This window comes from Mesoplodon mirus, assembly GCF_964341445.2.
Source record: "Mesoplodon mirus genome assembly, contig: SUPER_3_unloc_2, whole genome shotgun sequence".
Taxonomy (NCBI): Eukaryota; Metazoa; Chordata; class Mammalia; order Artiodactyla; family Ziphiidae; genus Mesoplodon; species Mesoplodon mirus.
In genome coordinates this window covers 394,584-465,117 of record NW_028295808.1, presented here as the reverse complement: position 1 = coordinate 465,117, position 70,534 = coordinate 394,584, and the positions used below count along the sequence as shown (strand labels likewise).

The following is a 70,534-nucleotide window of genomic DNA, read 5'->3' as shown; positions in this document are numbered from 1 at the left end:
GACCTGTTCAACACCACCACGGGGAAGCTGCAGCAGCAACTGCACAAGGGCGAATACGACCATTTCAAGTACGCGCCGATATTCGAGAGCGACTTCATCCAGGTCACAAAGAGGAGAGAAGCGATTGACGTGCACAACTGGGGCGGCCTGGTGACCATGGGCATCACATCCACCAGCCCCGTCCTCCCGCTCCCAGACATCATGCTGCTGGCCCAACGGGCCACAGGCTGTGAAAAGCACGCCGAGCGCAGCCAGGCCACCAAGGGCAAGAGCCACAAGGCTGCAAAGACCTTAGAGCTCACCAGGCTCCTTCCCTTGGAGTTCGTGAGGATCTCCACTCACAATCGTGAGAAACAACAGCTGCGCGTGAAGCTTGCCACTGGCCGCTGCTTCTACCAGCAGCTGTGTCCCCCTCTGGACGCGCGGGAAGACCTCTTCGCCGAGTGGGAACAGCTGATTTACCTCCTGCAACCACCAGTGGACAGTGAAAGCAACACCTATGCCGTTCCCGTCTGGGACATGCCCTGCATGCCTGTGTTCGAGGAGGAGCAGGACGGGAGGAGCCCGGCCGTGGAGGATTTCCAAGGAAAGGGGCATCAGGACCAGGTGAACGTCAGCAGCCTGCACACGTGCCCTGAGGTGGCCGGGGCCACGCCTGCAGCTTTTGCTGGGGGGCACGGAATCCAACTGGACTCCCACAAGCCCGATACCATGCCCGATGTGGCCACTGCAAAAGCAAAACCTACTACAGGGCTCGACAAAGCGTCAGCATCGCAGTCAACGAGAAAGGTGGAGACAGCAGGGGTGGCAGGAGGCACCGCAGCGGGTGCTTTGAGCACGGCAGTGATCAAGTCTCCTGCTGCTGAAGAGCGGAGCACGGCCATAGCAGCCACAGCCAGCGACGGGCCCGGAGGAAGCAAAACCAACAGAGCCACTGGGGACACTGCCACAACATCCCTGAGGAGCGGGAAAACGGCCTTGGCAGGTGCTGAGAACAATTCAGAGTATGCTTCCAGCACGTCCACCAGCCTCTCCCCAGGGGCCGGCATGACTGTGGTCGGAGCAGAACCTACCAGCAAGACTGTCAAAGCAAGAGCCGAGAAGGACGATGAGGGGACCCTCGTCTCAAGCTTGCCACAGGAAGGCAAAGTGAGCGAACAGGATGGCAGCTCACAGAGAGTGTCCCAGGCCCGCAAGGGAAGAAGGGAGAGGAGGGAGCACTGGGGAGAGGACAGAGCTCTGACGAGCCCCAAGCTCTGCAGTTCCGTGGAAAGCCACCACAAGGCAGCGGGGAGCAAGACAATCCCCAAAGCAGCTGGCCCGTGCTCAGGCGGCTGCAGAGCCACTAGAGAGGACCAAAAGGCCAAAGGCCACGGCAGCCCGGGGGGCAGCGAGCAGGGCGCTGCTCCCAAAGACATGAGCCGTGCTCCTATCACCAGTGAGTCCAAGACCTCGCACAAATCGGGCAGGAGCTTACCTCCAGCCCGTTCAGGTCCCACCACCAACATACTCAGCAGGATCAGCTCTTTCTTCAGGAATGTGAGAGCCAGACTTACAAAAAAGACAGTGGCCTCATCACGAAATAAACATGGGAGCATCCTGGCGGAGCCAGTGGAAGGGACCCGAGTGGAGGCCATGACAGAGACAGCAGAGAGTGGCCAGGGCCTGGAAATCACCGGTGTGACATCTGAGACCATGGAGCCAGTGACCGTTGAAGCCCATCAATAGGACCTAGAGCTGGGAGCTGCAAAGGGGACCAGGGCTCTGGGAAATACCCCTGGAGAGCCCATTTCAGCTTCCTTACTGCAATTTAAATAAAAAAAACATACAGTCTGAGAACGCAGGCAGTGTTTTGTCTGAATTTCTAGGTCCCGAAGCCCAGCCGTAGCCTCACAGTGGATTCTGTGATGTCAGCTGTGCCACAGTCTGAGACCCAGTGTCCAGGCAAGGGCCGCCCCACCTCACACGCATGCTCAGCGCCAACAGCACTGCTCCATCTGGCTTCCACTCCTTTCTGGCTTTGCCCCCCAGGGCCATGGCTCAAAGTCAGACTATGGTCTGGGAAGCTCTCCTTCACTATCCCGCTATTCTTTTTTTTTTTTTTTTTGCGGTACGCGGGCCACTCACTGTTGTGGCCTCTCCTGTCACGGAGCACAGGCTCCGGACACGCAGGCCCAGCGGCCATGGCTCACGGGCCCAGCCGCTCCGCGGCCTGTGGGATCTTCCAGGACCGGGGCACGAACTCATGTTCCCTGCATCCTCAGGTGGACTCTCAATGACTGCGCCACCAGGGAATGCCCACCCCTATTCTTTTAATAAACGCTTATTCCCCCTGAAAGTCTGTAAACAGAGCCAGAACAGGACTCATGTCCCCTCGGGCTATTCAGTGGACAGAAATAAGGGCGGCAGTATTAGCTAGCAATCAGAACAGCAAGCACTCTCATCTAGACTTAGCCGTTCCCTGCCCAGGTATATACCCTGGAGAAACACACATGGTCTAAGAAACAACTCTGAGAATGTTTAGAGCAAAAATAACTTAACAGCACAACACGGGCAACAGCCCAAATTTCCATCAGCAGAATTCATACAGCAGGATAGGATGAGATTGGCATATTCAATAGTGAAAAATAAATGAGCTACACACATTAGCATAGATCAACTTCTCATGGTTTTTAAAAACATCAAAAGAATGGGATACAGTTCCACTCATGGAACCATTCTGAAACAAGCTCAAACAACGGATTGCATAGGGTCCATGTTTAAAAAAACGGTAGCTAAACCTGAGGGAAGAGTAAACACAAAATTGAGGACAGTTTACTCTAGGGTGGAAAGGCTAGCTCAAGGAGGTTGACACAAGGCTGTTAGTGCTGCTGGGAATTGTTCTGTCTCTGAAGCAAGATGGTAGGTACACAGGTGTTGTAGTTTTCACATTTTACTAACTCTGAAATCAGGATGGTCCTACAATCACCGTGGCAGTTGTGATGAAGTTATTGGCCAATGCATTTCTCTTTTAATCACTTGTATTTATGCACAAAAATGATGTCAGAAAGGCTTGGCATCTTTAAAGGACATTTATTTAAGGTAAAGTACAAGAACACTTGTTTGGTTATTAGGAAAAGAAGGAACGATATGCCTATTTTACAGATGAGAACACTGAGGCTCAGAGAAGGTAACCTGCTGCAGTCGCACAATGGGATCTTTGCAGAACAGTGATCCACCAGCCCACTTCTCTATGCAAAGCCCTGTCTGTAGTATGCGAAGGAAGCAAGCAAACAAGCCTGAGCTAGGACCAGCACAAGAACCCGCGGCACCACCATCCTTACCATCATGTTCCAACACTACAGAGATGAGCATCAATTTTACTAGATTGAGGGGAGGGAGGGGTGGGGGCCGGGAGCCGGTTTTCGAACTTCAGTGAGCTCACAGCTCTTAGCTGGCCTTATCTCGAGAGCATCCAGTCCACCCTTGAGCTGTGTCTGGCTCCCAGGCTTCTACCTCTAGCCTCTGGCATGACCCGGGCTGCGGCCAGAAACAGGCTCCCACCTGGAATTCCAGCGTTCACTCCTGGAACGTCCAGCATCCAGTCCTCCTCCAGCCACTATTTTAACTTTTGAATGCCCTGCTCACAAGGGTTTCTCCACACCAAATCTGCAGGAACTTTTTTCTTCTGGGGCTCCAAAACCAAATCCTTAAACCTCACATGAGGGAGAGTATTTGTTAGGTCAGAGCATCCTTGTTGATTGGACCTCCAGTTTGTGACTTCCACAGACCTCATCACGGGAGGCTGGGGAGAGGTCTCTTCTGTTGGTGGACGGAATGGTGGGCACTTGGTGGGGAGCACTGATGAGAAAGGGAGCCAGCCCAAGACCTACACATATGCACTGTTTCCCCTGGCCAAACAAGGTTCCTGACCCCAGAATTAACCCAGAGTTCCCCAGAAGACTAGGAGCTGCACGGAGCCGCAATGAATGTTTTACTCTCCACCAGTTTTCCTTGGACCCAAGGAGGAGAAATTACAAAAAGATCACATCACACTCCTTTGATCTGATGATTTCCACACAGGCAAGTGCAGGGAAACACTAGTCTGAAGGAAGAAAATGCATTAAAAACACGTGCACAGGGACTTCCCTGGTGGCGCAGTGGTTAAGGATCCGCCTGCCGACGCAGGGGACCCAGGTTCGAGCCCTGGTCCAGGAAGATCCCACATGCCACGGAGCAACTAAGCCCGTGCGCCACAACTACTGAGCCTGTGCTCTAGAGCCCGCGAGCCACAACTACCGAAGCCCGCACGCCTAGAGCCCGTGCTCCCCAACAAGAGAAGCCAAAAATAAATAATAAAATAAATTTATGGGGAAAACAACACGTGCATAGCCCTTAGCTGTTTATAAAGTTCTTGAATGTGTGTGCCCCCTTCCGATTCTCACGTCTTTCCACTTTGCGGATAAGCAAGCGGAAGTTCAGAGCATTTGAAGGACTTGCTCAAGGTTGCAGGTGATGGTGCAGAGAGGGAGCTACCTCGGTGCACCAACTTTCAGACAGTGTGCCACCCCGGTCCCGCACAGAGGTACACAGATGGTGGAGGAGACAGGACAGCACGAGTCATGATCACAACTCTGAGTGACAAATACAATGAGAGACGTGTGTTTGGGGACTGGATCTATTCAGAGGAGGTGGTCTGGGGCATGGGAAGGAGTTCTGGGTTAGGGAAGGCTTCACAGGGGAACTGGCACTCACCATCGTCCACGTTTACCGAGATTTTATGAAAGGACAGAGTAAGGACCGCCACTGCCAACTCTGCCCTATTCGATACAATTAAACCATGAGCTTAAATGGTTCAAATTGATCCCATCGTCTTACATTGCTATAGATTTCATCCAGTAGCTGAATTTGGGGGAGGAAAAGAAAAAGGACCCACACAAAACTTTCCCACTTGAAGACATTTTTATTTTGGTAATGCACGTTAGTCCCTGGCAGGATGGGCCTGTCCTCCGTGGGGGCAATGGGGTGTTTGGGAGAGGATGGGGGCCCTGCCCTGAGGGGGCAGCTGGGGGATGAGGCAAAGGGCTCTGTGACAGTGATAGGTCACAAAGGGCTTTGTGACACTGATAGGTCACAAAGGGCATCAGAGGATAAATAGGCTGTGCCAGGGGGTTAGGCTGACAAAGTGGTTACTTCTCTCACTAGGACGGAAGTTCACCACAGCCTCTTGGGGAGATAAAAACCCAGAAGCAGAAGTGAGGTGAGGCGGAGGGGGAGCCTACCGTACCTCTCGACACACTTGAAGAGATTCAGCCGGGGCTCCAGGCGCCCTACAGCGTCCCAACTGTGATCATCTGTGCCCCTACACACACCCCTGCCTCTGGGAGACCCGGAGGCAAACGTGGGGGCCTGTGGGGCGGGCTTGGAAGACCTGCCACAGGGCCGCGTGTGTGACGCAGGAGCATCACAGCTCGCTCTTCTGCCAGTGAGGCCGAGGGAGGGAAGGGCCAGGGAGCCGCCTTAACCGCGCTGTCTGTCGTGATCAAAGACAGCCATGAGTGGGGACTCTCTGCTCCCGTATCACACGGCCCGGAGCAGCACCTGGGTGGACCTGTTCAACACCACCACGGGGAAGCTGCAGCAGCAACTGCACAAGGGCGAATACGACCATTTCATGTACGCGCCGATATTCGAGAGCGACTTCATCCAGGTCACGAAGAGGGGAGAAGCGATTGACGTGCACAACTGGGGCGGCCTGGTGACCATGGGCATCACATCCACCAGCCCCGTCCTCCCGCTCCCAGACATCATGCTGCTGGCCCAACGGGCCACCGGCTGTGAAAAGCATGCCGAGCGCAGCCAGGCCACCAAGGGCAAGAGCCACAAGGCTGCAAAGACCTTAGAGCTCACCAGGCTCCTTCCCTTGGAGTTCGTGAGGATCTCCACTCACAATCGTGAGAAACAACAGCTGCGCGTGAAGCTTGCCACTGGCCGCTGCTTCTACCTGCAGCTGTGTCCCCCTCTGGACGCGCGGGAAGACCTCTTTGCCGAGTGGGAACAGCTGATTTACCTCCTGCAACCACCAGTGGACAGTGAAAGCAACACCTATGCCGTTCCCGTCTGGGACATGCCCTGCATGCCTGTGTTCGAGGAGGAGCAGGACGGGAGGAGCCCGGCCGTGGAGGATTTCCAAGGAAAGGGGCATCAGGACCAGGTGAACGTCAGCAGCCTGCACACGTGCCCTGAGGTGGCCGGGGCCACGCCTGCAGCTTTTGCTGGGGGGCACGGAATCCAACTGGACTCCCACAAGCCCGATACCATGCCCGATGTGGCCACTGCAAAAGCAAAACCTACTACAGGGCTCGACAAAGCGTCAGCATCGCAGTCAACGAGAAATGTGGAGACAGCAGGGGTGGCAGGAGGCACCGCAGCGGGTGCTTTGAGCACGGCAGTGATCAAGTCTCCTGCCGCTGAAGAGCGGAGCACGGCCATAGCAGCCACAGCCAGCGACGGGCCCAGAGGAAGCAAAACCAACAGAGCCACTGGGGACACTGCCACAACATCCCTGAGGAGCGGGAAAACGGCCTTGGCAGGTGCTGAGAACAATTCAGAGTATGCTTCCAGCACGTCCACCAGCCTCTCCCCAGGGGCCGGCATGACTGTGGTCAGAGCAGAACCTACCAGCAAGACTGTCAAAGCAAGAGCCGACAAGGACGATGAGGGGACCCTCGTCTCAAGCTTGCCACAGGAAGGCAAAGTGAGCGAACAGGATGGCAGCTCACAGAGAGTGTCCCAGGCCCGCAAGGGAAGAAGGGAGAGGAGGGAGCACTGGGGAGAGGACAAAGCTCTGACGAGCCCCAAGCTCTGCAGTTCCGTGGAAAGCCACCACAAGGCAGCGGGGAGCAAGACAATCCCCAAAGCAGCTGGCCCGTGCTCAGGCGGCCACAGAGCCACTAGAGAGGACCAAAAGGCCAAAGGCCATGGCAGCCCGGGGGGCAGCGAGCAGGGCGCTGCTCCCAAAGGCGTCAGCCGTGCTCCTATCACCAGTGAGTCCAAGACCTCGCACAAATCGGGCAGGAGCTTACCTCCAGCGCGTTCAGGTCCCACCACCAACATACTCAGCAGGATCAGCTCTTTCTTCAGGAATGTGAGAGCCAGACTTACAAAAAAGACAGTGGCCTCATCACGAAATAAACATGGGAGCATCCTGGCGGAGCCAGTGGAAGGGACCCGAGTGGAGGCCATGACAGAGACAGCAGAGAGTGGCCAGGGCCTGGAAATCACCGGTGTGACATCTGAGACCATGGAGCCAGTGACCGTTGAAGCCCATCAATAGGACCTAGAGCTGGGAGCTGCAAAGGGGACCAGGGCTCTGGGAAATACCCCTGGAGAGCCCATTTCAGCTTCCTTACTGCAATTTAAATAAAAAAAACATACAGTCTGAGAACGCATGCAGTGTTTTGTCTGAATTTCTAGGTCCCGAAGCCCAGCCGTAGCCTCACAGTGGATTCTGTGATGTCAGCTGTGCCACAGTCTGAGACCCAGTGTCCAGGCAAGGGCAGCCCCACCTCACACGCATGCTCAGCGCCAACAGCACTGCTCCATCTGGCTTCCACTCCTTTCTGGCTTTGCCCCCCAGGGCCATGGCTCAAAGTCAGACTATGGTCTGGGAAGCTCTCCTTCACTATCCCGCTATTCTTTTTTTTTTTTTTTTTTTTTGCGGTACGCGGGCCACTCACTGTTGTGGCCTCTCCTGTCACGGAGCATAGGCTCCGGACGCGCAGGCCCAGCGGCCATGGCTCACGGGCCCAGCCGCTCCGCGGCCTGTGGGATCTTCCAGTACCGGGGCACGAACTCATGTTCCCTGCATCCTCAGGTGGACTGTCAACCACTGCGCCAGCAGAGAATCCACCCCCTATTCTTTTAATAAACACTTATTCCCACTGAAGGTCTGTGAACAGAGCCAGAACAGGACTCATGTCCCCTCGGGCTATTCAGTGGACAGAAATAAGGGCGGCAGTATTAGCTAGCAATCAGAACAGCAAGCACTCTCATCTAGACTTAGCCGTTCCCTGCCCAGGTATATACCCTGGAGAAACACACATGGTCTAAGAAACAACTCTGAGAATGTTTAGAGCAAAAATAACTTAACAGCACAACACGGGCAACAGCCCAAATTTCCATCAGCAGAATTCATACAGCAGGATAGGATGAGATTGGCATATTCAATAGTGAAAAATAAATGAGCTACACACATTAGCATAGATCAACTTCTCATGGTTTTTAAAAACATCAAAAGAATGGGATACAGTTCCACTCATGGAACCATTCTGAAACAAGCTCAAACAACGGATTGCATAGGGTCCATGTTTAAAAAAACGGTAGCTAAACCTGAGGGAAGAGTAAACACAAAATGGAGGACAGTTTACTCTAGGGTGGAAAGGCTAGCTCAAGGAGGTTGACACAAGGCTGTTAGTGCTGCTGGGAATTGTTCTGTCTCTGAAGCAAGATGGTAGGTACACAGGTGTTGTAGTTTTCACATTTTACTAACTCTGAAATCAGGATGGTCCTACAATCACCGTGGCAGTTGTGATGAAGTTATTGGCCAATGCCTTTCTCTTTTAATCACTTGTATTTATGCACAAAAATGATGTCAGAAAGGCTTGGCATCTTTAAAGGACATTTATTTAAGGTAAAGTACAAGAACACTTGTTTGGTTATTAGGAAAAGAAGGAACGATATGCCTATTTTACAGATGAGAACACTGAGGCTCAGAGAAGGTAACCTGCTGCAGTCGCACAATGGGATCTTTGCAGAACAGTGATCCACCAGCCCACTTCTCTATGCAAAGCCCTGTCTGTAGTATGCGAAGGAAGCAAGCAAACAAGCCTGAGCTAGGACCAGCACAAGAACCCGTGGCACCACCATCCTTACCATCATGTTCCAACACTACAGAGATGAGCATCAATTTTACTAGATTGAGGGGAGGGAGGGGTGGGGGCCGGGAGCCGGTTTTCGAACTTCAGTGAGCTCACAGCTCTTAGCTGGCCTTATCTCGAGAGCATCCAGTCCACCCTTGAGCTGTGTCTGGCTCCCAGGCTTCTATCTCTAGCCTCTGGCATGACCCGGGCTGCGGCCAGAAACAGGCTCCCACCTGGAATTCCAGCGTTCACTCCTGGAACGTCCAGCATCCAGTCCTCCTCCAGCCACTAATTCAACTTTTGAATGCCCTGCTCACAAGGGTTTCTCCACATCAAATCTGCAGGAACTTTTTTCTTCTGGGGCTCCAAAACCAAATCCTTAAACCTCACATGAGGGAGAGTATTTGTTAGGTCAGAGCATCCTTGTTGATTGGACCTCCAGTTTGTGACTTCCACAGACCTCATCACGGGAGGCTGGGGAGAGGTCTCTTCTGTTGGTGGACGGAATGGTGGGCACTTGGTGGGGAGCACTGATGAGAAAGGGAGCCAGCCCAAGACCTACACATATGCACTGTTTCCCCTGGCCAAACAAGGTTCCTGACCCCAGAATTAACCCAGAGTTCCCCAGAAGACTAGGAGCTGCACGGAGCCGCAATGAATGTTTTACTCTCCACCAGTTTTCCTTGGACCCAAGGAGGAGAAATTAGAAAAAGATCACATCACACTCCTTTGATCTGATGATTTCCACACAGGCAAGTGCAGGGAAACACTAGTCTGAAGGAAGAAAATGCATTAAAAACACGTGCACAGGGACTTCCCTGGTGGCGCAGTGGTTAAGGATCCGCCTGCCGACGCAGGGGACCCAGGTTCGAGCCCTGGTCCAGGAAGATCCCACATGCCACGGAGCAACTAAGCCCGTGCGCCACAACTACTGAGCCTGTGCTCTAGAGCCCGCGAGCCACAACTACCGAAGCCCGCACGCCTAGAGCCCGTGCTCCCCAACAAGAGAAGCCAAAAATAAATAATAAAATAAATTTATGGGGAAAACAACACGTGCATAGCCCTTAGCTGTTTATAAAGTTCTTGAATGTGTGTGCCCCCTTCCGATTCTCACGTCTTTCCACTTTGCGGATAAGCAAGCGGAAGTTCAGAGCATTTGAAGGACTTGCTCAAGGTTGCAGGTGATGGTGCAGAGAGGGAGCTACCTCGGTGCAACAACTTTCAGACAGTGTGCCACCCGGGTCCCGCACAGAGGTACACAGATGGTGGAGGAGACAGGACAGCACGAGTCATGATCACAACTCTGAGTGACAAATACAATGAGAGACGTGTGTTTGGGGACTGGATCTATTCAGAGGAGGGGGTCTGGGGCATGGGAAGGAGTTCTGCGTTAGGGAAGGCTTCACAGGGGAACTGGCACTCACCATCGTCCACGTTTACCGAGATTTTATGAAAGGACAGAGTAAGGACCGCCACTGCCAACTCTGCCCTATTCGATACAATTAAACCATGAGCTTAAATGGTTCAAATTGATCCCATCGTCTTACATTGCTATAGATTTCATCCAGTAGCTGAATTTGGGGGAGGAAAAGAAAAAGGACCCACACAAAACTTTCCCACTTGAAGACATTTTTATTTTGGTAATGCACGTTAGTCCCTGGCAGGATGGGCCTGTCCTCCGTGGGGGCAATGGGGTGTTTGGGAGAGGATGGGGGCCCTGCCCTGAGGGGGCAGCTGGGGGATGAGGCAAAGGGCTCTGTGACAGTGATAGGTCACAAAGGGCTTTGTGACACTGATAGGTCACAAAGGGCATCAGAGGATAAATAGGCTGTGCCAGGGGGTTAGGCTGACAAAGTGGTTACTTCTCTCACTAGGACGGAAGTTCACCACAGCCTCTTGGGGAGATAAAAACCCAGAAGCAGAAGTGAGGTGAGGCGGAGGGGGAGCCTACCGTACCTCTCGACACACTTGAAGAGATTCAGCCGGGGCTCCAGGCGCCCTACAGCGTCCCAACTGTGATCATCTGTGCCCCTACACACACCCCTGCCTCTGGGAGACCCGGAGGCAAACGTGGGGGCCTGTGGGGCGGGCTTGGAAGACCTGCCACAGGGCCGCGTGTGTGACGCAGGAGCATCACAGCTCGCTCTTCTGCCAGTGAGGCCGAGGGAGGGAAGGGCCAGGGAGCCGCCTTAACCGCGCTGTCTGTCGTGATCAAAGACAGCCATGAGTGGGGACTCTCTGCTCCCGTATCACACGGCCCGGAGCAGCACCTGGGTGGACCTGTTCAACACCACCACGGGGAAGCTGCAGCAGCAACTGCACAAGGGCGAATACGACCATTTCAAGTACGCGCCGATATTCGAGAGCGACTTCATCCAGGTCACGAAGAGGGGAGAAGCGATTGACGTGCACAACTGGGGCGGCCTGGTGACCATGGGCATCACATCCACCAGCCCCGTCCTCCCGCTCCCAGACATCATGCTGCTGGCCCAACGGGCCACCGGCTGTGAACAGCACGCCGAGCGCAGCCAGGCCACCAAGGGCAAGAGCCACAAGGCTGCAAAGACCTTAGAGCTCACCAGGCTCCTTCCCTTGGGGTTCGTGAGGATCTCCACTCACAATCGTGAGAAACAACAGCTGCGCGTGAAGCTTGCCACTGGCCGCTGCTTCTACCTGCAGCTGTGTCCCCCTCTGGACGCGCGGGAAGACCTCTTCGCCGAGTGGGAACAGCTGATTTACCTCCTGCGACCACCAGTGGACAGTGAAAGCAACACCTATGCCGTTCCCGTCTGGGACATGCCCTGCATGCCTGTGTTCGAGGAGGAACAGGACGGGAGGAGCCCGGCCGTGGAGGATTTCCAAGGAAAGGGGCATCAGGACCAGGTGAACGTCAGCAGCCTGCACACGTGCCCTGAGGTGGCCGGGGCCACGCCTGCAGCTTTTGCTGGGGGGCACGGAATCCAACTGGACTCCCACAAGCCCGATACCATGCCCGATGTGGCCACTGCGAAAGCAAAACCTACTACAGGGCTCGACAAAGCGTCAGCATCGCAGTCAACGATTAAGGTGGAGACAGCAGGGGTGGCAGGAGGCACCGCAGCGGGTGCTTTGAGCTCGGCAGTGATCAAGTCTCCTGCCGCTGAAGAGCGGAGCACGGCCATAGCAGCCACAGCCAGCGACGGGCCCGGAGGAAGCAAAACCAACAGAGCCACTGGGGACACTGCCACAACATCCCTGAGGAGCGGGAAAACGGCCTTGGCAGGTGCTGAGAACAATTCAGAGTATGCTTCCAGCACGTCCACCAGCCTCTCCCCAGGGGCCGGCATGACTGTGGTCGGAGCAGAACCTACCAGCAAGACTGTCAAAGCAAGAGCCGACAAGGACGATGAGGGGACCCTCGTCTCAAGCTTGCCACAGGAAGGCAAAGTGAGCGAACAGGATGGCAGCTCACAGAGAGTGTCCCAGGCCCGCAAGGGAAGAAGGGAGAGGAGGGAGCACTGGGGAGAGGACAGAGCTCTGACGAGCCCCAAGCTCTGCAGTTCCGTGGAAAGCCACCACAAGGCAGCGGGGAGCAAGACAATCCCCAAAGCAGCTGGCCCGTGCTCAGGCGGCCGCAGAGCCACTAGAGAGGACCAAAAGGCCAAAGGCCACGGCAGCCCGGGGGGCAGCGAGCAGGGCGCTGCTCCCAAAGGCATCAGCCGTGCTCCTATCACCAGTGAGTCCAAGACCTCGCACAAATCGGGCAGGAGCTTATCTCCAGCGCGTTCAGGTCCCACCACCAACATACTCAGCAGGATCAGCTCTTTCTTCAGGAATGTGAGAGCCAGACTTACAAAAAAGACAGTGGCCTCATCACGAAATAAACATGGGAGCATCCTGGCGGAGCCAGTGGAAGGGACCCGAGTGGAGGCCATGACAGAGACAGCAGAGAGTGGCCAGGGCCTGGAAATCACCGGTGTGACATCTGAGACCATGGAGCCAGTGACCGTTGAAGCCCATCAATAGGACCTAGAGCTGGGAGCTGCAAAGGGGACCAGGGCTCTGGGAAATACCCCTGGAGAGCCCATTTCAGCTTCCTTACTGCAATTTAAATAAAAAAACATACAGTCTGAGAACGCATGCAGTGTTTTGTCTGAATTTCTAGGTCCCGAAGCCCAGCCGTAGCCTCACAGTGGATTCTGTGATGTCAGCTGTGCCACAGTCTGAGACCCAGTGTCCAGGCAAGGGCAGCCCCGCCTCACACGCATGCTCAGCGCCAACAGCACTGCTCCATCTGGCTTCCACTCCTTTCTGGCTTTGCCCCCCAGGGCCATGGCTCAAAGTCAGACTATGGTCTGGGAAGCTCTCCTTCACTATCCCGCTATTCTTATTATTATTTTTTTTTTTTTGCGGTACGCGGGCCACTCACTGTTGTGGCCTCTCCCGTCACGGAGCACAGGCTCCGGACGCGCAGGCCCAGCGGCCATGGCTCACGGGCCCAGCCGCTCCGCGGCGTGTGGGATCTTCCAGTACCGGGGCACGAACTCATGTTCCCTGCATCCTCAGGTGGACTCTCAACCACTGCGCCAGCAGGGAATCCACCCCCTATTCTTTTAATAAACACTTATTCCCACTGAAGGTCTGTGAACAGAGCCAGAACAGGACTCATGTCCCCTCGGGCTATTCAGTGGACAGAAATAAGGGCGGCAGTATTAGCTAGCAATCAGAACAGCAAGCACTCTCATCTAGACTTAGCCGTTCCCTGCCCAGGTATATACCCTGGAGAAACACACATGGTCTAAGAAACAACTCTGAGAATGTTTAGAGCAAAAATAACTTAACAGCACAACACGGGCAACAGCCCAAATTTCCATCAGCAGAATTCATACAGCAGGATAGGATGAGATTGGCATATTCAATAGTGAAAAATAAATGAGCTACACACATTAGCATAGATCAACTTCTCATGGTTTTTAAAAACATCAAAAGAATGGGATACAGTTCCACTCATGGAACCATTCTGAAACAAGCTCAAACAACGGATTGCATAGGGTCCATGTTTAAAAAAACGGTAGCTAAACCTGAGGGAAGAGTAAACACAAAATGGAGGACAGTTTACTCTAGGGTGGAAAGGCTAGCTCAAGGAGGTTGACACAAGGCTGTTAGTGCTGCTGGGAATTGTTCTGTCTCTGAAGCAAGATGGTAGGTACACAGGTGTTGTAGTTTTCACATTTTACTAACTCTGAAATCAGGATGGTCCTACAATCACCGTGGCAGTTGTGATGAAGTTATTGGCCAATGCCTTTCTCTTTTAATCATTGTATTTATGCACAAAAATGATGTCAGAAAGGCTTGGCATCTTTAAAGGACATTTATTTAAGGTAAAGTACAAGAACACTTGTTTGGTTATTAGGAAAAGAAGGAACGATATGCCCATTTTACAGATGAGAACACTGAGGCTCAGAGAAGGTAACCTGCTGCAGTCGCACAATGGGATCTTTGCAGAACAGTGATCCACCAGCCCACTTCTCTATGCAAAGCCCTGTCTGTAGTATGCGAAGGAAGCAAGCAAACAAGCCTGAGCTAGGACCAGCACAAGAACCCGCGGCACCACCATCCTTACCATCATGTTCCAACACTACAGAGATGAGCATCAATTTTACTAGATTGAGGGGAGGGAGGGGTGGGGGCCGGGAGCCGGTTTTCGAACTTCAGTGAGCTCACAGCTCTTAGCTGGCCTTATCTCGAGAGCATCCAGTCCACCCTTGAGCTGTGTCTGGCTCCCAGGCTTCTACCTCTAGCCTCTGGCATGACCCGGGCTGCGGCCAGAAACAGGCTCCCACCAGGAATTCCAGCGTTCACTCCTGGAACGTCCAGCATCCAGTCCTCCTCCAGCCACTAATTCAACTTTTGAATGCCCTGCTCACAAGGGTTTCTCCACACCAAATCTGCAGGAACTTTTTTCTTCTGGGGCTCCAAAACCAAATCCTTAAACCTCACATGAGGGAGAGTATTTGTTCGGTCAGAGCATCCTTGTTGATTGGACCTCCAGTTTGTGACTTCCACAGACCTCATCACGGGAGGCTGGGGAGAGGTCTCTTCTGTTGGTGGACGGAATGGTGGGCACTTGGTGGGGAGCACTGATGAGAAAGGGAGCCAGCCCAAGACCTACACATATGCACTGTTTCCCCTGGCCAAACAAGGTTCCTGACCCCAGAATTAACCCAGAGTTTCCCAGAAGACTAGGAGCTGCACGGAGCCGCAATTAATGCTTTACTCTCCACCAGCTTTTCCTTGGACCCAAGGAGGAGAAATTACAAAAAGATCACATCACACTCCTTTGATCTGATGATTTCCACACAGGCAAGTGCAGGGAAACACTAGTCTGAAGGAAGAAAATGCATTAAAAACACGTGCACAGGGACTTCCCTGGTGGCGCAGTGGTTAAGGATCCGCCTGCCGATGCAGAGGACCCAGGTTCGAGCCCTGGTCCAGGAAGATCCCACATGCCACGGAGCAACTAAGCCCGTGCGCCACAACTACTGAGCCTGTGCTCTAGAGCCCGCGAGCCACAACTACCGAAGCCCGCACGCCTAGAGCCCGTGCTCCCCAACAAGAGAAGCCAAAAATAAATAATAAAATAAATTTATGGGGAAAACAACACGTGCATAGCCCTTAGCTGTTTATAAAGTTCTTGAATGTGTGTGCCCCCTTCCGATTCTCACGTCTTTCCACTTTGCGGATAAGCAAGCGGAAGTTCAGAGCATTTGAAGGACTTGCTCAAGGTTGCAGGTGATGGTGCAGAGAGGGAGCTACCTCGGTGCAACAACTTTCAGACAGTGTGCCACCCCGGTCCCGCACAGAGGTACACAGATGGTGGAGGAGACAGGACAGCACGAGTCATGATCACAACTCTGAGTGACAAATACAATGAGAGACGTGTGTTTGGGGACTGGATCTATTCAGAGGAGGTGGTCTGGGGCATGGGAAGGAGTTCTGGGTTAGGGAAGGCTTCACAGGGGAACTGGCACTCACCATCGTCCACGTTTACCGAGATTTTATGAAAGGACAGAGTAAGGACCGCCACTGCCAACTCTGCCCTATTCGATACAATTAAACCATGAGCTTAAATGGTTCAAATTGATCCCATCGTCTTACATTGCTATAGATTTCATCCAGTAGCTGAATTTGGGGGAGGAAAAGAAAAAGGACCCACACAAAACTTTCCCACTTGAAGACATTTTTATTTTGGTAATGCACGTTAGTCCCTGGCAGGATGGGCCTGTCCTCCGTGGGGGCAATGGGGTGTTTGGGAGAGGATGGGGGCCCTGCCCTGAGGGGGCAGCTGGGGGATGAGGCAAAGGGCTCTGTGACAGTGATAGGTCACAAAGGGCTTTGTGACACTGATAGGTCACAAAGGGCATCAGAGGATAAATAGGCTGTGCCAGGGGGTTAGGCTGACAAAGTGGTTACTTCTCTCACTAGGACGGAAGTTCACCACAGCCTCTTGGGGAGATAAAAACCCAGAAGCAGAAGTGAGGTGAGGCGGAGGGGGAGCCTACCGTACCTCTCGACACACTTGAAGAGATTCAGCCGGGGCTCCAGGCGCCCTACAGCGTCCCAACTGTGATCATCTGTGCCCCTACACACACCCCTGCCTCTGGGAGACCCGGAGGCAAACGTGGGGGCCTGTGGGGCGGGCTTGGAAGACCTGCCACAGGGCCGCGTGTGTGACGCAGGAGCATCACAGCTCGCTCTTCTGCCAGTGAGGCCGAGGGAGGGAAGGGCCAGGGAGCCGCCTTAACCGCGCTGTCTGTCGTGATCAAAGACAGCCATGAGTGGGGACTCTCTGCTCCCGTATCACACGGCCCGGAGCAGCACCTGGGTGGACCTGTTCAACACCACCACGGGGAAGCTGCAGCAGCAACTGCACAAGGGCGAATACGACCATTTCATGTACGCGCCGATATTCGAGAGCGACTTCATCCAGGTCACGAAGAGGGGAGAAGCGATTGACGTGCACAACTGGGGCGGCCTGGTGACCATGGGCATCACATCCACCAGCCCCGTCCTCCCGCTCCCAGACATCATGCTGCTGGCCCAACGGGCCACCGGCTGTGAAAAGCATGCCGAGCGCAGCCAGGCCACCAAGGGCAAGAGCCACAAGGCTGCAAAGACCTTAGAGCTCACCAGGCTCCTTCCCTTGGAGTTCGTGAGGATCTCCACTCACAATCGTGAGAAACAACAGCTGCGCGTGAAGCTTGCCACTGGCCGCTGCTTCTACCTGCAGCTGTGTCCCCCTCTGGACGCGCGGGAAGACCTCTTTGCCGAGTGGGAACAGCTGATTTACCTCCTGCAACCACCAGTGGACAGTGAAAGCAACACCTATGCCGTTCCCGTCTGGGACATGCCCTGCATGCCTGTGTTCGAGGAGGAGCAGGACGGGAGGAGCCCGGCCGTGGAGGATTTCCAAGGAAAGGGGCATCAGGACCAGGTGAACGTCAGCAGCCTGCACACGTGCCCTGAGGTGGCCGGGGCCACGCCTGCAGCTTTTGCTGGGGGGCACGGAATCCAACTGGACTCCCACAAGCCCGATACCATGCCCGATGTGGCCACTGCAAAAGCAAAACCTACTACAGGGCTCGACAAAGCGTCAGCATCGCAGTCAACGAGAAATGTGGAGACAGCAGGGGTGGCAGGAGGCACCGCAGCGGGTGCTTTGAGCACGGCAGTGATCAAGTCTCCTGCCGCTGAAGAGCGGAGCACAGCCATAGCAGCCACAGCCAGCGACGGGCCCAGAGGAAGCAAAACCAACAGAGCCACTGGGGACACTGCCACAACATCCCTGAGGAGCGGGAAAACGGCCTTGGCAGGTGCTGAGAACAATTCAGAGTATGCTTCCAGCACGTCCACCAGCCTCTCCCCAGGGGCCGGCATGACTGTGGTCAGAGCAGAACCTACCAGCAAGACTGTCAAAGCAAGAGCCGACAAGGACGATGAGGGGACCCTCGTCTCAAGCTTGCCACAGGAAGGCAAAGTGAGCGAACAGGATGGCAGCTCACAGAGAGTGTCCCAGGCCCGCAAGGGAAGAAGGGAGAGGAGGGAGCACTGGGGAGAGGACAAAGCTCTGACGAGCCCCAAGCTCTGCAGTTCCGTGGAAAGCCACCACAAGGCAGCGGGGAGCAAGACAATCCCCAAAGCAGCTGGCCCGTGCTCAGGCGGCCACAGAGCCACTAGAGAGGACCAAAAGGCCAAAGGCCATGGCAGCCCGGGGGGCAGCGAGCAGGGCGCTGCTCCCAAAGGCGTCAGCCGTGCTCCTATCACCAGTGAGTCCAAGACCTCGCACAAATCGGGCAGGAGCTTACCTCCAGCGCGTTCAGGTCCCACCACCAACATACTCAGCAGGATCAGCTCTTTCTTCAGGAATGTGAGAGCCAGACTTACAAAAAAGACAGTGGCCTCATCACGAAATAAACATGGGAGCATCCTGGCGGAGCCAGTGGAAGGGACCCGAGTGGAGGCCATGACAGAGACAGCAGAGAGTGGCCAGGGCCTGGAAATCACCGGTGTGACATCTGAGACCATGGAGCCAGTGACCGTTGAAGCCCATCAATAGGACCTAGAGCTGGGAGCTGCAAAGGGGACCAGGGCTCTGGGAAATACCCCTGGAGAGCCCATTTCAGCTTCCTTACTGCAATTTAAATAAAAAAAACATACAGTCTGAGAACGCATGCAGTGTTTTGTCTGAATTTCTAGGTCCCGAAGCCCAGCCGTAGCCTCACAGTGGATTCTGTGATGTCAGCTGTGCCACAGTCTGAGACCCAGTGTCCAGGCAAGGGCAGCCCCACCTCACACGCATGCTCAGCGCCAACAGCACTGCTCCATCTGGCTTCCACTCCTTTCTGGCTTTGCCCCCCAGGGCCATGGCTCAAAGTCAGACTATGGTCTGGGAAGCTCTCCTTCACTATCCCGCTATTCTTTTTTTTTTTTTTTTTTTTTTTGCGGTACGCGGGCCACTCACTGTTGTGGCCTCTCCTGTCACGGAGCATAGGCTCCGGACGCGCAGGCCCAGCGGCCATGGCTCACGGGCCCAGCCGCTCCGCGGCCTGTGGGATCTTCCAGTACCGGGGCACGAACTCATGTTCCCTGCATCCTCAGGTGGACTGTCAACCACTGCGCCAGCAGAGAATCCACCCCCTATTCTTTTAATAAACACTTATTCCCACTGAAGGTCTGTGAACAGAGCCAGAACAGGACTCATGTCCCCTCGGGCTATTCAGTGGACAGAAATAAGGGCGGCAGTATTAGCTAGCAATCAGAACAGCAAGCACTCTCATCTAGACTTAGCCGTTCCCTGCCCAGGTATATACCCTGGAGAAACACACATGGTCTAAGAAACAACTCTGAGAATGTTTAGAGCAAAAATAACTTAACAGCACAACACGGGCAACAGCCCAAATTTCCATCAGCAGAATTCATACAGCAGGATAGGATGAGATTGGCATATTCAATAGTGAAAAATAAATGAGCTACACACATTAGCATAGATCAACTTCTCATGGTTTTTAAAAACATCAAAAGAATGGGATACAGTTCCACTCATGGAACCATTCTGAAACAAGCTCAAACAACGGATTGCATAGGGTCCATGTTTAAAAAAACGGTAGCTAAACCTGAGGGAAGAGTAAACACAAAATGGAGGACAGTTTACTCTAGGGTGGAAAGGCTAGCTCAAGGAGGTTGACACAAGGCTGTTAGTGCTGCTGGGAATTGTTCTGTCTCTGAAGCAAGATGGTAGGTACACAGGTGTTGTAGTTTTCACATTTTACTAACTCTGAAATCAGGATGGTCCTACAATCACCGTGGCAGTTGTGATGAAGTTATTGGCCAATGCCTTTCTCTTTTAATCACTTGTATTTATGCACAAAAATGATGTCAGAAAGGCTTGGCATCTTTAAAGGACATTTATTTAAGGTAAAGTACAAGAACACTTGTTTGGTTATTAGGAAAAGAAGGAACGATATGCCTATTTTACAGATGAGAACACTGAGGCTCAGAGAAGGTAACCTGCTGCAGTCGCACAATGGGATCTTTGCAGAACAGTGATCCACCAGCCCACTTCTCTATGCAAAGCCCTGTCTGTAGTATGCGAAGGAAGCAAGCAAACAAGCCTGAGCTAGGACCAGCACAAGAACCCGTGGCACCACCATCCTTACCATCATGTTCCAACACTACAGAGATGAGCATCAATTTTACTAGATTGAGGGGAGGGAGGGGTGGGGGCCGGGAGCCGGTTTTCGAACTTCAGTGAGCTCACAGCTCTTAGCTGGCCTTATCTCGAGAGCATCCAGTCCACCCTTGAGCTGTGTCTGGCTCCCAGGCTTCTATCTCTAGCCTCTGGCATGACCCGGGCTGCGGCCAGAAACAGGCTCCCACCTGGAATTCCAGCGTTCACTCCTGGAACGTCCAGCATCCAGTCCTCCTCCAGCCACTAATTCAACTTTTGAATGCCCTGCTCACAAGGGTTTCTCCACATCAAATCTGCAGGAACTTTTTTCTTCTGGGGCTCCAAAACCAAATCCTTAAACCTCACATGAGGGAGAGTATTTGTTAGGTCAGAGCATCCTTGTTGATTGGACCTCCAGTTTGTGACTTCCACAGACCTCATCACGGGAGGCTGGGGAGAGGTCTCTTCTGTTGGTGGACGGAATGGTGGGCACTTGGTGGGGAGCACTGATGAGAAAGGGAGCCAGCCCAAGACCTACACATATGCACTGTTTCCCCTGGCCAAACAAGGTTCCTGACCCCAGAATTAACCCAGAGTTCCCCAGAAGACTAGGAGCTGCACGGAGCCGCAATGAATGTTTTACTCTCCACCAGTTTTCCTTGGACCCAAGGAGGAGAAATTAGAAAAAGATCACATCACACTCCTTTGATCTGATGATTTCCACACAGGCAAGTGCAGGGAAACACTAGTCTGAAGGAAGAAAATGCATTAAAAACACGTGCACAGGGACTTCCCTGGTGGCGCAGTGGTTAAGGATCCGCCTGCCGACGCAGGGGACCCAGGTTCGAGCCCTGGTCCAGGAAGATCCCACATGCCACGGAGCAACTAAGCCCGTGCGCCACAACTACTGAGCCTGTGCTCTAGAGCCCGCGAGCCACAACTACCGAAGCCCGCACGCCTAGAGCCCGTGCTCCCCAACAAGAGAAGCCAAAAATAAATAATAAAATAAATTTATGGGGAAAACAACACGTGCATAGCCCTTAGCTGTTTATAAAGTTCTTGAATGTGTGTGCCCCCTTCCGATTCTCACGTCTTTCCACTTTGCGGATAAGCAAGCGGAAGTTCAGAGCATTTGAAGGACTTGCTCAAGGTTGCAGGTGATGGTGCAGAGAGGGAGCTACCTCGGTGCAACAACTTTCAGACAGTGTGCCACCCGGGTCCCGCACAGAGGTACACAGATGGTGGAGGAGACAGGACAGCACGAGTCATGATCACAACTCTGAGTGACAAATACAATGAGAGACGTGTGTTTGGGGACTGGATCTATTCAGAGGAGGGGGTCTGGGGCATGGGAAGGAGTTCTGCGTTAGGGAAGGCTTCACAGGGGAACTGGCACTCACCATCGTCCACGTTTACCGAGATTTTATGAAAGGACAGAGTAAGGACCGCCACTGCCAACTCTGCCCTATTCGATACAATTAAACCATGAGCTTAAATGGTTCAAATTGATCCCATCGTCTTACATTGCTATAGATTTCATCCAGTAGCTGAATTTGGGGGAGGAAAAGAAAAAGGACCCACACAAAACTTTCCCACTTGAAGACATTTTTATTTTGGTAATGCACGTTAGTCCCTGGCAGGATGGGCCTGTCCTCCGTGGGGGCAATGGGGTGTTTGGGAGAGGATGGGGGCCCTGCCCTGAGGGGGCAGCTGGGGGATGAGGCAAAGGGCTCTGTGACAGTGATAGGTCACAAAGGGCTTTGTGACACTGATAGGTCACAAAGGGCATCAGAGGATAAATAGGCTGTGCCAGGGGGTTAGGCTGACAAAGTGGTTACTTCTCTCACTAGGACGGAAGTTCACCACAGCCTCTTGGGGAGATAAAAACCCAGAAGCAGAAGTGAGGTGAGGCGGAGGGGGAGCCTACCGTACCTCTCGACACACTTGAAGAGATTCAGCCGGGGCTCCAGGCGCCCTACAGCGTCCCAACTGTGATCATCTGTGCCCCTACACACACCCCTGCCTCTGGGAGACCCGGAGGCAAACGTGGGGGCCTGTGGGGCGGGCTTGGAAGACCTGCCACAGGGCCGCGTGTGTGACGCAGGAGCATCACAGCTCGCTCTTCTGCCAGTGAGGCCGAGGGAGGGAAGGGCCAGGGAGCCGCCTTAACCGCGCTGTCTGTCGTGATCAAAGACAGCCATGAGTGGGGACTCTCTGCTCCCGTATCACACGGCCCGGAGCAGCACCTGGGTGGACCTGTTCAACACCACCACGGGGAAGCTGCAGCAGCAACTGCACAAGGGCGAATACGACCATTTCAAGTACGCGCCGATATTCGAGAGCGACTTCATCCAGGTCACGAAGAGGGGAGAAGCGATTGACGTGCACAACTGGGGCGGCCTGGTGACCATGGGCATCACATCCACCAGCCCCGTCCTCCCGCTCCCAGACATCATGCTGCTGGCCCAACGGGCCACCGGCTGTGAACAGCACGCCGAGCGCAGCCAGGCCACCAAGGGCAAGAGCCACAAGGCTGCAAAGACCTTAGAGCTCACCAGGCTCCTTCCCTTGGGGTTCGTGAGGATCTCCACTCACAATCGTGAGAAACAACAGCTGCGCGTGAAGCTTGCCACTGGCCGCTGCTTCTACCTGCAGCTGTGTCCCCCTCTGGACGCGCGGGAAGACCTCTTCGCCGAGTGGGAACAGCTGATTTACCTCCTGCGACCACCAGTGGACAGTGAAAGCAACACCTATGCCGTTCCCGTCTGGGACATGCCCTGCATGCCTGTGTTCGAGGAGGAACAGGACGGGAGGAGCCCGGCCGTGGAGGATTTCCAAGGAAAGGGGCATCAGGACCAGGTGAACGTCAGCAGCCTGCACACGTGCCCTGAGGTGGCCGGGGCCACGCCTGCAGCTTTTGCTGGGGGGCACGGAATCCAACTGGACTCCCACAAGCCCGATACCATGCCCGATGTGGCCACTGCGAAAGCAAAACCTACTACAGGGCTCGACAAAGCGTCAGCATCGCAGTCAACGATTAAGGTGGAGACAGCAGGGGTGGCAGGAGGCACCGCAGCGGGTGCTTTGAGCTCGGCAGTGATCAAGTCTCCTGCCGCTGAAGAGCGGAGCACGGCCATAGCAGCCACAGCCAGCGACGGGCCCGGAGGAAGCAAAACCAACAGAGCCACTGGGGACACTGCCACAACATCCCTGAGGAGCGGGAAAACGGCCTTGGCAGGTGCTGAGAACAATTCAGAGTATGCTTCCAGCACGTCCACCAGCCTCTCCCCAGGGGCCGGCATGACTGTGGTCGGAGCAGAACCTACCAGCAAGACTGTCAAAGCAAGAGCCGACAAGGACGATGAGGGGACCCTCGTCTCAAGCTTGCCACAGGAAGGCAAAGTGAGCGAACAGGATGGCAGCTCACAGAGAGTGTCCCAGGCCCGCAAGGGAAGAAGGGAGAGGAGGGAGCACTGGGGAGAGGACAGAGCTCTGACGAGCCCCAAGCTCTGCAGTTCCGTGGAAAGCCACCACAAGGCAGCGGGGAGCAAGACAATCCCCAAAGCAGCTGGCCCGTGCTCAGGCGGCCGCAGAGCCACTAGAGAGGACCAAAAGGCCAAAGGCCACGGCAGCCCGGGGGGCAGCGAGCAGGGCGCTGCTCCCAAAGGCATCAGCCGTGCTCCTATCACCAGTGAGTCCAAGACCTCGCACAAATCGGGCAGGAGCTTATCTCCAGCGCGTTCAGGTCCCACCACCAACATACTCAGCAGGATCAGCTCTTTCTTCAGGAATGTGAGAGCCAGACTTACAAAAAAGACAGTGGCCTCATCACGAAATAAACATGGGAGCATCCTGGCGGAGCCAGTGGAAGGGACCCGAGTGGAGGCCATGACAGAGACAGCAGAGAGTGGCCAGGGCCTGGAAATCACCGGTGTGACATCTGAGACCATGGAGCCAGTGACCGTTGAAGCCCATCAATAGGACCTAGAGCTGGGAGCTGCAAAGGGGACCAGGGCTCTGGGAAATACCCCTGGAGAGCCCATTTCAGCTTCCTTACTGCAATTTAAATAAAAAAACATACAGTCTGAGAACGCATGCAGTGTTTTGTCTGAATTTCTAGGTCCCGAAGCCCAGCCGTAGCCTCACAGTGGATTCTGTGATGTCAGCTGTGCCACAGTCTGAGACCCAGTGTCCAGGCAAGGGCAGCCCCGCCTCACACGCATGCTCAGCGCCAACAGCACTGCTCCATCTGGCTTCCACTCCTTTCTGGCTTTGCCCCCCAGGGCCATGGCTCAAAGTCAGACTATGGTCTGGGAAGCTCTCCTTCACTATCCCGCTATTCTTATTATTATTTTTTTTTTTTTGCGGTACGCGGGCCACTCACTGTTGTGGCCTCTCCCGTCACGGAGCACAGGCTCCGGACGCGCAGGCCCAGCGGCCATGGCTCACGGGCCCAGCCGCTCCGCGGCGTGTGGGATCTTCCAGTACCGGGGCACGAACTCATGTTCCCTGCATCCTCAGGTGGACTCTCAACCACTGCGCCAGCAGGGAATCCACCCCCTATTCTTTTAATAAACACTTATTCCCACTGAAGGTCTGTGAACAGAGCCAGAACAGGACTCATGTCCCCTCGGGCTATTCAGTGGACAGAAATAAGGGCGGCAGTATTAGCTAGCAATCAGAACAGCAAGCACTCTCATCTAGACTTAGCCGTTCCCTGCCCAGGTATATACCCTGGAGAAACACACATGGTCTAAGAAACAACTCTGAGAATGTTTAGAGCAAAAATAACTTAACAGCACAACACGGGCAACAGCCCAAATTTCCATCAGCAGAATTCATACAGCAGGATAGGATGAGATTGGCATATTCAATAGTGAAAAATAAATGAGCTACACACATTAGCATAGATCAACTTCTCATGGTTTTTAAAAACATCAAAAGAATGGGATACAGTTCCACTCATGGAACCATTCTGAAACAAGCTCAAACAACGGATTGCATAGGGTCCATGTTTAAAAAAACGGTAGCTAAACCTGAGGGAAGAGTAAACACAAAATGGAGGACAGTTTACTCTAGGGTGGAAAGGCTAGCTCAAGGAGGTTGACACAAGGCTGTTAGTGCTGCTGGGAATTGTTCTGTCTCTGAAGCAAGATGGTAGGTACACAGGTGTTGTAGTTTTCACATTTTACTAACTCTGAAATCAGGATGGTCCTACAATCACCGTGGCAGTTGTGATGAAGTTATTGGCCAATGCCTTTCTCTTTTAATCATTGTATTTATGCACAAAAATGATGTCAGAAAGGCTTGGCATCTTTAAAGGACATTTATTTAAGGTAAAGTACAAGAACACTTGTTTGGTTATTAGGAAAAGAAGGAACGATATGCCCATTTTACAGATGAGAACACTGAGGCTCAGAGAAGGTAACCTGCTGCAGTCGCACAATGGGATCTTTGCAGAACAGTGATCCACCAGCCCACTTCTCTATGCAAAGCCCTGTCTGTAGTATGCGAAGGAAGCAAGCAAACAAGCCTGAGCTAGGACCAGCACAAGAACCCGCGGCACCACCATCCTTACCATCATGTTCCAACACTACAGAGATGAGCATCAATTTTACTAGATTGAGGGGAGGGAGGGGTGGGGGCCGGGAGCCGGTTTTCGAACTTCAGTGAGCTCACAGCTCTTAGCTGGCCTTATCTCGAGAGCATCCAGTCCACCCTTGAGCTGTGTCTGGCTCCCAGGCTTCTACCTCTAGCCTCTGGCATGACCCGGGCTGCGGCCAGAAACAGGCTCCCACCAGGAATTCCAGCGTTCACTCCTGGAACGTCCAGCATCCAGTCCTCCTCCAGCCACTAATTCAACTTTTGAATGCCCTGCTCACAAGGGTTTCTCCACACCAAATCTGCAGGAACTTTTTTCTTCTGGGGCTCCAAAACCAAATCCTTAAACCTCACATGAGGGAGAGTATTTGTTCGGTCAGAGCATCCTTGTTGATTGGACCTCCAGTTTGTGACTTCCACAGACCTCATCACGGGAGGCTGGGGAGAGGTCTCTTCTGTTGGTGGACGGAATGGTGGGCACTTGGTGGGGAGCACTGATGAGAAAGGGAGCCAGCCCAAGACCTACACATATGCACTGTTTCCCCTGGCCAAACAAGGTTCCTGACCCCAGAATTAACCCAGAGTTTCCCAGAAGACTAGGAGCTGCACGGAGCCGCAATTAATGCTTTACTCTCCACCAGCTTTTCCTTGGACCCAAGGAGGAGAAATTACAAAAAGATCACATCACACTCCTTTGATCTGATGATTTCCACACAGGCAAGTGCAGGGAAACACTAGTCTGAAGGAAGAAAATGCATTAAAAACACGTGCACAGGGACTTCCCTGGTGGCGCAGTGGTTAAGGATCCGCCTGCCGATGCAGAGGACCCAGGTTCGAGCCCTGGTCCAGGAAGATCCCACATGCCACGGAGCAACTAAGCCCGTGCGCCACAACTACTGAGCCTGTGCTCTAGAGCCCGCGAGCCACAACTACCGAAGCCCGCACGCCTAGAGCCCGTGCTCCCCAACAAGAGAAGCCAAAAATAAATAATAAAATAAATTTATGGGGAAAACAACACGTGCATAGCCCTTAGCTGTTTATAAAGTTCTTGAATGTGTGTGCCCCCTTCCGATTCTCACGTCTTTCCACTTTGCGGATAAGCAAGCGGAAGTTCAGAGCATTTGAAGGACTTGCTCAAGGTTGCAGGTGATGGTGCAGAGAGGGAGCTACCTCGGTGCAACAACTTTCAGACAGTGTGCCACCCCGGTCCCGCACAGAGGTACACAGATGGTGGAGGAGACAGGACAGCACGAGTCATGATCACAACTCTGAGTGACAAATACAATGAGAGACGTGTGTTTGGGGACTGGATCTATTCAGAGGAGGTGGTCTGGGGCATGGGAAGGAGTTCTGCGTTACGGAAGGCTTCACAGGGGAACTGGCACTCAACATCGTCCACGTTTACCGAGATTTTATGAAAGGACAGAGTAAGGACCGCCACTGCCAACTCTGCCCTATTCGATACAATTAAACCATGAGCTTAAATGGTTCAAATTGATCCCATCGTCTTACATTGCTATAGATTTCATCCAGTAGCTGAATTTGGGGGAGGAAAAGAAAAAGGACCCACACAAAACTTTCCCACTTGAAGACATTTTTATTTTGGTAATGCACGTTAGTCCCTGGCAGGATGGGCCTGTCCTCCGTGGGGGCAATGGGGTGTTTGGGAGAGGATGGGGGCCCTGCCCTGAGGGGGCAGCTGGGGGATGAGGCAAAGGGCTCTGTGACAGTGATAGGTCACAAAGGGCTTTGTGACACTGATAGGTCACAAAGGGCATCAGAGGATAAATAGGCTGTGCCAGGGGGTTAGGCTGACAAAGTGGTTACTTCTCTCACTAGGACGGAAGTTCACCACAGCCTCTTGGGGAGATAAAAACCCAGAAGCAGAAGTGAGGTGAGGCGGAGGGGGAGCCTACCGTTCCTCTCGACACACTTGAAGAGATTCAGCCGGGGCTCCAGGCGCCCTACAGCGTCCCAACTGTGATCATCTGTGCCCCTACACACACCCCTGCCTCTGGGAGACCCGGAGGCAAACGTGGGGGCCTGTGGGGCGGGCTTGGAAGACCTGCCACAGGGCCGCGTGTGTGACGCAGGAGCATCACAGCTCGCTCTTCTGCCAGTGAGGCCGAGGGAGGGAAGGGCCAGGGAGCCGCCTTAACCGCGCTGCCTGTCGTGATCAAAGACAGCCATGAGTGGGGACTCTCTGCTCCCGTATCACACGGCCCGGAGCAGCACCTGGGTGGACCTGTTCAACACCACCACGGGGAAGCTGCAGCAGCAACTGCACAAGGGCGAATACGACCGTTTCAAGTACGCGCCGATATTCGAGAGCGACTTCATCCAGGTCACGAAGAGGGGAGAAGCGATTGACGTGCACAACTGGGGCGGCCTGGTGACCATGGGCATCACATCCACCAGCCCCGTCCTCCCGCTCCCAGACATCATGCTGATGGCCCAACGGGCCACCGGCTGTGAAAAGCACGCCGAGCGCAGCCAGGCCACCAAGGGCAAGAGCCACAAGGCTGCAAAGACCTTAGAGCTCACCAGGCTCCTTCCCTTGGAGTTCGTGAGGATCTCCACTCACAATCGTGAGAAACAACAGCTGCGCGTGAAGCTTGCCACTGGCCGCTGCTTCTACCTGCAGCTGTGTCCCCCTCTGGATGCACGGGAAGACCTCTTCGCCGAGTGGGAACAGCTGATTTACCTCCTGCGACCACCAGTGGACAGTGAAAGCAACACCTATGCCGTTCCCGTCTGGGACATGCCCTGCATGCCTGTGTTCGAGGAGGAGCAGGACGGGAGGAGCCCGGCCGTGGAGGATTTCCAAGGAAAGGGGCATCAGGACCAGGTGAACGTCAGCAGCCTGCACACGTGCCCTGAGGTGGCCGGGGCCACGCCTGCAGCTTTTGCTGGGGGGCACGGAATCCAACTGGACTCCCACAAGCCCGATACCATGCCCGATGTGGCCACTGCAAAAGCAAAACCTACTACAGGGCTCGACAAAGCGTCAGCATCGCAGTCAACGAGAAATGTGGAGACAGCAGGGGTGGCAGGAGGCACCGCAGCGGGTGCTTTGAGCACGGCAGTGATCAAGTCTCCTGCCGCTGAAGAGCGGAGCACGGCCATAGCAGCCACAGCCAGCGACGGGCCCAGAGGAAGCAAAACCAACAGAGCCACTGGGGACACTGCCACAACATCCCTGAGGAGCGGGAAAACGGCCTTGGCAGGTGCTGAGAACAATTCAGAGTATGCTTCCAGCACGTCCACCAGCCTCTCCCCAGGGGCCGGCATGACTGTGGTCGGAGCAGAACCTACCAGCAAGACTGTCAAAGCAAGAGCCGACAAGGACGATGAGGGGACCCTCGTCTCAAGCTTGCCACAGGAAGGCAAAGTGAGCGAACAGGATGGCAGCTCACAGAGAGTGTCCCAGGCCCGCAAGGGAAGAAGGGAGAGGAGGGAGCACTGGGGAGAGGACAGAGCTCTGACGAGCCCCAAGCTCTGCAGTTCCGTGGAAAGCCACCACAAGGCAGCGGGGAGCAAGACAATCCCCAAAGCAGCTGGCCCGTGCTCAGGCGGCCGCAGAGCCACTAGAGAGGACCAAAAGGCCAAAGGCCACGGCAGCCCGGGGGGCAGCGAGCAGGGCGCTGCTCCCAAAGGCATCAGCCGTGCTCCTATCACCAGTGAGTCCAAGACCTCGCACAAATCGGGCAGGAGCTTATCTCCAGCGCGTTCAGGTCCCACCACCAACATACTCAGCAGGATCAGCTCTTTCTTCAGGAATGTGAGAGCCAGACTTACAAAAAAGACAGTGGCCTCATCACGAAATAAACATGGGAGCATCCTGGCGGAGCCAGTGGAAGGGACCCGAGTGGAGGCCATGACAGAGACAGCAGAGAGTGGCCAGGGCCTGGAAATCACCGGTGTGACATCTGAGACCATGGAGCCAGTGACCGTTGAAGCCCATCAATAGGACCTAGAGCTGGGAGCTGCAAAGGGGACCAGGGCTCTGGGAAATACCCCTGGAGAGCCCATTTCAGCTTCCTTACTGCAATTTAAATAAAAAAACATACAGTCTGAGAACGCATGCAGTGTTTTGTCTGAATTTCTAGGTCCCGAAGCCCAGCCGTAGCCTCACAGTGGATTCTGTGATGTCAGCTGTGCCACAGTCTGAGACCCAGTGTCCAGGCAAGGGCAGCCCCGCCTCACACGCATGCTCAGCGCCAACAGCACTGCTCCATCTGGCTTCCACTCCTTTCTGGCTTTGCCCCCCAGGGCCATGGCTCAAAGTCAGACTATGGTCTGGGAAGCTCTCCTTCACTATCCCGCTATTCTTATTATTATTTTTTTTTTTTTGCGGTACGCGGGCCACTCACTGTTGTGGCCTCTCCCGTCACGGAGCACAGGCTCCGGACGCGCAGGCCCAGCGGCCATGGCTCACGGGCCCAGCCGCTCCGCGGCGTGTGGGATCTTCCAGTACCGGGGCACGAACTCATGTTCCCTGCATCCTCAGGTGGACTCTCAACCACTGCGCCAGCAGGGAATCCACCCCCTATTCTTTTAATAAACACTTATTCCCACTGAAGGTCTGTGAACAGAGCCAGAACAGGACTCATGTCCCCTCGGGCTATTCAGTGGACAGAAATAAGGGCGGCAGTATTAGCTAGCAATCAGAACAGCAAGCACTCTCATCTAGACTTAGCCGTTCCCTGCCCAGGTATATACCCTGGAGAAACACACATGGTCTAAGAAACAACTCTGAGAATGTTTAGAGCAAAAATAACTTAACAGCACAACACGGGCAACAGCCCAAATTTCCATCAGCAGAATTCATACAGCAGGATAGGATGAGATTGGCATATTCAATAGTGAAAAATAAATGAGCTACACACATTAGCATAGATCAACTTCTCATGGTTTTTAAAAACATCAAAAGAATGGGATACAGTTCCACTCATGGAACCATTCTGAAACAAGCTCAAACAACGGATTGCATAGGGTCCATGTTTAAAAAAACGGTAGCTAAACCTGAGGGAAGAGTCAACACAAAATGGAGGACAGTTTTCTCTAGGGTGGAAAGGCTAGCTCAAGGAGGTTGACACAAGGCTGTTAGTGCTGCTGGGAATTGTTCTGTCTCTGAAGCAAGATGGTAGGTACACAGGTGTTGTAGTTTTCACATTTTACTAACTCTGAAATCAGGATGGTCCTACAATCACCGTGGCAGTTGTGATGAAGTTATTGGCCAATGCCTTTCTCTTTTAATCATTGTATTTATGCACAAAAATGATGTCAGAAAGGCTTGGCATCTTTAAAGGACATTTATTTAAGGTAAAGTACAAGAACACTTGTTTGGTTATTAGGAAAAGAAGGAACGATATGCCTGTTTTACAGATGAGAACACTGAGGCTCAGAGAAGGTAACCTGCTGCAGTCGCACAATGGGATCTTTGCAGAACAGTGATCCACCAGCCCACTTCTCTATGCAAAGCCCTGTCTGTAGTATGCGAAGGAAGCAAGCAAACAAGCCTGAGCTAGGACCAGCACAAGAACCCGCGGCACCACCATCCTTACCATCATGTTCCAACACTACAGAGATGAGCATCAATTTTACTAGATTGAGGGGAGGGAGGGGTGGGGGCCGGGAGCCGGTTTTCGAACTTCAGTGAGCTCACAGCTCTTAGCTGGCCTTATCTCGAGAGCATCCAGTCCACCCTTGAGCTGTGTCTGGCTCCCAGGCTTCTACCTCTAGCCTCTGGCATGACCCGGGCTGCGGCCAGAAACAGGCTCCCACCAGGAATTCCAGCGTTCACTCCTGGAACGTCCAGCATCCAGTCCTCCTCCAGCCACTAATTCAACTTTTGAATGCCCTGCTCACAAGGGTTTCTCCACACCAAATCTGCAGGAACTTTTTTCTTCTGGGGCTCCAAAACCAAATCCTTAAACCTCACATGAGGGAGAGTATTTGTTCGGTCAGAGCATCCTTGTTGATTGGACCTCCAGTTTGTGACTTCCACAGACCTCATCACGGGAGGCTGGGGAGAGGTCTCTTCTGTTGGTGGACGGAATGGTGGGCACTTGGTGGGGAGCACTGATGAGAAAGTGAGCCAGCCCAAGACCTACACATATGCACTGTTTCCCCTGGCCAAACAAGGTTCCTGACCCCAGAATTAACCCAGAGTTTCCCAGAAGACTAGGAGCTGCAGGGAGCCGCAATTAATGCTTTACTCTCCACCAGCTTTTCCTTGGACCCAAGGAGGAGAAATTACAAAAAGATCACATCACACTCCTTTGATCTGATGATTTCCACACAGGCAAGTGCAGGGAAACACTAGTCTGAAGGAAGAAAATGCATTAAAAACACGTGCACAGGGACTTCCCTGGTGGCGCAGTGGTTAAGGATCCGCCTGCCGACGCAGGGGACCCAGGTTCGAGCCCTGGTCCAGGAAGATCCCACATGCCACGGAGCAACTAAGCCCGTGCGCCACAACTACTGAGCCTGTGCTCTAGAGCCCGCGAGCCACAACTACCGAAGCCCGCACGCCTAGAGCCCGTGCTCCCCAACAAGAGAAGCCAACAATAAATAATAAAATAAATTTACGGGAAAAACAACACGTGCATAGCCCTTAGCTGTTTATAAAGTTCTTGAATGTGTGTGCCCCCTTCCGATTCTCACGTCTTTCCACTTTGCGGATAAGCAAGCGGAAGTTCAGAGCATTTGAAGGACTTGCTCAAGGTGGCAGGTGATGGTGCAGAGAGGGAGCTACCTCGGTGCAACAACTTTCAGACAGTGTGCCACCCCGGTCCCGCACAGAGGTACACAGATGGTGAAGGAGACAGGACAGCACGAGTCATGATCACAACTCTGAGTGACAAATACAATGAGAGACGTGTGTTTGGGGACTGGATCTATTCAGAGGAGGGGGTCTGGGGCATGGGAAGGAGTTCTGGGTTAGGGAAGGCTAACGCAGAACTGGGTTAGCACTGCTATGGCCGTGCTCCGCTCTTCAGCGGCAGGAGACTTGATCACTGCCGTGCTCAAAGCACCCGCTGCGGTGCCTACTGCCACCCCTGCTGTCTCCACCTTAATCGTTGACTGCGATGCTGACGCTTTGTCGAGCCCTGTAGTAGGTTTTGCTTTCGCAGTGGCCACATCGGGCATGGTATCAGGCTTGTGGGAGTCCAGTTGGATTCCGTGCCCCCCAGCAAAAGCTGCAGGCGTGCTGGCACTCACCATCGTCCACGTTTACTGAGATTTTATGAAAGGACAGAGTAAGGACCGCCACTGCCAACTCTGCCCTATTCGATACAATTAAACCATGAGCTTAAATGGTTCAAATTGATCCCATCATCTTACATTGCTATAGATTTCATCCAGTAGCTGAATTTGGGGGAGGAAAAGAAAAAGGACCCACACAAAACTTTCCCACTTGAAGACATTTTTATTTTGGTAACGCACCTGAGTCCCTGGCAGGATGGGCCTATCCTCCGTGGGGGCAATGGGGTGTTTGGGAGAGGATGGGGGCCCTGCCCTGAGGGGGCAGCTGGGGGATGAGGCAAAGGGCTCTGTGACAGTGATAGGTCACAAAGGGCTTTGTGACACTGATAGGTCACAAAGGGCATCAGAGGATAAATAGGCTGTGCCAGGGGTTTAGGCTGACAAAGTGGTTACTTCTCTCACTAGGACGGAAGTTCACCACAGCCTCTTGGGGAGATAAAAACCCAGAAGCAGAAGTGAGGTGAGGCGGAGGGGGAGCCTACCGTACCTCTCGACACACTTGAAGAGATTCAGCCTGGGCTCCAGGCGCCCTACAGCGTCACAACTGTGATTATCTGTGCCCCTACACACACCCCTGCCTCTGGGAGACCCGGAGGCAAACGTGGGGGCCTGTGGGGCGGGCTTGGAAGACCTGCCACAGGGCCGCGTGTGTGACGCAGGAGCATCGCAGCTCGCTCTTCTGCCAGTGAGGCCGAGGGAGGGAAGGGCCAGGGAGCCGCCTTAACCGCGCTGCCTGTCGTGATCAAAGACAGCCATGAGTGGGTACTCTCTGCTCCCGTATCACACGGCCCGGAGCAGCACCTGGGTGGACCTGTTCAACACCACCACGGGGAAGCTGCAGCAGCAACTGCACAAGGGCGAATACGACCATTTCAAGTACGCGCCGATATTCGAGAGCGACTTCATCCAGGTCACGAAGAGGGGAGAAGCGATTGACGTGCACAACTGGGGCGGCCTGGTGACCATGGGCATCACATCCACCAGCCCCGTCCTCCCGCTCCCAGACATCATGCTGCTGGCCCAACGGGCCACCGGCTGTGAACAGCACGCCGAGCGCAGCCAGGCCACCAAGGGCAAGAGCCACAAGGCTGCAAAGACCTTAGAGCTCACCAGGCTCCTTCCCTTGGAGTTCGTGAGGATCTCCACTCACAATCGTGAGAAACAACAGCTGCGCGTGAAGCTTGCCACTGGCCGCTGCTTCTACCTGCAGCTGTGTCCCCCTCTGGATGCACGGGAAGACCTCTTCGCCGAGTGGGAACAGCTGATTTACCTCCTGCGACCACCAGTGGACAGTGAAAGCAACACCTATGCCGTTCCCGTCTGGGACATGCCCTGCATGCCTGTGTTCGAGGAGGAGCAGGACGGGAGGAGCCCGGCCGTGGAGGATTTCCAAGGAAAGGGGCATCAGGACCAGGTGAACGTCAGCAGCCTGCACACGTGCCCTGAGGTGGCCGGGGCCACGCCTGCAGCTTTTGCTGGGGGGCACGGAATCCAACTGGACTCCCACAAGCCCGATACCATGCCCGATGTGGCCACTGCGAAAGCAAAACCTACTACAGGGCTCGACAAAGCGTCAGCATCGCAGTCAACGATTAAGGTGGAGACAGCAGGGGTGGCAGGAGGCACCGCAGCGGGTGCTTTGAGCACGGCAGTGATCAAGTCTCCTGCCGCTGAAGAGCGGAGCACGGCCATAGCAGCCACAGCCAGCGACGGGCCCGGAGGAAGCAAAACCAACAGAGCCACTGGGGACACTGCCACAACATCCCTGAGGAGCGGGAAAACGGCCTTGGCAGGTGCTGAGAACAATTCAGAGTATGCTTCCAGCACGTCCACCAGCCTCTCCCCAGGGGCCGGCATGACTGTGGTCGGAGCAGAACCTACCAGCAAGACTGTCAAAGCAAGAGCCGACAAGGACGATGAGGGCACCCTCGTCTCAAGCTTGCCACAGGAAGGCAAAGTGAGCGAACAGGATGGCAGCTCACAGAGAGTGTCCCAGGCCCGCAAGGGAAGAAGGGAGAGGAGGGAGCACTGGGGAGAGGACAGAGCTCTGACGAGCCCCAAGCTCTGCAGTTCCGTGGAAAGCCACCACAAGGCAGCGGGGAGCAAGACAATCCCCAAAGCAGCTGGCCCGTGCTCAGGCGGCCACAGAGCCACTAGAGAGGACCAAAAGGCCAAAGGCCACGGCAGCCCGGGGGGCAGCGAGCAGGGCGCTGCTCCCAAAGGCATCAGCCGTGCTCCTATCACCAGTGAGTCCAAGACCTCGCACAAATCGGGCAGGAGCTTATCTCCAGCGCGTTCAGGTCCCACCACCAACATACTCAGCAGGATCAGCTCTTTCTTCAGGAATGTGAGAGCCAGACTTACAAAAAAGACAGTGGCCTCATCACGAAATAAACATGGGAGCATCCTGGCGGAGCCAGTGGAAGGGACCCGAGTGGAGGCCATGACAGAGACAGCAGAGAGTGGCCAGGGCCTGGAAATCACCGGTGTGACATCTGAGACCATGGAGCCAGTGACCGTTGAAGCCCATCAATAGGACCTAGAGCTGGGAGCTGCAAAGGGGACCAGGGCTCTGGGAAATACCCCTGGAGAGCCCATTTCAGCTTCCTTACTGCAATTTAAATAAAAAAACATACAGTCTGAGAACGCATGCAGTGTTTTGTCTGAATTTCTAGGTCCCGAAGCCCAGCCGTAGCCTCACAGTGGATTCTGTGATGTCAGCTGTGCCACAGTCTGAGACCCAGTGTCCAGGCAAGGGCAGCCCCGCCTCACACGCATGCTCAGCGCCAACAGCACTGCTCCATCTGGCTTCCACTCCTTTCTGGCTTTGCCCCCCAGGGCCATGGCTCAAAGTCAGACTATGGTCTGGGAAGCTCTCCTTCACTATCCCGCTATTCATATTTATTTATTTTTTTTTTTGCGGTACGCGGGCCACTCACTGTTGTGGCCTCTCCCGTCACGGAGCACAGGCTCCGGACGCGCAGGCCCAGCGGCCATGGCTCACGGGCCCAGCCGCTCCGCGGCGTGTGGGATCTTCCAGTACCGGGGCACGAACTCATGTTCCCTGCATCCTCAGGTGGACTCTCAACCACTGCGCCAGCAGGGAATCCACCCCCTATTCTTTTAATAAACACTTATTCCCACTGAAGGTCTGTGAACAGAGCCAGAACAGGACTCATGTCCCCTCGGGCTATTCAGTGGACAGAAATAAGGGCGGCAGTATTAGCTAGCAATCAGAACAGCAAGCACTCTCATCTAGACTTAGCCGTTCCCTGCCCAGGTATATACCCTGGAGAAACACACATGGTCTAAGAAACAACTCTGAGAATGTTTAGAGCAAAAATAACTTAACAGCACAACACGGGCAACAGCCCAAATTTCCATCAGCAGAATTCATACAGCAGGATAGGATGAGATTGGCATATTCAATAGTGAAAAATAAATGAGCTACACACATTAGCATAGATCAACTTCTCATGGTTTTTAAAAACATCAAAAGAATGGGATACAGTTCCACTCATGGAACCATTCTGAAACAAGCTCAAACAACGGATTGCATAGGGTCCATGTTTAAAAAAACGGTAGCTAAACCTGAGGGAAGAGTAAACACAAAATGGAGGACAGTTTACTCTAGGGTGGAAAGGCTAGCTCAAGGAGGTTGACACAAGGCTGTTAGTGCTGCTGGGAATTGTTCTGTCTCGGAAGCAAGATGGTAGGTACACAGGTGTTGTAGTTTTCACATTTTACTAACTCTGAAATCAGGATGGTCCTACAATCACCGTGGCAGTTGTGATGAAGTTATTGGCCAATGCCTTTCTCTTTTAATCATTGTATTTATGCACAAAAATGATGTCAGAAAGGCTTGGCATCTTTAAAGGACATTTATTTAAGGTAAAGTACAAGAACACTTGTTTGGTTATTAGGAAAAGAAGGAACGATATGCCCATTTTACAGATGAGAACACTGAGGCTCAGAGAAGGTAACCTGCTGCAGTCGCACAATGGGATCTTTGCAGAACAGTGATCCACCAGCCCACTTCTCTATGCAAAGCCCTGTCTGTAGTATGCGAAGGAAGCAAGCAAACAAGCCTGAGCTAGGACCAGCACAAGAACCCGCGGCACCACCATCCTTACCATCATGTTCCAACACTACAGAGATGAGCATCAATTTTACTAGATTGAGGGGAGGGAGGGGTGGGGGCCGGGAGCCGGTTTTCGAACTTCAGTGAGCTCACAGCTCTTAGCTGGCCTTATCTCGAGAGCATCCAGTCCACCCTTGAGCTGTGTCTGGCTCCCAGGCTTCTACCTCTAGCCTCTGGCATGACCCGGGCTGCGGCCAGAAACAGGCTCCCACCAGGAATTCCAGCGTTCACTCCTGGAACGTCCAGCATCCAGTCCTCCTCCAGCCACTAATTCAACTTTTGAATGCCCTGCTCACAAGGGTTTCTCCACACCAAATCTGCAGGAACTTTTTTCTTCTGGGGCTCCAAAACCAAATCCTTAAACCTCACATGAGGGAGAGTATTTGTTCGGTCAGAGCATCCTTGTTGATTGGACCTCCAGTTTGTGACTTCCACAGACCTCATCACGGGAGGCTGGGGAGAGGTCTCTTCTGTTGGTGGACGGAATGGTGGGCACATGGTGGGGAGCACTGATGAGAAAGGGAGCCAGCCCAAGACCTACACATATGCACTGTTTCCCCTGGCCAAACAAGGTTCCTGACCCCAGAATTAACCCAGAGTTTCCCAGAAGACTAGGAGCTGCACGGAGCCGCAATTAATGCTTTACTCTCCACCAGCTTTTCCTTGGACCCAAGGAGGAGAAATTACAAAAAGATCACATCACAGTCCTTTGATCTGATGATTTCCACACAGGCAAGTGCAGGGAAACACTAGTCTGAAGGAAGAAAATGCATTAAAAACACGTGCACAGGGACTTCCCTGGTGGCGCAGTGGTTAAGGATCCGCCTGCCGACGCAGGGGACCCAGGTTCGAGCCCTGGTCCAGGAAGATCCCACATGCCACGGAGCAACTAAGCCCGTGCGCCACAACTACTGAGCCTGTGCTCTAGAGCCCGCGAGCCACAACTACCGAAGCCCGCACGCCTAGAGCCCGTGCTCCCCAACAAGAGAAGCCAACAATAAATAATAAAATAAATTTACGGGAAAAACAACACGTGCATAGCCCTTAGCTGTTTATAAAGTTCTTGAATGTGTGTGCCCCCTTCCGATTCTCACGTCTTTCCACTTTGCGGATAAGCAAGCGGAAGTTCAGAGCATTTGAAGGACTTGCTCAAGGTGGCAGGTGATGGTGCAGAGAGGGAGCTACCTCGGTGCAACAACTTTCAGACAGTGTGCCACCCCGGTCCCGCACAGAGGTACACAGATGGTGAAGGAGACAGGACAGCACGAGTCATGATCACAACTCTGAGTGACAAATACAATGAGAGACGTGTGTTTGGGGACTGGATCTATTCAGAGGAGGGGGTCTGGGGCATGGGAAGGAGTTCTGGGTTAGGGAAGGCTAACGCAGAACTGGGTTAGCACTGCTATGGCCGTGCTCCGCTCTTCAGCGGCAGGAGACTTGATCACTGCCGTGCTCAAAGCACCCGCTGCGGTGCCTACTGCCACCCCTGCTGTCTCCACCTTAATCGTTGACTGCGATGCTGACGCTTTGTCGAGCCCTGTAGTAGGTTTTGCTTTCGCAGTGGCCACATCGGGCATGGTATCAGGCTTGTGGGAGTCCAGTTGGATTCCGTGCCCCCCAGCAAAAGCTGCAGGCGTGCTGGCACTCACCATCGTCCACGTTTACTGAGATTTTATGAAAGGACAGAGTAAGGACCGCCACTGCCAACTCTGCCCTATTCGATACAATTAAACCATGAGCTTAAATGGTTCAAATTGATCCCATCATCTTACATTGCTATAGATTTCATCCAGTAGCTGAATTTGGGGGAGGAAAAGAAAAAGGACCCACACAAAACTTTCCCACTTGAAGACATTTTTATTTTGGTAACGCACCTGAGTCCCTGGCAGGATGGGCCTATCCTCCGTGGGGGCAATGGGGTGTTTGGGAGAGGATGGGGGCCCTGCCCTGAGGGGGCAGCTGGGGGATGAGGCAAAGGGCTCTGTGACAGTGATAGGTCACAAAGGGCTTTGTGACACTGATAGGTCACAAAGGGCATCAGAGGATAAATAGGCTGTGCCAGGGGGTTAGGCTGACAAAGTGGTTACTTCTCTCACTAGGACGGAAGTTCACCACAGCCTCTTGGGGAGATAAAAACCCAGAAGCAGAAGTGAGGTGAGGCGGAGGGGGAGCCTACCGTACCTCTCGACACACTTGAAGAGATTCAGCCTGGGCTCCAGGCGCCCTACAGCGTCACAACTGTGATTATCTGTGCCCCTACACACACCCCTGCCTCTGGGAGACCCGGAGGCAAACGTGGGGGCCTGTGGGGCGGGCTTGGAAGACCTGCCACAGGGCCGCGTGTGTGACGCAGGAGCATCGCAGCTCGCTCTTCTGCCAGTGAGGCCGAGGGAGGGAAGGGCCAGGGAGCCGCCTTAACCGCGCTGCCTGTCGTGATCAAAGACAGCCATGAGTGGGGACTCTCTGCTCCCGTATCACACGGCCCGGAGCAGCACCTGGGTGGACCTGTTCAACACCACCACGGGGAAGCTGCAGCAGCAACTGCACAAGGGCGAATACGACCATTTCAAGTACGCGCCGATATTCGAGAGCGACTTCATCCAGGTCACGAAGAGGGGAGAAGCGATTGACGTGCACAACTGGGGCGGCCTGGTGACCATGGGCATCACATCCACCAGCCCCGTCCTCCCGCTCCCAGACATCATGCTGCTGGCCCAACGGGCCACCGGCTGTGAAAAGCACGCCGAGCGCAGCCAGGCCACCAAGGGCAAGAGCCACAAGGCTGCAAAGACCTTAGAGCTCACCAGGCTCCTTCCCTTGGAGTTCGTGAGGATCTCCACTCACAATCGTGAGAAACAACAGCTGCGCGTGAAGCTTGCCACTGGCCGCTGCTTCTACCTGCAGCTGTGTCCCCCTCTGGATGCACGGGAAGAACTCTTCGCCGAGTGGGAACAGCTGATTTACCTCCTGCGACCACCAGTGGACAGTGAAAGCAACACCTATGCCGTTCCCGTCTGGGACATGCCCTGCATGCCTGTGTTCGAGGAGGAGCAGGACGGGAGGAGCCCGGCCGTGGAGGATTTCCAAGGAAAGGGGCATCAGGACCAGGTGAACGTCAGCAGCCTGCACACGTGCCCTGAGGTGGCCGGGGCCACGCCTGCAGCTTTTGCTGGGGGGCACGGAATCCAACTGGACTCCCACAAGCCCGATACCATGCCCGATGTGGCCACTGCGAAAGCAAAACCTACTACAGGGCTCGACAAAGCGTCAGCATCGCAGTCAACGATTAAGGTGGAGACAGCAGGGGTGGCAGGAGGCACCGCAGCGGGTGCTTTGAGCACGGCAGTGATCAAGTCTCCTGCCGCTGAAGAGCGGAGCACGGCCATAGCAGCCACAGCCAGCGACGGGCCCGGAGGAAGCAAAACCAACAGAGCCACTGGGGACACTGCCACAACATCCCTGAGGAGCGGGAAAACGGCCTTGGCAGGTGCTGAGAACAATTCAGAGTATGCTTCCAGCACGTCCACCAGCCTCTCCCCAGGGGCCGGCATGACTGTGGTCGGAGCAGAACCTACCAGCAAGACTGTCAAAGCAAGAGCCGACAAGGACGATGAGGGCACCCTCGTCTCAAGCTTGCCACAGGAAGGCAAAGTGAGCGAACAGGATGGCAGCTCACAGAGAGTGTCCCAGGCCCGCAAGGGAAGAAGGGAGAGGAGGGAGCACTGGGGAGAGGACAGAGCTCTGACGAGCCCCAAGCTCTGCAGTTCCGTGGAAAGCCACCACAAGGCAGCGGGGAGCAAGACAATCCCCAAAGCAGCTGGCCCGTGCTCAGGCGGCCACAGAGCCACTAGAGAGGACCAAAAGGCCAAAGGCCACGGCAGCCCGGGGGGCAGCGAGCAGGGCGCTGCTCCCAAAGGCATCAGCCGTGCTCCTATCACCAGTGAGTCCAAGACCTCGCACAAATCGGGCAGGAGCTTATCTCCAGCGCGTTCAGGTCCCACCACCAACATACTCAGCAGGATCAGCTCTTTCTTCAGGAATGTGAGAGCCAGACTTACAAAAAAGACAGTGGCCTCATCACGAAATAAACATGGGAGCATCCTGGCGGAGCCAGTGGAAGGGACCCGAGTGGAGGCCATGACAGAGACAGCAGAGAGTGGCCAGGGCCTGGAAATCACCGGTGTGACATCTGAGACCATGGAGCCAGTGACCGTTGAAGCCCATCAATAGGACCTAGAGCTGGGAGCTGCAAAGGGGACCAGGGCTCTGGGAAATACCCCTGGAGAGCCCATTTCAGCTTCCTTACTGCAATTTAAATAAAAAAAAACATACAGTCTGAGAACGCATGCAGTGTTTTGTCTGAATTTCTAGGTCCCGAAGCCCAGCCGTAGCCTCACAGTGGATTCTGTGATGTCAGCTGTGCCACAGTCTGAGACCCAGTGTCCAGGCAAGGGCAGCCCCGCCTCACACGCATGCTCAGCGCCAACAGCACTGCTCCATCTGGCTTCCACTCCTTTCTGGCTTTGCCCCCCAGGGCCATGGCTCAAAGTCAGACTATGGTCTGGGAAGCTCTCCTTCACTATCCCGCTATTCATATTTATTTATTTTTTTTTTTGCGGTACGCGGGCCACTCACTGTTGTGGCCTCTCCCGTCATGGAGCACAGGCTCCGGACGCGCAGGCCCAGCGGCCATGGCTCACGGGCCCAGCCGCTCCGCGGCGTGTGGGATCTTCCAGTACCGGGGCACGAACTCATGTTCCCTGCATCCTCAGGTGGACTCTCAACCACTGCGCCAGCAGGGAATCCACCCCCTATTCTTTTAATAAACACTTATTCCCACTGAAGGTCTGTGAACAGAGCCAGAACAGGACTCATGTCCCCTCGGGCTATTCAGTGGACAGAAATAAGGGCGGCAGTATTAGCTAGCAATCAGAACAGCAAGCACTCTCATCTAGACTTAGCCGTTCCCTGCCCAGGTATATACCCTGGAGAAACACACATGGTCTAAGAAACAACTCTGAGAATGTTTAGAGCAAAAATAACTTAACAGCACAACACGGGCAACAGCCCAAATTTCCATCAGCAGAATTCATACAGCAGGATAGGATGAGATTGGCATATTCAATAGTGAAAAATAAATGAGCTACACACATTAGCATAGATCAACTTCTCATGGTTTTTAAAAACATCAAAAGAATGGGATACAGTTCCACTCATGGAACCATTCTGAAACAAGCTCAAACAACGGATTGCATAGGGTCCATGTTTAAAAAGACGGTAGCTAAACCTGAGGGAAGAGTAAACACAAAATGGAGGACAGTTTTCTCTAGGGTGGAAAGGCTAGCTCAAGGAGGTTGACACAAGGCTGTTAGTGCTGCTGGGAATTGTTCTGTCTCTGAAGCAAGATGGTAGGTACACAGGTGTTGTAGTTTTCACATTTTACTAACTCTGAAATCAGGATGGTCCTACAATCACCGTGGCAGTTGTGATGAAGTTATTGGCCAATGCCTTTCTCTTTTAATCACTTGTATTTATGCACAAAAATGATGTCAGAAAGGCTTGGCATCTTTAAAGGACATTTATTTAAGGTAAAGTACAAGAACACTTGTTTGGTTATTAGGAAAAGAAGGAACGATATGCCCATTTTACAGATGAGAACACTGAGGCTCAGAGAAGGTAACCTGCTGCAGTCGCACAATGGGATCTTTGCAGAACAGTGATCCACCAGCCCACTTCTCTATGCAAAGCCCTGTCTGTAGTATGCGAAGGAAGCAAGCAAACAAGCCTGAGCTAGGACCAGCACAAGAACCCGCGGCACCACCATCCTTACCATCATGTTCCAACACTACAGAGATGAGCATCAATTTTACTAGATTGAGGGGAGGGAGGGGTGGGGGCCGGGAGCCGGTTTTCGAACTTCAGTGAGCTCACAGCTCTTAGCTGGCCTTATCTCGAGAGCATCCAGTCCACCCTTGAGCTGTGTCTGGCTCCCAGGCTTCTACCTCTAGCCTGTGGCATGACCCGGGCTGCGGCCAGAAACAGGCTCCCACCTGGAATTCCAGCGTTCACTCCTGGAACGTCCAGCATCCAGTCCTCCTCCAGCCACTAATTCAACTTTTGAATGCCCTGCTCACAAGGGTTTCTCCACACCAAATCTGCAGGAACTTTTTTCTTCTGGGGCTCCAAAACCAAATCCTTAAACCTCACATGAGGGAGAGTATTTGTTCGGTCAGAGCATCCTTGTTGATTGGACCTCCAGTTTGTGACTTCCACAGACCTCATCACGGGAGGCTGGGGAGAGGTCTCTTCTGTTGGTGGACGGAATGGTGGGCACTTGGTGGGGAGCACTGATGAGAAAGGGAGCCAGCCCAAGACCTACACATATGCACTGTTTCCCCTGGCCAAACAAGGTTCCTGACCCCAGAATTAACCCAGAGTTTCCCAGAAGACTAGGAGCTGCAGGGAGCCGCAATTAATGCTTTACTCTCCACCAGCTTTTCCTTGGACCCAAGGAGGAGAAATTACAAAAAGATCACATCACACTCCTTTGATCTGATGATTTCCACACAGGCAAGTGCAGGGAAACACTAGTCTGAAGGAAGAAAATGCATTAAAAACACGTGCACAGGGACTTCCCTGGTGGCGCAGTGGTTAAGGATCCGCCTGCCGACGCAGGGGACCCAGGTTCGAGCCCTGGTCCAGGAAGATCCCACATGCCACGGAGCAACTAAGCCCGTGCGCCACAACTACTGAGCCTGTGCTCTAGAGCCCGCGAGCCACAACTACCGAAGCCCGCACGCCTAGAGCCCGTGCTCCCCAACAAGAGAAGCCAACAATAAAAAATAAAATAAATTTACGGGAAAAACAACACGTGCATAGCCCTTAGCTGTTTATAAAGTTCTTGAATGTGTGTGCCCCCTTCCGATTCTCACGTCTTTCCACTTTGCGGATAAGCAAGCGGAAGTTCAGAGCATTTGAAGGACTTGCTCAAGGTGGCAGGTGATGGTGCAGAGAGGGAGCTACCTCGGTGCAACAACTTTCAGACAGTGTGCCACCCCGGTCCCGCACAGAGGTACACAGATGGTGGAGGAGACAGGACAGCACGAGTCATGATCACAACTCTGAGTGACAAATACAATGAGAGACGTGTGTTTGGGGACTGGATCTATTCAGAGGAGGGGGTCTGGGGCATGGGAAGGAGTTCTGCGTTAGGGAAGGCTTCACAGGGGAACTGGCACTCACCATCGTCCACGTTTACCGAGATTTTATGAAAGGACAGAGTAAGGACCGCCACTGCCAACTCTGCCCTATTCGATACAATTAAACCATGAGCTTAAATGGTTCAAATTGATCCCATCGTCTTACATTGCTATAGATTTCATCCAGTAGCTGAATTTGGGGGAGGAAAAGAAAAAGGACCCACACAAAACTTTCCCACTTGAAGACATTTTTATTTTGGTAATGCACGTTAGTCCCTGGCAGGATGGGCCTGTCCTCCGTGGGGGCAATGGGGTGTTTGGGAGAGGATGGGGGCCCTGCCCTGAGGGGGCAGCTGGGGGATGAGGCAAAGGGCTCTGTGACAGTGATAGGTCACAAAGGGCTTTGTGACACTGATAGGTCACAAAGGGCATCAGAGGATAAATAGGCTGTGCCAGGGGGTTAGGCTGACAAAGTGGTTACTTCTCTCACTAGGACGGAAGTTCACCACAGCCTCTTGGGGAGATAAAAACCCAGAAGCAGAAGTGAGGTGAGGCGGAGGGGGAGCCTACCGTACCTCTCGACACACTTGAAGAGATTCAGCCGGGGCTCCAGGCGCCCTACAGCGTCCCAACTGTGATCATCTGTGCCCCTACACACACCCCTGCCTCTGGGAGACCCGGAGGCAAACGTGGGGGCCTGTGGGGCGGGCTTGGAAGACCTGCCACAGGGCCGCGTGTGTGACGCAGGAGCATCACAGCTCGCTCTTCTGCCAGTGAGGCCGAGGGAGGGAAGGGCCAGGGAGCCGCCTTAACCGCGCTGTCTGTCGTGATCAAAGACAGCCATGAGTGGGGACTCTCTGCTCCCGTATCACACGGCCCGGAGCAGCACCTGGGTGGACCTGTTCAACACCACCACGGGGAAGCTGCAGCAGCAACTGCACAAGGGCGAATACGACCATTTCAAGTACGCGCCGATATTCGAGAGCGACTTCATCCAGGTCACGAAGAGGGGAGAAGCGATTGACGTGCACAACTGGGGCGGCCTGGTGACCATGGGCATCACATCCACCAGCCCCGTCCTCCCGCTCCCAGACATCATGCTGCTGGCCCAACGGGCCACCGGCTGTGAACAGCACGCCGAGCGCAGCCAGGCCACCAAGGGCAAGAGCCACAAGGCTGCAAAGACCTTAGAGCTCACCAGGCTCCTTCCCTTGGGGTTCGTGAGGATCTCCACTCACAATCGTGAGAAACAACAGCTGCGCGTGAAGCTTGCCACTGGCCGCTGCTTCTACCTGCAGCTGTGTCCCCCTCTGGACGCGCGGGAAGACCTCTTCGCCGAGTGGGAACAGCTGATTTACCTCCTGCGACCACCAGTGGACAGTGAAAGCAACACCTATGCCGTTCCCGTCTGGGACATGCCCTGCATGCCTGTGTTCGAGGAGGAACAGGACGGGAGGAGCCCGGCCGTGGAGGATTTCCAAGGAAAGGGGCATCAGGACCAGGTGAACGTCAGCAGCCTGCACACGTGCCCTGAGGTGGCCGGGGCCACGCCTGCAGCTTTTGCTGGGGGGCACGGAATCCAACTGGACTCCCACAAGCCCGATACCATGCCCGATGTGGCCACTGCGAAAGCAAAACCTACTACAGGGCTCGACAAAGCGTCAGCATCGCAGTCAACGATTAAGGTGGAGACAGCAGGGGTGGCAGGAGGCACCGCAGCGGGTGCTTTGAGCTCGGCAGTGATCAAGTCTCCTGCCGCTGAAGAGCGGAGCACGGCCATAGCAGCCACAGCCAGCGACGGGCCCGGAGGAAGCAAAACCAACAGAGCCACTGGGGACACTGCCACAACATCCCTGAGGAGCGGGAAAACGGCCTTGGCAGGTGCTGAGAACAATTCAGAGTATGCTTCCAGCACGTCCACCAGCCTCTCCCCAGGGGCCGGCATGACTGTGGTCGGAGCAGAACCTACCAGCAAGACTGTCAAAGCAAGAGCCGACAAGGACGATGAGGGGACCCTCGTCTCAAGCTTGCCACAGGAAGGCAAAGTGAGCGAACAGGATGGCAGCTCACAGAGAGTGTCCCAGGCCCGCAAGGGAAGAAGGGAGAGGAGGGAGCACTGGGGAGAGGACAGAGCTCTGACGAGCCCCAAGCTCTGCAGTTCCGTGGAAAGCCACCACAAGGCAGCGGGGAGCAAGACAATCCCCAAAGCAGCTGGCCCGTGCTCAGGCGGCCGCAGAGCCACTAGAGAGGACCAAAAGGCCAAAGGCCACGGCAGCCCGGGGGGCAGCGAGCAGGGCGCTGCTCCCAAAGGCATCAGCCGTGCTCCTATCACCAGTGAGTCCAAGACCTCGCACAAATCGGGCAGGAGCTTATCTCCAGCGCGTTCAGGTCCCACCACCAACATACTCAGCAGGATCAGCTCTTTCTTCAGGAATGTGAGAGCCAGACTTACAAAAAAGACAGTGGCCTCATCACGAAATAAACATGGGAGCATCCTGGCGGAGCCAGTGGAAGGGACCCGAGTGGAGGCCATGACAGAGACAGCAGAGAGTGGCCAGGGCTTGGAAATCACCGGTGTGACATCTGAGACCATGGAGCCAGTGACCGTTGAAGCCCATCAATAGGACCTAGAGCTGGGAGCTGCAAAGGGGACCAGGGCTCTGGGAAATACCCCTGGAGAGCCCATTTCAGCTTCCTTACTGCAATTTAAATAAAAAAACATACAGTCTGAGAACGCATGCAGTGTTTTGTCTGAATTTCTAGGTCCCGAAGCCCAGCCGTAGCCTCACAGTGGATTCTGTGATGTCAGCTGTGCCACAGTCTGAGACCCAGTGTCCAGGCAAGGGCAGCCCCGCCTCACACGCATGCTCAGCGCCAACAGCACTGCTCCATCTGGCTTCCACTCCTTTCTGGCTTTGCCCCCCAGGGCCATGGCTCAAAGTCAGACTATGGTCTGGGAAGCTCTCCTTCACTATCCCGCTATTCATATTTATTTATTTTTTTTTTTGCGGTACGCGGGCCACTCACTGTTGTGGCCTCTCCCGTCACGGAGCACAGGCTCCGGACGCGCAGGCCCAGCGGCCATGGCTCACGGGCCCAGCCGCTCCGCGGCGTGTGGGATCTTCCAGTACCGGGGCACGAACTCATGTTCCCTGCATCCTCAGGTGGACTCTCAACCACTGCGCCAGCAGGGAATCCACCCCCTATTCTTTTAATAAACACTTATTCCCACTGAAGGTCTGTGAACAGAGCCAGAACAGGACTCATGTCCCCTCGGGCTATTCAGTGGACAGAAATAAGGGCGGCAGTATTAGCTAGCAATCAGAACAGCAAGCACTCTCATCTAGACTTAGCCGTTCCCTGCCCAGGTATATACCCTGGAGAAACACACATGGTCTAAGAAACAACTCTGAGAATGTTTAGAGCAAAAATAACTTAACAGCACAACACGGGCAACAGCCCAAATTTCCATCAGCAGAATTCATACAGCAGGATAGGATGAGATTGGCATATTCAATAGTGAAAAATAAATGAGCTACACACATTAGCATAGATCAACTTCTCATGGTTTTTAAAAACATCAAAAGAATGGGATACAGTTCCACTCATGGAACCATTCTGAAACAAGCTCAAACAACGGATTGCATAGGGTCCATGTTTAAAAAAACGGTAGCTAAACCTGAGGGAAGAGTAAACACAAAATGGAGGACAGTTTACTCTAGGGTGGAAAGGCTAGCTCAAGGAGGTTGACACAAGGCTGTTAGTGCTGCTGGGAATTGTTCTGTCTCGGAAGCAAGATGGTAGGTACACAGGTGTTGTAGTTTTCACATTTTACTAACTCTGAAATCAGGATGGTCCTACAATCACCGTGGCAGTTGTGATGAAGTTATTGGCCAATGCCTTTCTCTTTTAATCATTGTATTTATGCACAAAAATGATGTCAGAAAGGCTTGGCATCTTTAAAGGACATTTATTTAAGGTAAAGTACAAGAACACTTGTTTGGTTATTAGGAAAAGAAGGAACGATATGCCCATTTTACAGATGAGAACACTGAGGCTCAGAGAAGGTAACCTGCTGCAGTCGCACAATGGGATCTTTGCAGAACAGTGATCCACCAGCCCACTTCTCTATGCAAAGCCCTGTCTGTAGTATGCGAAGGAAGCAAGCAAACAAGCCTGAGCTAGGACCAGCACAAGAACCCGCGGCACCACCATCCTTACCATCATGTTCCAACACTACAGAGATGAGCATCAATTTTACTAGATTGAGGGGAGGGAGGGGTGGGGGCCGGGAGCCGGTTTTCGAACTTCAGTGAGCTCACAGCTCTTAGCTGGCCTTATCTCGAGAGCATCCAGTCCACCCTTGAGCTGTGTCTGGCTCCCAGGCTTCTACCTCTAGCCTCTGGCATGACCCGGGCTGCGGCCAGAAACAGGCTCCCACCAGGAATTCCAGCGTTCACTCCTGGAACGTCCAGCATCCAGTCCTCCTCCAGCCACTAATTCAACTTTTGAATGCCCTGCTCACAAGGGTTTCTCCACACCAAATCTGCAGGAACTTTTTTCTTCTGGGGCTCCAAAACCAAATCCTTAAACCTCACATGAGGGAGAGTATTTGTTCGGTCAGAGCATCCTTGTTGATTGGACCTCCAGTTTGTGACTTCCACAGACCTCATCACGGGAGGCTGGGGAGAGGTCTCTTCTGTTGGTGGACGGAATGGTGGGCACTTGGTGGGGAGCACTGATGAGAAAGGGAGCCAGCCCAAGACCTACACATATGCACTGTTTCCCCTGGCCAAACAAGGTTCCTGACCCCAGAATTAACTCAGAGTTTCCCAGAAGACTAGGAGCTGCACGGAGCCGCAATTAATGCTTTACTCTCCACCAGCTTTTCCTTGGACCCAAGGAGGAGAAATTACAAAAAGATCACATCACACTCCTTTGATCTGATGATTTCCACACAGGCAAGTGCAGGGAAACACTAGTCTGAAGGAAGAAAATGCATTAAAAACACGTGCACAGGGACTTCCCTGGTGGCGCAGTGGTTAAGGATCCGCCTGCCGACGCAGGGGACCCAGGTTCGAGCCCTGGTCCAGGAAGATCCCACATGCCACGGAGCAACTAAGCCCGTGCGCCACAACTACTGAGCCTGTGCTCTAGAGCCCGCGAGCCACAACTACCGAAGCCCGCACGCCTAGAGCCCGTGCTCCCCAACAAGAGAAGCCAACAATAAATAATAAAATAAATTTACGGGAAAAACAACACGTGCATAGCCCTTAGCTGTTTATAAAGTTCTTGAATGTGTGTGCCCCCTTCCGATTCTCACGTCTTTCCACTTTGCGGATAAGCAAGCGGAAGTTCAGAGCATTTGAAGGACTTGCTCAAGGTGGCAGGTGATGGTGCAGAGAGGGAGCTACCTCGGTGCAACAACTTTCAGACAGTGTGCCACCCCGGTCCCGCACACAGGTACACAGATGGTGGAGGAGACAGGACAGCACGAGTCATGATCACAACTCTGAGTGACAAATACAATGAGAGACGTGTGTTTGGGGACTGGATCTATTCAGAGGAGGGGGTCTGGGGCATGGGAAGGAGTTCTGGGTTAGGGAAGGCTTCACAGGGGAACTGGCACTCACCATCGTCCACGTTTACTGAGATTTCATGAAAGGACAGAGTAAGGACCGCCACTGCCAACTCTGCCCTATTCGATACAATTAAACCATGAGCTTAAATGGTTCAAATTGATCCCATCGTCTTACATTGCTATAGATTTCATCCAGTAGCTGAATTTGGGGGAGGAAAAGAAAAAGGACCCACACAAAACTTTCCCACTTGAAGACATTTTTATTTTGGTAACGCACCTGAGTCCCTGGCAGGATGGGCCTGTCCTCCGTGGGGGCAATGGGGTGTTTGGGAGAGGATGGGGGCCCTGCCCTGAGGGGGCAGCTGGGGGATGAGGCAAAGGGCTCTGTGACAGTGATAGGTCACAAAGGGCTTTGTGACACTGATAGGTCACAAAGGGCATCAGAGGATAAATAGGCTGTGCCAGGGGGTTAGGCTGACAAAGTGGTTACTTCTCTCACTAGGACGGAAGTTCACCACAGCCTCTTGGGGAGATAAAAACCCAGAAGCAGATGTGAGGTGAGGCGGAGGGGGAGCCTACCGTACCTCTCGACACACTTGAAGAGATTCAGCCTGGGCTCCAGGTGCCCTACAGCGTCCCAACTGTGATCATCTGTGCCCCTACACACACCCCTGCCTCTGGGAGACCCGGAGGCAAACGTGGGGGCCTGTGGGGCGGGCTTGGAAGACCTGCCACAGGGCCGCGTGTGTGACGCAGGAGCATCGCAGCTCGCTCTTCTGCCAGTGAGGCCGAGGGAGGGAAGGGCCAGGGAGCCGCCTTAACCACGCTGCCTGTCGTGATCAAAGACAGCCATGAGTGGGGACTCTCTGCTCCCGTATCACACGGCCCGGAGCAGCACCTGGGTGGACCTGTTCAACACCACCACGGGGAAGCTGCAGCAGCAACTGCACAAGGGCGAATACGACCATTTCAAGTACGCGCCGATATTCGAGAGCGACTTCATCCAGGTCACGAAGAGGGGAGAAGCGATTGACGTGCACAACTGGGGCGGCCTGGTGACCATGGGCATCACATCCACCAGCCCCGTCCTCCCGCTCCCAGACATCATGCTGCTGGCCCAACGGGCCACCGGCTGTGAAAAGCACGCCGAGCGCAGCCAGGCCACCAAGGGCAAGAGCCACAAGGCTGCAAAGACCTTAGAGCTCACCAGGCTCCTTCCCTTGGAGTTCGTGAGGATCTCCACTCACAATCGTGAGAAACAACAGCTGCGTGTGAAGCTTGCCACTGGCCGCTGCTTCTACCTGCAGCTGTGTCCCCCTCTGGATGCACGGGAAGACCTCTTCGCAGAGTGGGAACAGCTGATTTACCTCCTGCGACCACCAGTGGACAGTGAAAGCAACACCTATGCCGTTCCCGTCTGGGACATGCCCTGCATGCCTGTGTTCGAGGAGGAGCAGGACGGGAGGAGCCCGGCCGTGGAGGATTTCCAAGGAAAGGGGCATCAGGACCAGGTGAACGTCAGCAGCCTGCACACGTGCCCTGAGGTGGCCGGGGCCACGCCTGCAGCTTTTGCTGGGGGGCACGGAATCCAACTGGACTCCCACAAGCCCGATACCATGCCCGATGTGGCCACTGCGAAAGCAAAACCTACTACAGGGCTCGACAAAGCGTCAGCATCGCAGTCAACGACAAAGGTGGAGACAGCAGGGGTGGCAGGAGGCACCGCAGCGGGTGCTTTGAGCACGGCAGTGATCAAGTCTCCTGCCGCTGAAGAGCAGAGCACGGCCATAGCAGCCACAGCCAGCGACGGGCCCGGAGGAAGCAAAACCAACAGAGCCACTGGGGACACTGCCACAACATCCCTGAGGAGCGGGAAAACGGCCTTGGCAGGTGCTGAGAACAATTCAGAGTATGCTTCCAGCACGTCCACCAGCCTCTCCCCAGGGGCCGGCATGACTGTGGTCGGAGCAGAACCTACCAGCAAGACTGTCAAAGCAAGAGCCGACAAGGACGATGAGGGGACCCTCGTCTCAAGCTTGCCACAGGAAGGCAAAGTGAGCGAACAGGATGGCAGCTCACAGAGAGTGTCCCAGGCCCGCAAGGGAAGAAGGGAGAGGAGGGAGCACTGGGGAGAGGACAGAGCTCTGACGAGCCCCAAGCTCTGCAGTTCCGTGGAAAGCCACCACAAGGCAGCGGGGAGCAAGACAATCCCCAAAGCAGCTGGCCCGTGCTCAGGCGGCCGCAGAGCCACTAGAGAGGACCAAAAGGCCAAAGGCCACGGCAGCCCGGGGGGCAGCGAGCAGGGCGCTGCTCCCAAAGGCATCAGTCGTGCTCCTATCACCAGTGAGTCCAAGACCTCGCACAAATCGGGCAGGAGCTTATCTCCAGCGCGTTCAGGTCCCACCACCAACATACTCAGCAGGATCAGCTCTTTCTTCAGGAATGTGAGAGCCAGACTTACAAAAAAGACAGTGGCCTCATCACGAAATAAACATGGGAGCATCCTGGCGGAGCCAGTGGAAGGGACCCGAGTGGAGGCCATGACAGAGACAGCAGAGAGTGGCCAGGGCCTGGAAATCACCGGTGTGACATCTGAGACCATGGAGCCAGTGACCGTTGAAGCCCATCAATAGGACCTAGAGCTGGGAGCTGCAAAGGGGACCAGGGCTCTGGGAAATACCCCTGGAGAGCCCATTTCAGCTTCCTTACTGCAATTTAAATAAAAAAAAACATACAGTCTGAGAACGCATGCAGTGTTTTGTCTGAATTTCTAGGTCCCGAAGCCCAGCCGTAGCCTCACAGTGGATTCTGTGATGTCAGCTGTGCCACAGTCTGAGACCCAGTGTCCAGGCAAGGGCAGCCCCGCCTCACACGCATGCTCAGCGCCAACAGCACTGCTCCATCTGGCTTCCACTCCTTTCTGGCTTTGCCCCCCAGGGCCATGGCTCAAAGTCAGACTATGGTCTGGGAAGCTCTCCTTCACTATCCCGCTATTCTTTTTTTTTTTTTTTTTTTTTTTTTGCGGTACGCGGGCCACTCACTGTTGTGGCCTCTCCTGTCACGGAGCACAGGCTCCGGACACGCAGGCCCAGCGGCCATGGCTCACGGGCCCAGCCGCTCCGCGGCCTGTGGGATCTTCCAGGACCGGGGCACGAACTCATGTTCCCTGCATCCTCAGGTGGACTCTCAATGACTGCGCCACCAGGGAATGCCCACCCCTATTCTTTTAATAAACGCTTATTCCCCCTGAAGGTCTGTAAACAGAGCCAGAACAGGACTCATGTCCCCTCGGGCTATTCAGTGGACAGAAATAAGGGCGGCAGTATTAGCTAGCAATCAGAACAGCAAGCACTCTCATCTAGACTTAGCCGTTCCCTGCCCAGGTATATACCCTGGAGAAACACACATGGTCTAAGAAACAACTCTGAGAATGTTTAGAGCAAAAATAACTTAACAGCACAACACGGGCAACAGCCCAAATTTCCATCAGCAGAATTCATACAGCAGGATAGGATGAGATTGGCATATTCAATAGTGAAAAATAAATGAGCTACACACATTAGCATAGATCAACTTCTCATGGTTTTTAAAAACATCAAAAGAATGGGATACAGTTCCACTCATGGAACCATTCTGAAACAAGCTCAAACAACGGATTGCATAGGGTCCATGTTTAAAAAAACGGTAGCTAAACCTGAAGGAAGAGTAAACACAAAATGGAGGACAGTTTACTCTAGGGTGGAAAGGCTAGCTCAAGGAGGTTGACACAAGGCTGTTAGTGCTGCTGGGAATTGTTCTGTCTCGGAAGCAAGATGGTAGGTACACAGGTGTTGTAGTTTTCACATTTTACTAACTCTGAAATCAGGATGGTCCTACAATCACCGTGGCAGTTGTGATGAAGTTATTGGCCAATGCCTTTCTCTTTTAATCACTTGTATTTATGCACAAAAATGATGTCAGAAAGGCTTGGCATCTTTAAAGGACATTTATTTAAGGTAAAGTACAAGAACACTTGTTTGGTTATTAGGAAAAGAAGGAACGATATGCCCATTTTACAGATGAGAACACTGAGGCTCAGAGAAGGTAACCTGCTGCAGTCGCACAATGGGATCTTTGCAGAACAGTGATCCACCAGCCCACTTCTCTATGCAAAGCCCTGTCTGTAGTATGCGAAGGAAGCAAGCAAACAAGCCTGAGCTAGGACCAGCACAAGAACCCGCGGCACCACCATCCTTACCATCATGTTCCAACACTACAGAGATGAGCATCAATTTTACTAGATTGAGGGGAGGGAGGGGTGGGGGCCGGGAGCCGGTTTTCGAACTTCAGTGAGCTCACAGCTCTTAGCTGGCCTTATCTCGAGAGCATCCAGTCCACCCTTGAGCTGTGTCTGGCTCCCAGGCTTCTACCTCTAGCCTCTGGCATGACCCGGGCTGCGGCCAGAAACAGGCTCCCACCTGGAATTCCAGCATTCACTCCTGGAACGTCCAGCATCCAGTCCTCCTCCAGCCACTAATTCAACTTTTGAATGCCCTGCTCACAAGGGTTTCTCCACACCAAATCTGCAGGAACTTTTTTCTTCTGGGGCTCCAAAACCAAATCCTTAAACCTCACATGAGGGAGAGTATTTGTTCGGTCAGAGCATCCTTGTTGATTGGACCTCCAGTTTGTGACTTCCACAGACCTCATCACGGGAGGCTGGGGAGAGGTCTCTTCTGTTGGTGGACGGAATGGTGGGCACTTGGTGGGGAGCACTGATGAGAAAGGGAGCCAGCCCAAGACCTACACATATGCACTGTTTCCCCTGGCCAAACAAGGTTCCTGACCCCAGAATTAACCCAGAGTTTCCCAGAAGACTAGGAGCTGCACGGAGCCGCAATTAATGCTTTACTCTCCACCAGCTTTTCCTTGGACCCAAGGAGGAGAAATTACAAAAAGATCACATCACAGTCCTTTGATCTGATGATTTCCACACAGGCAAGTGCAGGGAAACACTAGTCTGAAGGAAGAAAATGCATTAAAAACACGTGCACAGGGACTTCCCTGGTGGCGCAGTGGTTAAGGATCCGCCTGCCGACGCAGGGGACCCAGGTTCGAGCCCTGGTCCAGGAAGATCCCACATGCCACGGAGCAACTAAGCCCGTGCGCCACAACTACTGAGCCTGTGCTCTAGAGCCCGCGAGCCACAACTACCGAAGCCCGCACGCCTAGAGCCCGTGCTCCCCAACAAGAGAAGCCAACAATAAATAATAAAATAAATTTACGGGAAAAACAACACGTGCATAGCCCTTAGCTGTTTATAAAGTTCTTGAATGTGTGTGCCCCCTTCCGATTCTCACGTCTTTCCACTTTGCGGATAAGCAAGCGGAAGTTCAGAGCATTTGAAGGACTTGCTCAAGGTGGCAGGTGATGGTGCAGAGAGGGAGCTACCTCGGTGCAACAACTTTCAGACAGTGTGCCACCCCGGTCCCGCACAGAGGTACACAGATGGTGGAGGAGACAGGACAGCACGAGTCATGATCACAACTCTGAGTGACAAATACAATGAGAGACGTGTGTTTGGGGACTGGATCTATTCAGAGGAGGGGGTCTGGGGCATGGGAAGGAGTTCTGGGTTAGGGAAGGCTTCACAGGGGAACTGGCACTCACCATCGTCCACGTTTACTGAGATTTTATGAAAGGACAGAGTAAGGACCGCCACTGCCAACTCTGCCCTATTCGATACAATTAAACCATGAGCTTAAATGGTTCAAATTGATCCCATCGTCTTACATTGCTATAGATTTCATCCAGTAGCTGAATTTGGGGGAGGAAAAGAAAAAGGACCCACACAAAACTTTCCCACTTGAAGACATTTTTATTTTGGTAACGCACCTGAGTCCCTGGCAGGATGGGCCTGTCCTCCGCGGGGGCAATGGGATGTTTGGGAGAGGATGGGGGCCCTGCCCTGAGGGGGCAGCTGGGGGATGAGGCAAAGGGCTCTGTGACAGTGATAGGTCACAAAGGGCTTTGTGACACTGATAGGTCACAAAGGGCATCAGAGGATAAATAGGCTGTGCCAGGGGGTTAGGCTGACAAAGTGGTTACTTCTCTCACTAGGACGGAAGTTCACCACAGCCTCTTGGGGAGATAAAAACCCAGAAGCAGAAGTGAGGTGAGGCGGAGGGGGAGCCTACCGTACCTCTCGACACACTTGAAGAGATTCAGCCTGGGCTCCAGGCGCCCTACAGCGTCCCAACTGTGATTATCTGTGCCCCTACACACACCCCTGCCTCTGGGAGACCCGGAGGCAAACGTGGGGGCCTGTGGGGCGGGCTTGGAAGACCTGCCACAGGGCCGCGTGTGTGACGCAGGAGCATCGCAGCTCGCTCTTCTGCCAGTGAGGCCGAGGGAGGGAAGGGCCAGGGAGCCGCCTTAACCGCGCTGCCTGTCGTGATCAAAGACAGCCATGAGTGGGGACTCTCTGCTCCCGTATCACACGGCCCGGAGCAGCACCTGGGTGGACCTGTTCAACACCACCACGGGGAAGCTGCAGCAGCAACTGCACAAGGGCGAATACGACCATTTCAAGTACGCGCCGATATTCGAGAGCGACTTCATCCAGGTCACGAAGAGGGGAGAAGCGATTGACGTGCACAACTGGGGCGGCCTGGTGACCATGGGCATCACATCCACCAGCCCCGTCCTCCCGCTCCCAGACATCATGCTGCTGGCCCAACGGGCCACCGGCTGTGAAAAGCACGCCGAGCGCAGCCAGGCCACCAAGGGCAAGAGCCACAAGGCTGCAAAGACCTTAGAGCTCACCAGGCTCCTTCCCTTGGAGTTCGTGAGGATCTCCACTCACAATCGTGAGAAACAACAGCTGCGCGTGAAGCTTGCCACTGGCCGCTGCTTCTACCTGCAGCTGTGTCCCCCTCTGGACGCGCGGGAAGACCTCTTCGCCGAGTGGGAACAGCTGATTTACCTCCTGCGACCACCAGTGGACAGTGAAAGCAACACCTATGCCGTTCCCGTCTGGGACATGCCCTGCATGCCTGTGTTTGAGGAGGAGCAGGACGGGAGGAGCCCGGCCGTGGAGGATTTCCAAGGAAAGGGGCATCAGGACCAGGTGAACGTCAGCAGCCTGCACACGTGCCCTGAGGTGGCCGGGGCCACGCCTGCAGCTTTTGCTGGGGGGCACGGAATCCAACTGGTCTCCCACAAGCCCGATACCATGCCCGATGTGGCCACTGCGAAAGCAAAACCTACTACAGGGCTCGACAAAGCGTCAGCATCGCAGTCAACGACAAAGGTGGAGACAGCAGGGGTGGCAGGAGGCACCGCAGCGGGTGCTTTGAGCACGGCAGTGATCAAGTCTCCTGCCGCTGAAGAGCAGAGCACGGCCATAGCAGCCACAGCCAGCGACGGGCCCGGAGGAAGCAAAACCAACAGAGCCACTGGGGACACTGCCACAACATCCCTGAGGAGCGGGAAAACGGCCTTGGCAGGTGCTGAGAACAATTCAGAGTATGCTTCCAGCACGTCCACCAGCCTCTCCCCAGGGGCCGGCATGACTGTGGTCGGAGCAGAACCTACCAGCAAGACTGTCAAAGCAAGAGCCGACAAGGACGATGAGGGGACCCTCGTCTCAAGCTTGCCACAGGAAGGCAAAGTGAGCGAACAGGATGGCAGCTCACAGAGAGTGTCCCAGGCCCGCAAGGGAAGAAGGGAGAGGAGGGAGCACTGGGGAGAGGACAGAGCTCTGACGAGCCCCAAGCTCTGCAGTTCCGTGGAAAGCCACCACAAGGCAGCGGGGAGCAAGACAATCCCCAAAGCAGCTGGCCCGTGCTCAGGCGGCCGCAGAGCCACTAGAGAGGACCAAAAGGCCAAAGGCCACGGCAGCCCGGGGGGCAGCGAGCAGGGCGCTGCTCCCAAAGGCATCAGCCGTGCTCCTATCACCAGTGAGTCCAAGACCTCGCACAAATCGGGCAGGAGCTTATCTCCAGCGCGTTCAGGTCCCACCACCAACATACTCAGCAGGATCAGCTCTTTCTTCAGGAATGTGAGAGCCAGACTTACAAAAAAGACAGTGGCCTCATCACGAAATAAACATGGGAGCATCCTGGCGGAGCCAGTGGAAGGGACCCGAGTGGAGGCCATGACAGAGACAGCAGAGAGTGGCCAGGGCCTGGAAATCACCGGTGTGACATCTGAGACCATGGAGCCAGTGACCGTTGAAGCCCATCAATAGGACCTAGAGCTGGGAGCTGCAAAGGGGACCAGGGCTCTGGGAAATACCCCTGGAGAGCCCATTTCAGCTTCCTTACTGCAATTTAAATAAAAAAAAAACATACAGTCTGAGAACGCATGCAGTGTTTTGTCTGAATTTCTAGGTCCCGAAGCCCAGCCGTAGCCTCACAGTGGATTCTGTGATGTCAGCTGTGCCACAGTCTGAGACCCAGTGTCCAGGCAAGGGCAGCCCCGCCTCACACGCATGCTCAGCGCCAACAGCACTGCTCCATCTGGCTTCCACTCCTTTCTGGCTTTGCCCCCCAGGGCCATGGCTCAAAGTCAGACTATGGTCTGGGAAGCTCTCCTTCACTATCCCGCTATTCTTTTTTTTTTTTTTTTTTTTTTTTTGCGGTACGCGGGCCACTCACTGTTGTGGCCTCTCCTGTCACGGAGCACAGGCTCCGGACACGCAGGCCCAGCGGCCATGGCTCACGGGCCCAGCCGCTCCGCGGCCTGTGGGATCTTCCAGGACCGGGGCACGAACTCATGTTCCCTGCATCCTCAGGTGGACTCTCAATGACTGCGCCACCAGGGAATGCCCACCCCTATTCTTTTAATAAACGCTTATTCCCCCTGAAGGTCTGTAAACAGAGCCAGAACAGGACTCATGTCCCCTCGGGCTATTCAGTGGACAGAAATAAGGGCGGCAGTATTAGCTAGCAATCAGAACAGCAAGCACTCTCATCTAGACTTAGCCGTTCCCTGCCCAGGTATATACCCTGGAGAAACACACATGGTCTAAGAAACAACTCTGAGAATGTTTAGAGCAAAAATAACTTAACAGCACAACACGGGCAACAGCCCAAATTTCCATCAGCAGAATTCATACAGCAGGATAGGATGAGATTGGCATATTCAATAGTGAAAAATAAATGAGCTACACACATTAGCATAGATCAACTTCTCATGGTTTTTAAAAACATCAAAAGAATGGGATACAGTTCCACTCATGGAACCATTCTGAAACAAGCTCAAACAACGGATTGCATAGGGTCCATGTTTAAAAAAACGGTAGCTAAACCTGAAGGAAGAGTAAACACAAAATGGAGGACAGTTTACTCTAGGGTGGAAAGGCTAGCTCAAGGAGGTTGACACAAGGCTGTTAGTGCTGCTGGGAATTGTTCTGTCTCGGAAGCAAGATGGTAGGTACACAGGTGTTGTAGTTTTCACATTTTACTAACTCTGAAATCAGGATGGTCCTACAATCACCGTGGCAGTTGTGATGAAGTTATTGGCCAATGCCTTTCTCTTTTAATCACTTGTATTTATGCACAAAAATGATGTCAGAAAGGCTTGGCATCTTTAAAGGACATTTATTTAAGGTAAAGTACAAGAACACTTGTTTGGTTATTAGGAAAAGAAGGAACGATATGCCCATTTTACAGATGAGAACACTGAGGCTCAGAGAAGGTAACCTGCTGCAGTCGCACAATGGGATCTTTGCAGAACAGTGATCCACCAGCCCACTTCTCTATGCAAAGCCCTGTCTGTAGTATGCGAAGGAAGCAAGCAAACAAGCCTGAGCTAGGACCAGCACAAGAACCCGCGGCACCACCATCCTTACCATCATGTTCCAACACTACAGAGATGAGCATCAATTTTACTAGATTGAGGGGAGGGAGGGGTGGGGGCCGGGAGCCGGTTTTCGAACTTCAGTGAGCTCACAGCTCTTAGCTGGCCTTATCTCGAGAGCATCCAGTCCACCCTTGAGCTGTGTCTGGCTCCCAGGCTTCTACCTCTAGCCTCTGGCATGACCCGGGCTGCGGCCAGAAACAGGCTCCCACCTGGAATTCCAGCATTCACTCCTGGAACGTCCAGCATCCAGTCCTCCTCCAGCCACTAATTCAACTTTTGAATGCCCTGCTCACAAGGGTTTCTCCACACCAAATCTGCAGGAACTTTTTTCTTCTGGGGCTCCAAAACCAAATCCTTAAACCTCACATGAGGGAGAGTATTTGTTAGGTCAGAGCATCCTTGTTGATTGGACCTCCAGTTTGTGACTTCCACAGACCTCATCACGGGAGGCTGGGGAGAGGTCTCTTCTGTTGGTGGACGGAATGGTGGGCACTTGGTGGGGAGCACTGATGAGAAAGGGAGCCAGCCCAAGACCTACACATATGCACTGTTTCCCCTGGCCAAACAAGGTTCCTGACCCCAGAATTAACCCAGAGTTTCCCAGAAGACTAGGAGCTGCACGGAGCCGCAATTAATGCTTTACTCTCCACCAGCTTTTCCTTGGACCCAAGGAGGAGAAATTACAAAAAGATCACATCACACTCCTTTGATCTGATGATTTCCACACAGGCAAGTGCAGGGAAACACTAGTCTGAAGGAAGAAAATGCATTAAAAACACGTGCACAGGGACTTCCCTGGTGGCGCAGTGGTTAAGGATCCGCCTGCCGACGCAGGGGACCCAGGTTCGAGCCCTGGTCCAGGAAGATCCCACATGCCACGGAGCAACTAAGCCCGTGCGCCACAACTACTGAGCCTGTGCTCTAGAGCCCGCGAGCCACAACTACCGAAGCCCGCACGCCTAGAGCCCGTGCTCCCCAACAAGAGAAGCCAACAATAAATAATAAAATAAATTTACGGGAAAAACAACACGTGCATAGCCCTTAGCTGTTTATAAAGTTCTTGAATGTGTGTGCCCCCTTCCGATTCTCACGTCTTTCCACTTTGCGGATAAGCAAGCGGAAGTTCAGAGCATTTGAAGGACTTGCTCAAGGTGGCAGGTGATGGTGCAGAGAGGGAGCTACCTCGGTGCAACAACTTTCAGACAGTGTGCCACCCCGGTCCCGCACAGAGGTACACAGATGGTGGAGGAGACAGGACAGCACGAGTCATGATCACAACTCTGAGTGACAAATACAATGAGAGACGTGTGTTTGGGGACTGGATCTATTCAGAGGAGGGGGTCTGGGGCATGGGAAGGAGTTCTGGGTTAGGGAAGGCTTCACAGGGGAACTGGCACTCACCATCGTCCACGTTTACTGAGATTTCATGAAAGGACAGAGTAAGGACCGCCACTGCCAACTCTGCCCTATTCGATACAATTAAACCATGAGCTTAAATGGTTCAAATTGATCCCATCGTCTTACATTGCTATAGATTTCATCCAGTAGCTGAATTTGGGGGAGGAAAAGAAAAAGGACCCACACAAAACTTTCCCACTTGAAGACATTTTTATTTTGGTAACGCACCTGAGTCCCTGGCAGGATGGGCCTGTCCTCCGTGGGGGCAATGGGGTGTTTGGGAGAGGATGGGGGCCCTGCCCTGAGGGGGCAGCTGGGGGATGAGGCAAAGGGCTCTGTGACAGTGATAGGTCACAAAGGGCTTTGTGACACTGATAGGTCACAAAGGGCATCAGAGGATAAATAGGCTGTGCCAGGGGGTTAGGCTGACAAAGTGGTTACTTCTCTCACTAGGACGGAAGTTCACCACAGCCTCTTGGGGAGATAAAAACCCAGAAGCAGAAGTGAGGTGAGGCGGAGGGGGAGCCTACCGTACCTCTCGACACACTTGAAGAGATTCAGCCTGGGCTCCAGGCGCCCTACAGCGTCCCAACTGTGATTATCTGTGCCCCTACACACACCCCTGCCTCTGGGAGACCCGGAGGCAAACGTGGGGGCCTGTGGGGCGGGCTTGGAAGACCTGCCACAGGGCCGCGTGTGTGACGCAGGAGCATCGCAGCTCGCTCTTCTGCCAGTGAGGCCGAGGGAGGGAAGGGCCAGGGAGCCGCCTTAACCGCGCTGCCTGTCGTGATCAAAGACAGCCATGAGTGGGGACTCTCTGCTCCCGTATCACACGGCCCGGAGCAGCACCTGGGTGGACCTGTTCAACACCACCACGGGGAAGCTGCAGCAGCAACTGCACAAGGGCGAATACGACCATTTCAAGTACGCGCCGATATTCGAGAGCGACTTCATCCAGGTCACGAAGAGGGGAGAAGCGATTGACGTGCACAACTGGGGCGGCCTGGTGACCATGGGCATCACATCCACCAGCCCCGTCCTCCCGCTCCCAGACATCATGCTGCTGGCCCAACGGGCCACCGGCTGTGAAAAGCACGCCGAGCGCAGCCAGGCCACCAAGGGCAAGAGCCACAAGGCTGCAAAGACCTTAGAGCTCACCAGGCTCCTTCCCTTGGAGTTCGTGAGGATCTCCACTCACAATCGTGAGAAACAACAGCTGCGCGTGAAGCTTGCCACTGGCCGCTGCTTCTACCTGCAGCTGTGTCCCCCTCTGGACGCGCGGGAAGACCTCTTCGCCGAGTGGGAACAGCTGATTTACCTCCTGCGACCACCAGTGGACAGTGAAAGCAACACCTATGCCGTTCCCGTCTGGGACATGCCCTGCATGCCTGTGTTTGAGGAGGAGCAGGACGGGAGGAGCCCGGCCGTGGAGGATTTCCAAGGAAAGGGGCATCAGGACCAGGTGAACGTCAGCAGCCTGCACACGTGCCCTGAGGTGGCCGGGGCCACGCCTGCAGCTTTTGCTGGGGGGCACGGAATCCAACTGGTCTCCCACAAGCCCGATACCATGCCCGATGTGGCCACTGCGAAAGCAAAACCTACTACAGGGCTCGACAAAGCGTCAGCATTGCAGTCAACGACAAAGGTGGAGACAGCAGGGGTGGCAGGAGGCACCGCAGCGGGTGCTTTGAGCACGGCAGTGATCAAGTCTCCTGCCGCTGAAGAGCAGAGCACGGCCATAGCAGCCACAGCCAGCGACGGGCCCGGAGGAAGCAAAACCAACAGAGCCACTGGGGACACTGCCACAACATCCCTGAGGAGCGGGAAAACGGCCTTGGCAGGTGCTGAGAACAATTCAGAGTATGCTTCCAGCACGTCCACCAGCCTCTCCCCAGGGGCCGGCATGACTGTGGTCGGAGCAGAACCTACCAGCAAGACTGTCAAAGCAAGAGCCGACAAGGACGATGAGGGGACCCTCGTCTCAAGCTTGCCACAGGAAGGCAAAGTGAGCGAACAGGATGGCAGCTCACAGAGAGTGTCCCAGGCCCGCAAGGGAAGAAGGGAGAGGAGGGAGCACTGGGGAGAGGACAGAGCTCTGACGAGCCCCAAGCTCTGCAGTTCCGTGGAAAGCCACCACAAGGCAGCGGGGAGCAAGACAATCCCCAAAGCAGCTGGCCCGTGCTCAGGCGGCCGCAGAGCCACTAGAGAGGACCAAAAGGCCAAAGGCCACGGCAGCCCGGGGGGCAGCGAGCAGGGCGCTGCTCCCAAAGGCATCAGCCGTGCTCCTATCACCAGTGAGTCCAAGACCTCGCACAAATCGGGCAGGAGCTTATCTCCAGCGCGTTCAGGTCCCACCACCAACATACTCAGCAGGATCAGCTCTTTCTTCAGGAATGTGAGAGCCAGACTTACAAAAAAGACAGTGGCCTCATCACGAAATAAACATGGGAGCATCCTGGCGGAGCCAGTGGAAGGGACCCGAGTGGAGGCCATGACAGAGACAGCAGAGAGTGGCCAGGGCCTGGAAATCACCGGTGTGACATCTGAGACCATGGAGCCAGTGACCGTTGAAGCCCATCAATAGGACCTAGAGCTGGGAGCTGCAAAGGGGACCAGGGCTCTGGGAAATACCCCTGGAGAGCCCATTTCAGCTTCCTTACTGCAATTTAAATAAAAAAAAAACATACAGTCTGAGAACGCATGCAGTGTTTTGTCTGAATTTCTAGGTCCCGAAGCCCAGCCGTAGCCTCACAGTGGATTCTGTGATGTCAGCTGTGCCACAGTCTGAGACCCAGTGTCCAGGCAAGGGCAGCCCCGCCTCACACGCATGCTCAGCGCCAACAGCACTGCTCCATCTGGCTTCCACTCCTTTCTGGCTTTGCCCCCCAGGGCCATGGCTCAAAGTCAGACTATGGTCTGGGAAGCTCTCCTTCACTATCCCGCTATTCTTTTTTTTTTTTTTTTTTTTTTTTTTTTGCGGTACGCGGGCCACTCACTGTTGTGGCCTCTCCCGTCACGGAGCACAGGCTCCGGACACGCAGGCCCAGCGGCCATGGCTCACGGGCCCAGCCGCTCCGCGGCCTGTGGGATCTTCCAGGACCGGGGCACGAACTCATGTTCCCTGCATCCTCAGGTGGACTCTCAATGACTGCGCCACCAGGGAATGCCCACCCCTATTCTTTTAATAAACGCTTATTCCCCCTGAAGGTCTGTAAACAGAGCCAGAACAGGACTCATGTCCCCTCGGGCTATTCAGTGGACAGAAATAAGGGCGGCAGTATTAGCTAGCAATCAGAACAGCAAGCACTCTCATCTAGACTTAGCCGTTCCCTGCCCAGGTATATACCCTGGAGAAACACACATGGTCTAAGAAACAACTCTGAGAATGTTTAGAGCAAAAATAACTTAACAGCACAACACGGGCAACAGCCCAAATTTCCATCAGCAGAATTCATACAGCAGGATAGGATGAGATTGGCATATTCAATAGTGAAAAATAAATGAGCTACACACATTAGCATAGATCAACTTCTCATGGTTTTTAAAAACATCAAAAGAATGGGATACAGTTCCACTCATGGAACCATTCTGAAACAAGCTCAAACAACGGATTGCATAGGGTCCATGTTTAAAAAAACGGTAGCTAAACCTGAAGGAAGAGTAAACACAAAATGGAGGACAGTTTACTCTAGGGTGGAAAGGCTAGCTCAAGGAGGTTGACACAAGGCTGTTAGTGCTGCTGGGAATTGTTCTGTCTCGGAAGCAAGATGGTAGGTACACAGGTGTTGTAGTTTTCACATTTTACTAACTCTGAAATCAGGATGGTCCTACAATCACCGTGGCAGTTGTGATGAAGTTATTGGCCAATGCCTTTCTCTTTTAATCACTTGTATTTATGCACAAAAATGATGTCAGAAAGGCTTGGCATCTTTAAAGGACATTTATTTAAGGTAAAGTACAAGAACACTTGTTTGGTTATTAGGAAAAGAAGGAACGATATGCCCATTTTACAGATGAGAACACTGAGGCTCAGAGAAGGTAACCTGCTGCAGTCGCACAATGGGATCTTTGCAGAACAGTGATCCACCAGCCCACTTCTCTATGCAAAGCCCTGTCTGTAGTATGCGAAGGAAGCAAGCAAACAAGCCTGAGCTAGGACCAGCACAAGAACCCGCGGCACCACCATCCTTACCATCATGTTCCAACACTACAGAGATGAGCATCAATTTTACTAGATTGAGGGGAGGGAGGGGTGGGGGCCGGGAGCCGGTTTTCGAACTTCAGTGAGCTCACAGCTCTTAGCTGGCCTTATCTCGAGAGCATCCAGTCCACCCTTGAGCTGTGTCTGGCTCCCAGGCTTCTACCTCTAGCCTCTGGCATGACCCGGGCTGCGGCCAGAAACAGGCTCCCACCTGGAATTCCAGCATTCACTCCTGGAACGTCCAGCATCCAGTCCTCCTCCAGCCACTAATTCAACTTTTGAATGCCCTGCTCACAAGGGTTTCTCCACACCAAATCTGCAGGAACTTTTTTCTTCTGGGGCTCCAAAACCAAATCCTTAAACCTCACATGAGGGAGAGTATTTGTTAGGTCAGAGCATCCTTGTTGATTGGACCTCCAGTTTGTGACTTCCACAGACCTCATCACGGGAGGCTGGGGAGAGGTCTCTTCTGTTGGTGGACGGAATGGTGGGCACTTGGTGGGGAGCACTGATGAGAAAGGGAGCCAGCCCAAGACCTACACATATGCACTGTTTCCCCTGGCCAAACAAGGTTCCTGACCCCAGAATTAACCCAGAGTTTCCCAGAAGACTAGGAGCTGCACGGAGCCGCAATTAATGCTTTACTCTCCACCAGCTTTTCCTTGGACCCAAGGAGGAGAAATTACAAAAAGATCACATCACACTCCTTTGATCTGATGATTTCCACACAGGCAAGTGCAGGGAAACACTAGTCTGAAGGAAGAAAATGCATTAAAAACACGTGCACAGGGACTTCCCTGGTGGCGCAGTGGTTAAGGATCCGCCTGCCGACGCAGGGGACCCAGGTTCGAGCCCTGGTCCAGGAAGATCCCACATGCCACGGAGCAACTAAGCCCGTGCGCCACAACTACTGAGCCTGTGCTCTAGAGCCCGCGAGCCACAACTACCGAAGCCCGCACGCCTAGAGCCCGTGCTCCCCAACAAGAGAAGCCAACAATAAATAATAAAATAAATTTACGGGAAAAACAACACGTGCATAGCCCTTAGCTGTTTATAAAGTTCTTGAATGTGTGTGCCCCCTTCCGATTCTCACGTCTTTCCACTTTGCGGATAAGCAAGCGGAAGTTCAGAGCATTTGAAGGACTTGCTCAAGGTGGCAGGTGATGGTGCAGAGAGGGAGCTACCTCGGTGCAACAACTTTCAGACAGTGTGCCACCCCGGTCCCGCACAGAGGTACACAGATGGTGGAGGAGACAGGACAGCACGAGTCATGATCACAACTCTGAGTGACAAATACAATGAGAGACGTGTGTTTGGGGACTGGATCTATTCAGAGGAGGGGGTCTGGGGCATGGGAAGGAGTTCTGGGTTAGGGAAGGCTTCACAGGGGAACTGGCACTCACCATCGTCCACGTTTACTGAGATTTTATGAAAGGACAGAGTAAGGACCGCCACTGCCAACTCTGCCCTATTCGATACAATTAAACCATGAGCTTAAATGGTTCAAATTGATCCCATCGTCTTACATTGCTATAGATTTCATCCAGTAGCTGAATTTGGGGGAGGAAAAGAAAAAGGACCCACACAAAACTTTCCCACTTGAAGACATTTTTATTTTGGTAACGCACCTGAGTCCCTGGCAGGATGGGCCTGTCCTCCGTGGGGGCAATGGGGTGTTTGGGAGAGGATGGGGGCCCTGCCCTGAGGGGGCAGCTGGGGGATGAGGCAAAGGGCTCTGTGACAGTGATAGGTCACAAAGGGCTTTGTGACACTGATAGGTCACAAAGGGCATCAGAGGATAAATAGGCTGTGCCAGGGGGTTAGGCTGACAAAGTGGTTACTTCTCTCACTAGGACGGAAGTTCACCACAGCCTCTTGGGGAGATAAAAACCCAGAAGCAGAAGTGAGGTGAGGCGGAGGGGGAGCCTACCGTACCTCTCGACACACTTGAAGAGATTCAGCCTGGGCTCCAGGCGCCCTACAGCGTCCCAACTGTGATTATCTGTGCCCCTACACACACCCCTGCCTCTGGGAGACCCGGAGGCAAACGTGGGGGCCTGTGGGGCGGGCTTGGAAGACCTGCCACAGGGCCGCGTGTGTGACGCAGGAGCATCGCAGCTCGCTCTTCTGCCAGTGAGGCCGAGGGAGGGAAGGGCCAGGGAGCCGCCTTAACCGCGCTGCCTGTCGTGATCAAAGACAGCCATGAGTGGGGACTCTCTGCTCCCGTATCACACGGCCCGGAGCAGCACCTGGGTGGACCTGTTCAACACCACCACGGGGAAGCTGCAGCAGCAACTGCACAAGGGCGAATACGACCATTTCAAGTACGCGCCGATATTCGAGAGCGACTTCATCCAGGTCACGAAGAGGGGAGAAGCGATTGACGTGCACAACTGGGGCGGCCTGGTGACCATGGGCATCACATCCACCAGCCCCGTCCTCCCGCTCCCAGACATCATGCTGCTGGCCCAACGGGCCACCGGCTGTGAAAAGCACGCCGAGCGCAGCCAGGCCACCAAGGGCAAGAGCCACAAGGCTGCAAAGACCTTAGAGCTCACCAGGCTCCTTCCCTTGGAGTTCGTGAGGATCTCCACTCACAATCGTGAGAAACAACAGCTGCGCGTGAAGCTTGCCACTGGCCGCTGCTTCTACCTGCAGCTGTGTCCCCCTCTGGACGCGCGGGAAGACCTCTTCGCCGAGTGGGAACAGCTGATTTACCTCCTGCGACCACCAGTGGACAGTGAAAGCAACACCTATGCCGTTCCCGTCTGGGACATGCCCTGCATGCCTGTGTTTGAGGAGGAGCAGGACGGGAGGAGCCCGGCCGTGGAGGATTTCCAAGGAAAGGGGCATCAGGACCAGGTGAACGTCAGCAGCCTGCACACGTGCCCTGAGGTGGCCGGGGCCACGCCTGCAGCTTTTGCTGGGGGGCACGGAATCCAACTGGTCTCCCACAAGCCCGATACCATGCCCGATGTGGCCACTGCGAAAGCAAAACCTACTACAGGGCTCGACAAAGCGTCAGCATCGCAGTCAACGACAAAGGTGGAGACAGCAGGGGTGGCAGGAGGCACCGCAGCGGGTGCTTTGAGCACGGCAGTGATCAAGTCTCCTGCCGCTGAAGAGCAGAGCACGGCCATAGCAGCCACAGCCAGCGACGGGCCCGGAGGAAGCAAAACCAACAGAGCCACTGGGGACACTGCCACAACATCCCTGAGGAGCGGGAAAACGGCCTTGGCAGGTGCTGAGAACAATTCAGAGTATGCTTCCAGCACGTCCACCAGCCTCTCCCCAGGGGCCGGCATGACTGTGGTCGGAGCAGAACCTACCAGCAAGACTGTCAAAGCAAGAGCCGACAAGGACGATGAGGGGACCCTCGTCTCAAGCTTGCCACAGGAAGGCAAAGTGAGCGAACAGGATGGCAGCTCACAGAGAGTGTCCCAGGCCCGCAAGGGAAGAAGGGAGAGGAGGGAGCACTGGGGAGAGGACAGAGCTCTGACGAGCCCCAAGCTCTGCAGTTCCGTGGAAAGCCACCACAAGGCAGCGGGGAGCAAGACAATCCCCAAAGCAGCTGGCCCGTGCTCAGGCGGCCGCAGAGCCACTAGAGAGGACCAAAAGGCCAAAGGCCACGGCAGCCCGGGGGGCAGCGAGCAGGGCGCTGCTCCCAAAGGCATCAGTCGTGCTCCTATCACCAGTGAGTCCAAGACCTCGCACAAATCGGGCAGGAGCTTATCTCCAGCGCGTTCAGGTCCCACCACCAACATACTCAGCAGGATCAGCTCTTTCTTCAGGAATGTGAGAGCCAGACTTACAAAAAAGACAGTGGCCTCATCACGAAATAAACATGGGAGCATCCTGGCGGAGCCAGTGGAAGGGACCCGAGTGGAGGCCATGACAGAGACAGCAGAGAGTGGCCAGGGCCTGGAAATCACCGGTGTGACATCTGAGACCATGGAGCCAGTGACCGTTGAAGCCCATCAATAGGACCTAGAGCTGGGAGCTGCAAAGGGGACCAGGGCTCTGGGAAATACCCCTGGAGAGCCCATTTCAGCTTCCTTACTGCAATTTAAATAAAAAAAAAACATACAGTCTGAGAACGCATGCAGTGTTTTGTCTGAATTTCTAGGTCCCGAAGCCCAGCCGTAGCCTCACAGTGGATTCTGTGATGTCAGCTGTGCCACAGTCTGAGACCCAGTGTCCAGGCAAGGGCAGCCCCGCCTCACACGCATGCTCAGCGCCAACAGCACTGCTCCATCTGGCTTCCACTCCTTTCTGGCTTTGCCCCCCAGGGCCATGGCTCAAAGTCAGACTATGGTCTGGGAAGCTCTCCTTCACTATCCCGCTATTCTTTTTTTTTTTTTTTTTTTTTTTTTTTTGCGGTACGCGGGCCACTCACTGTTGTGGCCTCTCCCGTCACGGAGCACAGGCTCCGGACACGCAGGCCCAGCGGCCATGGCTCACGGGCCCAGCCGCTCCGCGGCCTGTGGGATCTTCCAGGACCGGGGCACGAACTCATGTTCCCTGCATCCTCAGGTGGACTCTCAATGACTGCGCCACCAGGGAATGCCCACCCCTATTCTTTTAATAAACGCTTATTCCCCCTGAAGGTCTGTAAACAGAGCCAGAACAGGACTCATGTCCCCTCGGGCTATTCAGTGGACAGAAATAAGGGCGGCAGTATTAGCTAGCAATCAGAACAGCAAGCACTCTCATCTAGACTTAGCCGTTCCCTGCCCAGGTATATACCCTGGAGAAACACACATGGTCTAAGAAACAACTCTGAGAATGTTTAGAGCAAAAATAACTTAACAGCACAACACGGGCAACAGCCCAAATTTCCATCATCAGAATTCATACAGCAGGATAGGATGAGATTGGCATATTCAATAGTGAAAAATAAATGAGCTACACACATTAGCATAGATCAACTTCTCATGGTTTTTAAAAACATCAAAAGAATGGGATACAGTTCCACTCATGGAACCATTCTGAAACAAGCTCAAACAACGGATTGCATAGGGTCCATGTTTAAAAAAACGGTAGCTAAACCTGAGGGAAGAGTAAACACAAAATGGAGGACAGTTTACTCTAGGGTGGAAAGGCTAGCTCAAGGAGGTTGACACAAGGCTGTTAGTGCTGCTGGGAATTGTTCTGTCTCTGAAGCAAGATGGTAGGTACACAGGTGT

At 54.0% G+C, this 70,534-nt stretch overlaps 7 protein-coding genes across 7 annotated transcripts; all 7 read left to right on the top strand.

The window, feature by feature from the left end:
• Positions 1-11,123: 11,123 nt before the first annotated feature.
• LOC309801689 (Golgi-associated RAB2 interactor protein 4-like) lies at positions 11,124-20,740 on the top strand (the record flags this gene model as incomplete). The annotated part of the gene is made up of 2 exons (XM_082646762.1): positions 11,124-11,941; positions 20,719-20,740. 2 exons carry the CDS (start codon positions 11,124-11,126, stop codon positions 20,738-20,740), a joined length of 840 nt encoding a protein of 279 aa, XP_082502888.1.
• Positions 20,741-22,305: 1,565 nt separating this feature from the next.
• LOC309801688 (Golgi-associated RAB2 interactor protein 4-like) lies at positions 22,306-33,737 on the top strand (the record flags this gene model as incomplete). Its single annotated transcript, XM_082646761.1, has 2 exons — positions 22,306-23,123; positions 33,728-33,737. 2 exons carry the CDS (start codon positions 22,306-22,308, stop codon positions 33,735-33,737), a joined length of 828 nt encoding a protein of 275 aa, XP_082502887.1.
• Positions 33,734-36,136, top strand: LOC309801687 (Golgi-associated RAB2 interactor protein 4-like; the record flags this gene model as incomplete). Its single annotated transcript, XM_082646760.1, has 2 exons — positions 33,734-34,418; positions 36,129-36,136. The coding sequence occupies 2 exons, from the start codon at positions 33,734-33,736 to the stop codon at positions 36,134-36,136; spliced, it is 693 nt and encodes a 230-aa protein (XP_082502886.1).
• A 3,269-nt stretch (positions 36,137-39,405) lies between these two features.
• Positions 39,406-40,390, top strand: LOC309801686 (Golgi-associated RAB2 interactor protein 4-like; the record flags this gene model as incomplete). Its single annotated transcript, XM_082646759.1, has 1 exon — positions 39,406-40,390. A coding segment is annotated over exon 1 (819 nt), but the record flags the coding sequence as incomplete, so codon positions are not given.
• A 10,364-nt stretch (positions 40,391-50,754) lies between these two features.
• Positions 50,755-51,573, top strand: LOC309801685 (Golgi-associated RAB2 interactor protein 4-like; the record flags this gene model as incomplete). The annotated part of the gene is made up of 1 exon (XM_082646758.1): positions 50,755-51,573. A coding segment is annotated over one exon (819 nt), but the record flags the coding sequence as incomplete, so codon positions are not given.
• Positions 51,574-61,783: 10,210 nt separating this feature from the next.
• LOC309801684 (Golgi-associated RAB2 interactor protein 4-like) lies at positions 61,784-62,654 on the top strand (the record flags this gene model as incomplete). The annotated part of the gene is made up of 1 exon (XM_082646757.1): positions 61,784-62,654. A coding segment is annotated over exon 1 (705 nt), but the record flags the coding sequence as incomplete, so codon positions are not given.
• Positions 62,655-67,384: 4,730 nt separating this feature from the next.
• LOC309801682 (Golgi-associated RAB2 interactor protein 6-like) lies at positions 67,385-69,332 on the top strand (the record flags this gene model as incomplete). The annotated part of the gene is made up of 2 exons (XM_082646756.1): positions 67,385-68,192; positions 69,021-69,332. The coding sequence occupies exons 1-2, from the start codon at positions 67,551-67,553 to the stop codon at positions 69,330-69,332; spliced, it is 954 nt and encodes a 317-aa protein (XP_082502882.1). The 5' UTR covers positions 67,385-67,550.
• Between the last annotated feature and the right edge of the window lie 1,202 nt (positions 69,333-70,534).